Source organism: Talpa europaea (genome assembly GCF_964194135.1).
Source record: "Talpa europaea genome assembly, chromosome: 15".
Classification (NCBI taxonomy): Eukaryota; Metazoa; Chordata; class Mammalia; order Eulipotyphla; family Talpidae; genus Talpa; species Talpa europaea.
Window position 1 is genome coordinate 6,575,464 of NC_140083.1, and position 69,499 is coordinate 6,644,962.

Consider the following 69,499-nt stretch of genomic DNA (forward strand, 5'->3'; position numbering starts at 1 on the left):
CTGCTGTTGGGACCTGTGTTCCTGGTGACCTCAGTCTGGCAAGCCTTTTGCTTTCTTCTTTGTCCACTTGTTCTGCATAAGGATTTGCATCGACAAAAGAAAATTAGAAGAACTGAAATAAAAGCAGAGCTTCAGGATATATTTAAGGGCTCTTCCCCGCCACCCGGGATCTATGTGCTCAATGTATTTCTGCGAGTCTCAGTGGTAACTGGCATTTTACAATGAAAGCATTTCCATGTGTTTTATCTAGTAAGGCTTTCGCAACAATCCAGTGTTGTGGGAAAAAGTAGGATCCTGCTTATTTTACAGATGAAGGGACTAGGACTTAGGGACGTTAAGAGGGTTCTTAACTTCCTTGCCTTGGAATTTGCCTGAGAGCCAGAAGGTGGCCATTACACTTGAAAAAAGTTACAGCATTTCATCAAATTGGTGAGACACAATTGAATTGAAGAAGCACCGATATTTTATGTAATGAGAAAGAAACGCTGTCAATTAAGATAGGACACCTCTTGGTGTGTAAGGTGTAGTGTCTGCAAAGACCTTACTGAGAAAAAGTAAATGTGCTAAATCAGTTTTAAGTCCTCTGAATTGTAAATATTCACACAAAAAAAAATTAAAACATGAAGTGAGGAGCCCAACTTTGTTGCTTTTTGAATTTTATTACTTCTATCTTAGCTTCCCTCAGATGGAAGGTTTTTCTCTGCTTTGGGTGTTTTCTTAGTGCAGCTACTTACTCGTTTGTATTTTCAAGGTGCTAGAAGATGGCCAAGTTCATGACTCCGGTGATCCAGGACAACCCCACAGGCTGGGGCCCCTGCGCAGTCCCTGAGCAGTTTCGGGATATGCCTTATCAGCCGTTCAGCAAAGGAGACCGGCTCGGAAAGGTACTTGCCTGCCAGCAGGAGTCGGAGTCTTTTAACCAGTGGCTGCTCCTTTCTACAAGTTCGTTCCAATTTTACTCTCAAAAGTGTAACCCCTGCGTTTCTTAGAGGGACGCCAGCTGAGAAAGGTGATGACCTCTGGTTGCTGCCAGTAGTCAGTCGGGAGGGCTGGGCACACACACGGCACTGTGAGCCGGCCCCTCCAGTGCTCTCCCGCGCCCTCTCCTCTTTGGGGGTTTCTGGGTCAGCAGAACCTCGCCCAACTGACCTGTGCTCTGTCTTCCCCTGTTGCTTACTAGGTAGCGGACTGGACAGGTGCCACATACCAGGATAAGAGGTACACAAGTAAGTTTTCTGCCAGCTGCCTGGATCAGGGCCTTGGGGGGAGGGGAGTTACTTTTTTTAATAGTCTCCATCTGAAGGTATTCTGGTATGAGAAGAAGTGCTAGTGGTAATTCTTAGTTTCTAGGGGTCTGTTCTGACCTGTGGACAAAGACCACTTTTTTTTTTATTTAGCCCTAAACTGTTGGTTAAAGTGGTTCGTATTATTATTTGTGGATTTTCCCCTAACTTGGAGGGAGCCATGAACTCTTTTGTAAATCTGTTGAACACATTCTCATTGTGTTCATTGCTTGGCATTTGCTGAACCTGGACAGCAAATAATGGGCCACAAGCGTGAAGCCCCTGCTTTTACGGCGCTACTGGGGTCAGCAAGAAAGTATGTCATAGTCCATTAGCCACGTCTGCTGTGTGAAGGCCGTATTTGCCTCCTGTGAGAGTAAATCATAACTCACTATTTATTTTTGTTTGGTTGTTTTTTAAACTAACATTAATTTTTAACTGAGGTGATATTGAGGTGCCCCCATCAGGTATTGCCCCCAAGTGCGCCCACCACCACCTTACCCGTATTTCACCACCATAGGCCTCTTTGTCCTTACCCCAGCCCTGCCTCCTCGGCGCCGCGGTTCTGTAGTCCACTGTCAGGGGTTAGTTTTCAGCTTGTCATCAGCTGACTGTTAAACTTAGTTACTTTATATTCCACATGTTTGTGACACCATCCACTATTTATCATCTCCTTCTGACTGATTTCACTTAGCATTATCCTTTCCAGCTCCATCCCTGTCACCACAAATGGCATGAATCCCCTTGGTGAATCTCTGTGATCCTTGTAATGCATTGTTGGATTTGGTTTGCTGGGACTTTAGTAAGGATTTTGCATCTGTGTTCATTAGGGAGATTGGTCTGTAATTTTCTTTCAATGTGTTGTCTTTGGTTTGGGAATTAGAGTAATGTTGAGCTCATAAAATGTATTTGGAAGTCTTCCTTTTTCAATTTTTTGCAAGAGTTTGAGCAAGGTATTATTATTTGGGGATTTTCCCCCAACTTGGAGGGAGCCATGAACTCTTTTGTAAACGTGTTGAACACATTCTCATTGTGTTCATTGCTTGGCATTTGCTGAACCTGGACAGCAAATAATGGGCACAAGCGTGAAGCCCTTGCTTTTACGATGCTGATGTAGTGAGTGGGCTCTGGCAGGTTGAGATAGTTCATCTTTGAAGGTTTGGTAGAATTCACTTGTGACGCCATCTTGTCCTGGAGTCTTGTTTTTTGGGAGACTTGTGATTACTCTTTCCATTGCCTTCCTTGTGATTGGCTTGTTTAGGGTTTCTCTCTCTTCTCTGTTCCGTCTCACGATTGTATCATTCCAACAGTTTGTCCAGCTCTTCCTGGCTATTGAACTTGTGAGCAGATAGAGGTTCATAGAGTCTCTAGTTATCCCCTGAATTCTATTTATTTGAGATTTCTCCGTATTTTGTTGGCGAGCCTTTCTAGAGGCTGGTCTATTTTATTTTTTCAAAGAACCGGCTTTTGGTTTTCTTGACCTTTATGCTATCTTTTTAAGTTCTGTTTCATTTATTTCTGCTTTGATTTTTCATATTTCTGTTCTACTGGCTTTTGGATTTGTTTGTTCTTTTTCTAATTCCTCAAGTTGATAGAAAAATTTGTTTATTTGAGCTCTTATTTCTTGACATGGGCCTGTGTTGCTGTGTATTTCCCTCTCAGTACTGCTTTGGCTGAGTCTCCTGAGCCTGGGGTGGTTGTGTGCTTGCATGACGCACGTCCTTTATGTGACAGAAGAAGGTAGAGAGTGAAATGGACTTATCTTGCATTCCTCAAACACTTACATTAACTTAGAAAAGTTCTTAGACCCAAGTTTTTCAAACTTGAATGTGCATTTGAGTCTTGTGACAATGCTGATTCTGATTCAGGGTGTCTGCGGTAAATCTCTTGGCACATCTGAGGTGCTCCCAGCTAATGCTGGGGGTCCCAGACATAGCAAGGCTTTAGACAAGACAGTATTGACAAGGTCTGTCAGTAGTGTTGTCACACACTGTCCCCTTTGCCTCCAGATAAGTACTCCTCTCAGTTTGGTGGTGGCAGTCAGTACGCTTATTTCCACGAGGAGGATGAAACTAGCTTCCAGCTGGTGGACACAGCACGCACGCAGAAGACTGCCTACCAGCGGAATCGGATGCGATTTGCACAGGTAGGTCAAGAGCAGGCTGACTGCTCCTGAAATGCTGCCTGTGCACACCAAGGCAGAGCACGTCCTTCGAGGTCTTCTCATGACTCCTAGGTAGCTATTCAGTGACAGACTGTCCTAAAAGTAAACCCATACTAGGCCGAGGGATACATCTGACTAGTTTAGATTTCTTTCGACTTACAGCTGGAATATGTACAACTCTGCTAAGAGTGGATGTTTGTGCTGCATTAAAAGGTGACTTTATGCCCATTAATTCACTTAATTGCTGTGTGCAGACTTTATTAAGTAGATGGTCTAGTTGGGCTGCATTTTGTTACATAAAGAGGCAAACTCAGCAACTCTTAATAACTGTCAATAAAAAAATGTGTTGTGTGAATATAAATCTAAATTAATTCCAAGTACCCACTGCACTAACCCCACCCCCCGACAGCTTATTATGTACAATAAGATGTGCAACTTGGATTCTGCTTCCTAAACTTGAAAGACCTCCTGTCAAGCGCTGCCAATGGTAAGCCAGACCGTCCAGGTTTTAACAAGGATGTTTTTTCCTAATCCCCAGAGGAACCTTCGCAGAGACAAAGATCGACGGAACATGTTGCAGTTCAACCTGCAGACCCTGCCTAAGAGCGCCAAGCAGAAAGAGAGGTGAGAGTCCCGTCTTGTGAATGAGATTCTTGTCCAAGTGAGTTGTCCAGGGCTGACCCTGGGCTGAAATCATCAGGCCAAAACCGGAGCCTGACTGTCCCACCATTGCAAAAACAAAAACTAAGCAGGTTTTAGCCCCGGCATTATTCCCCCAGAACCAGTTCTTGGTAGACAGCATAGGTGGGACATAGACGCCGAAAGGAAACAAAGGCAGATGGAAGGAACTTTGGGGCCCCATTCATATGGGTTCTGGGAGCCCCCTAAAGTTGTGTGCTACAGCAGCCTTGCCCAGACTGGGACCCCCGGGAGCTGTGTGCAAAGTAGAATGGACCTGGTCAGTATTGGAGGGCAGTATGCCCTGCTAGCATTTCTAGAGTGTACCCTTTTGATCAGTTCCTTTTTACCAAGCTCCCATTGTTCATACCCAGAGAAGTCAGTGGTGTTGAGGGTTAACTGAAGAGTAGGACAGCTGCTGCCTCTTGAAGAAAGCCCAATTTAAAGCAGTTTTCCTCTCTTTCCAGAGAACGCATACGACTGCAGAAAAAATTCCAGAAACAATTTGGAGTGAGGCAGAAATGGGACCAAAAATCACAGGTAGTGTGTCCATCATACCAGAACCCTGTCTAGGGACTTGTTCAGTTGGTGGTTTGGTTATAAAAGATTTGCTGAGCTGTAATTCACATGCTATGGAACTCACCCAGGTAGAAGATACAGTTGGATGGTTTCAGTGCAGTTACGGGCTGTCCCAGCATCACTACAGTCAGACCCAGCCATTTTCCTCACCTCCCAGCCCTAGGCTATCACTGACCATGTCTGTCTCTGGGTTTGCCTAGTCTGAATGTCCCATAAACGGAATCTTGAAACGTGCTCTTTGTGACCCTCCCTCAGTCACCTTAAGCTCTTCAGGGGTCATCTTCGTTGCGACCTGTTGGTACTTCGTCCCTTTGCATTGCCAAGTCCGATGTACGGATAGGCCACGTTTTTCACCTATTGGTGGAGACTTGTCATTTCTACTTTCTTGGTATTGTGAATAATGCTATTGTGAACATTTCTGTACAAGTGCTTATATGGACAGTGTGAGGACAGAAGACACATGGAACAAGAGATCACAGTTGTAGAAGTTGCATTTTGCTGGATATGACGCTTGCCATGGCGTAGACCTAAAGACATAGATCTAATATTCAGAGAAACTTACTTCTTTGTAAGATAGAAAAGAGTTACTGTTCCTGTATCTGAGCTCTTGACTGCTTCAATCCTTTTATAGACAGTGCTCTTTTAGATTGTAAGAGCCTGATAGTCAGGGGCTCACCTTATAAAACAGCCAGTTTCATAAGCCAGTGTTCTGGATACATTTGTGGACTGAAAGCCCTTATCCCCTTGACCTGCTTCTTGCTCACTTAGCACTGGTCTGAATGTTTCTCTCCCATGGTTTTCCACTGCAGAAACCCCGAGACTCTTCAGTCGAAGTTCGTAGTGACTGGGAGGTGAAAGAGGAAATGGATTTTCCTCAGTTAATGAAGATGCGCTACTTGGAAGTATCAGAGCCACAGGACATGTGAGTGGCCTTCTGAACTGCCTTCCACCTGCCCCTGCCATGTAGACCCGCTGGTGTGAATGCTTTCTTAAGCCCCGGTGTCTGAGGAGGAGTTGAGGCCACTTACAAGATGTTGCTTAAGCCTATCAACTGTTTGTAAGAGAATCAGGCCCAAGGGAGAAAAGCAGAAAGTTTTTGACATTAAATATTGGATTTCTTTCAACTTCCTGGTATCATAAGCAATAGGGAAATAAGATTGTTATATAGCTCTTTTGGCAGAAAGAGAAAGGGAAGAAAGCAGAAAGAAATTTGCTGACAGTAAACTGCACATTTCTTTGAGCTTCCTGGAATCCTAAGCAAGAGAAATTAAGTGAGATAGCTCTCTTGGCAGAAAGAGAAAGAGGGCAATTCTTCAGGAAAAGCTGAGTTTCTCCTAATAGTTCAAAGAGCTCTTTACTTGGGGAGGGGGAGGGTATAGATGGAAATAACTTCCCGGAGGCCAGAAGTGAGCCCAACAGAGTGCCTGGTAATTGCTCATACCCCTGTCCTAGACTTGGTCTCCCTGGCTTTAAAATGGGGAGGTTGAGCGGAATCTGCTGGGTTCTCACTGGGTCCACCCTGGTGGAAGCACCCAGGTCCTTCTCTGCTGTTCCCCTCGGAGGTGCTGTTTCTGTTCCTCTCGTGTTAGACTTCTGGGTAAGACTTGACTCCATGGCTTGAAAGGGTAAAGAGCTGCTTCCCTTTTCCTTTGCACATCTTGCCTGCTCTCCCGTCAGCGAGTGCTGCGGCGCCCTAGAGTACTACGACAAGGCCTTCGACCGCATCACCACGAGGAGCGAGAAGCCTCTGCGGAGTATCAAGCGCATCTTCCACACCGTCACCACCACAGATGACCCCGTCATCCGGAAGGTGGGCACCCCGCACACCACTCACCTTGCAAGCTGGGCACTCTGAAGGAACAGGATGTGTGGTGTATATGGCTCTTTCGGGCCTTACAGACTCCTTTAGATACAGTTCTTCAGAATTGGCTTTAAGATTAGAGGGAAATTAAGGCATTTTGCTCCCTACTCCATAAACAGTGTCAACCACACTTCCTGGCTTTGTCTCCTGGAGACTGTTTTCTGATCCGTAAAATGGGGCAGAGGACCTACCACGTGCCCTGTCAGGTGCTCTCCGGGAATGTCACATTGGGCTGCAGTCTGGGCATCTGGGTCAGGCCGTGACCCAGCTGACAGGCTGCAGCCTCGCTCAGACGACTGGCATGCAGGGTGGATGGGAAAGCTCCTCACAGGAGTCCGGTCCCCTCCGAGTAATGGGCAGTGAGACGCATCAGATTCACATTTCTTATCCTCTTTGCAGCTGGCAAAAACTCAAGGGAACGTATTTGCCACCGATGCCATTCTGGCCACGCTGATGAGCTGCACGCGCTCGGTGTATTCCTGGGACATCGTTGTCCAGAGAGTCGGCTCCAAGCTCTTCTTTGACAAGAGAGACAACTCTGACTTCGGTGAGCGGTCTGAGGGAGGCCTTCTCTTTGTTACAAAGCTAACAAAACCAGGCATTTTCTTAAGGAATCCAAAAAGGGTGAAAGGCAGTAGCTTTCTCAGAGTGTGACTGGATTTTTTTTTTTTTTAATTTATTTATTTATGCGTACAAGAGCTGGGGTGCAGGCCAGAGATGCAGGAGGGGTGATGGGATTCACCAGAGACAGTGGTGAACAGAACAGGCAGACTGACCGAAATACACTGGTGAGGGGAGCAGCGTGAGACAGGAGAGGTCTGCTGCGCCATGTGGATTGCTCCCTGGCCAACCGGGGATCGAACTTGTGCTGCAGTGGCTGCAGGTTGCTTCATAGTGCGGTGCTTAACCCCTTGCACCACCAGGGAGGCCCAAAGTGTGACTGGATTTAACGTCAGATGCTGCAGAACTGGCCAAGGCGCACCCAGCGTGTCCTGTGCTTGGGAGGCCCATGTTGGCGGATGGCAGATCTTTAAGGGCCTGTGTTGTTTGGGTTACTGCACACATTGGTGTGCTGTGCTCTATGGGTGGATGACCCTGCTTGTCTCTTGCAGACCTCCTGACAGTCAGTGAGACGGCCAACGAGCCCCCTCAGGATGAAGGTAATTCTTTCAACTCCCCCCGCAACCTGGCCATGGAAGCCACCTACATCAACCACAACTTCTCCCAGCAGTGCTTGAGAATGGTGAGTGGGGGGCCCTGCACATGGGCATTCGCTTGAGCATCAGCTACAGGGCTGTGGGGCTAAGGAAGCCAGGAGGGCCCCCCAGCCCCCGTCAGGAGACCTAGGGCTTTAGGCCGACTCCCTGACTTTGACCCCAGACCCAGGAGTTAATAGCGATGCGGTGTGGGGGTATGTACTGGGAATACTTGTCTCACGTAGACATGTTGGGGAAATCCCTTCAATTTGACAGAAATCCTGTTTCTATGCTAGGGACATAGCCATGAACAAAACAAGGTCCCTGCCCTGAGGAAGCTTCATTAGAATGGCAGAGGAGAGCCATTAAACCCTTGGTCCATATTGAGGCCACTGGCGGTGTGAGCCATGGAGAGGGGAGCAGGCGGGCCCACTGGGGAAATGGGCTGGGTGGGCGCGGCCAGCTCCTGCAAGCAGGTCACCAGGTCTGCTGTGACTCTTGGGCGCCTGCACTGGGAGGGGGAGTGGTGTGCAGCCCCCATGAGTCTCCCCTCCGGGACCCGGCCATGACTGACTGAGGAGAGGTGCAGGTCTGGCTGACGAGCTTGTTCACAAGTTGGTGCTGACCGTGACCCCCGTCATTTGTGCAGGGGAAAGAAAGATACAACTTCCCCAACCCAAACCCGTTTGTGGAGGATGACATGGATAAGAACGAAATCGCTTCCGTTGCATACCGGTATGTCGCCCTCCGCCCGGGTGCGCAGGCCCGGCCCCGTGGGGAAAATCCAGGTTCTCCGGCGACCGCGGTTTCTCCTCCGTTGCAGTTACCGCAGGTGGAAGCTCGGAGACGACATCGACCTCATTGTCCGCTGTGAGCACGATGGTGTCATGACCGGAGCCAACGGGGAGGTGTCCTTCATCAACATCAAGACCCTCAACGAGTGGGACTCCAGGGTGAGGCGCCCCTCAGCGTGTCCTGCGGCCGTGGTGTCACGGCCGTCGCTTGTCGGGCTTCCGAGATCTTTTCTGGTCTCCTAGGTAGTTTTTCCTCGTTGAGAAAGATGATCTGTGCGAGTCAGAACGGCCTTCCATGCCGTGTCCCTTTCTTTCCTGTGAGCCGCTGGCACCTGGCGTAGCGTGCCGGCACCCGAGTTGGCAGCCCTCCTGCCAGACGCGTTCTTCCACCAGCTGCATGCACTGCCCTCGCCCTTACTCTGTAGAGCTTCAAACTCTCTTTTGTGCCATAACCAGTCCACTAGACACATAGAGCCTTGACACGTCCTTTGGTAGAGGCTTAAAGCACCCTTTGGCTCGTGGTTTGTTGGGTCAAACCCCCTTTGTCCTAACACAGCAGCATCATGGGAGTGACGCTTGCTCGTCGTCACAGCCTCACCCCCACTCGAGGGTCGGAGATGCCGCAAGGGTGATGAACTGGGGTCATCTTAGAGCGCCTCCTGCCTCAAACTTCAACCTTGAATTCTGAAAAAGGACCCGCAGATCTACTCTTAACTCGCCTTCCATTGTTTTCCTGCTAAAAGTGACCTTGCCCTTCTAATGTCCTGCTCTGTCCCCCTCAGCTTGTGGCCCACGGGTCCTCCCACTCTCTCAACTGGCCTCAACACCTCGACTCCTCCTTTGCCCTTCTGTTTGCTGTCAGGTGTGGGGTCTTCTCCCTCCCTTCTGGATTCTACGCCCTGGTTTAGGACCCTATTCTGTATGCTCTCTATTTTGCATTTGTCCCCTAACAGAACCCCCTAACTTCCTCCTCCCCCCTCCCCCATTCAGCTTATCTCTGCCAATATCCAAAACCCTGCACCTCACACAGCACAGGTGTGTGGAAAGGCTCTTAAGATTTCGCAGCAGGCTCACAGGTGCTACAAGGGAGTTTAAAGCTTTGAGGGAAATGGACAGGTCAGAACACACAGGTGCTTGGGGCCTGGCTACAGACTCTTGCTTCCTCGCCCTCAGGGGCCCCCACCCGCAGCTCCTGCCCATGTTCTCACAAGGTTACCCGTTGCACCTCCTTTGAGAAACCCAACCTTAGCCGCGACGTGTGGGGAGCCTCTGCCGTCCACCAGAGGTGGCTGCATTTTAACTCGCTGCTTGTCCCTGTCAGATGAGCTCTTCTGAGGGGAGGAATTGGTTTGCTGCCCAGTCCAGCCTGCTGGGGGGTTGCTTCTCCACAGAGAAGCGGGCACTCGGAGCCGGCTCACTCCCTAACCAGGCCTTCTCCGGCAGCACTGTAACGGCGTTGACTGGCGTCAGAAGCTGGATTCTCAGCGAGGGGCCGTGATTGCCACCGAGCTGAAGAACAACAGCTACAAGCTGGCCCGGTGGACCTGCTGCGCCCTGCTGGCGGGATCCGAGTACCTCAAGCTCGGGTGAGGGTCCTGCTGGAGCTGCCATCTGAGCAGAGGGGGCTGCCGGGGTGGGGCGGGGCTGGCCTTTCCCCCGCCCCTCGGGAGGCGCTTCAGAGCCGGGCATCACTAGTTCACTGGCACCTGACTCCCACCTAAAACCCCCTCACCCCCCCCCACTAGTTACGTGTCACGGTACCACGTGAAAGACTCCTCGCGCCACGTCATCCTGGGCACCCAGCAGTTCAAGCCCAACGAGTTTGCCAGCCAGATCAACCTGAGCGTGGAGAATGCCTGGGGCATCCTGCGCTGCGTCATCGACATCTGCATGAAGCTGGAGGAGGGCAAGTACCTCATCCTCAAGGACCCCAACAAGCAGGTCATCCGTGTCTACAGCCTGCCCGACGGCACCTTCAGCTCCGATGAGGACGACGAGGAGGAGGAGGAAGAGGAGGAGGAGGAGGAAGGTCTGTCCCGGCCTCTCTGGGTCTGCAGTGAGCTGCGGGCGCTGGGTTCACAGGGGGATTCCGAGACTCAACGGTGGCCCCAGGAACTGCTTCCCTGGGCTCTAGACCGTATGAAGGCGCTTGGGGGGGGGGTTGGGGGGGAATGGCCCAGAGGCTAGGGTGAGGGAGAGGCATCTAGAGAAAGGCAGAGCGAGTCCCAGGTGTTAACCAGTTGTCCAAAGGAGCCGCGATCCGCTCCCACATAGCTATAGGGGCCTACCCTGCGTCTCCTGCGTAGCCAGCTGGTGACTGAAGGAAATGCCTGTCACAGATTGAGGCGCTGAAAATCCTAAAGAGGCTACCAGAGGTTCAGGCAGGAAGGTGGGCACTGCGCCACATGAAATGACTCCTTTCTCTAACGTTGTCTTTCAGAGGAAGAAACGTAAGCAGGCGGGGACAGGAGCTGGAGTGGATAGCACCACGCCTGGAGGGGCCTGGTGCCTGGCGGAATGCTCGTCCGACTTGCTTCCTGAACAGATGGAATAAAAAATAAGTCTATTTAGTCTCTTTACTTCCTTGGGTGCTTGCGTTAATTCCTGCTCCAGAGCCCGAGGGAGGGGAACTACAGCTCTTCCTCTGGAGTTCAGAGTCTGGGTCTCATCACTGTGCACACACATTCGAGTCACATCCCTGTACGTGAGTGTGCCCTAGCTTTTGTTTCGGAACCCCTTGAAATTCTCCTTACGTGGAGAGTGTTGTCGATGGCGAGGTCCCTTGTGGACACCCTTATCCGTCCATTTCCATGCACAGTTGTGTCTGAGCGGTGCGCACAGCCAGCTGTCCTGAGAGAGCAGCCCTGATAAGCTGAGGTGAGGCGCGGTTGCTGAAGGGACTGGGCGGGAGCAGCCTGGCTGCCCTGGAGATGGCTCTGAAGAGTCTGATGGCCATTCTGCTAGGTGGAGCTTGTACTGCTTTGTAAATTGTTTAATACTTTTCTTGGGCTGGTGACAGGATCTCAAGCTAGCACCCCCAAAGCAGTATGTCATAAACAAGCCACCTGCAAGAGGACAGTGTTCTGTTCTTGCCACTAGATTTCTTTAGCAGGAATTCCAAGTCCTGTGAGCCCTGGAGCGTGTGGCGCCTGAAATCAGCAGCCTGGCCTGCCCTCTGTGGGGTCAACAGGCTCAGCTTGAACGGTCAAGTGACCATTTTAACCAAGGCCTCAGAAAGCAGGCATAGGTGTGGTGCATTTTGTCATTACAAGGGAGACAGCAGAAAATAATAGGGTTCAAGTGAGGAGGGGTGCTAAACGGCAGATATTGAAGGGCTGTGATGAGTGCAGCCAGGTTTCTAGGTTGCCTCACCAAGCTGCCTGGCAGCCCTGCGGTGCCACCCAGTGGAATTAGGTGGAAGTTACTCCCAAGTTAATTTTCTAAAAACATTGTACATGAGCTCCCACATGCTTTTTTCATGCTTCATTCTTTGCCCTATCCCTGCCTCTGATCTGGTGGCACAGTTGATTCCTGAACAGTCCTGCACTCAGGCTTTCCACAGCACCTGGCTGCACATCCCCACCTCCCACCACCTTCCCAGTGAGACCCACAGCTATGGCAGGTACTCAGAGGTTTGCTGGCACCTGCTCTCCACAACCCTAGGAAGGAGACCTCCATGTTTCATTTCCGGTTAGGTAATTTGCCTCACCTGTCCAGTTACCGAAGTTACCGAGGCCGGAGAAAGCACAGGGCACCATCGTGAATGAGACAATTTCTGCTCTCACGGCTTTTCTCTGACACTCATGAAGCAATGAAAACTAGAGTCCCGAACGGGTGCTTTGGTCTGAGAGCAAGGGGAAGGCTGTGCTAGACGTCCTGGCCGCGACGGGCTGCGCTCCCCCTGCAGAGGTGGGAGATTTCCACTCCAGGCGCTGCCTCCCCCTGACCCTCTGCCACATCTCACGGGACTGCCCCATGCCCCGGGACCTCCTCATGAGGGTGTATATTCCACCGTGTGACTCTCGGGCAGGGGCCACACTCCTGGGCAAGAGCGAGTGGCGTCGCCATGCAGAGAAGGCCGGCCCAGGGTCGTGCCCTCCGGCTCCCTCAGCCACACCAAGGCTGCGCTTGGCGGATCTGGTCCAGCGTCTCCACAGGCCCCTCGCGGGCCTCTGTCTACACTACCCAGCTGCTAAAATACGATTCAGAAATGAAAAAGGTTTGTAACAGGGTGGTTTCCCATCAAAGTCTCGTATGTTTTGTGTTGATGCGGCGGATGGCGGCACCCATTTAGAGCAGGCAGGTTTTGGGGGGATCTGGGGTGCCCCCTCCCTGCCCATAACAAGTTCACAGTCTGAAGTGAGAAGGGGCAGGGGCTTGGGGGGCAAGGGGCTAACTTCAGGCGCCACTTCCCAACTGCACCCCCGAGCGTCCGCGCCCCGGAGGGCTCAGTGTGGGCGGCGCGGCCCCCTCCTGCGGGCGGGGACGGCGCGGCGTGGGCCGCGGGCACCTGTCCGCCCTCCGCGGTCCCGCGTCACGAGCCGGGCCGGCACCGGGCGAGCCCGCCCGCGGGGGCGCTGGGTTATGCCCCAACCCACCTGCCCGGGCCTCGCCGAGGACCCTTAACCGAGGCGCCCCCCCGGGCCCCCCGGAGGCAGCCGCGGCCACGCACGTGCGCACCTGGGCCGCCCCGGAGCCCGCCCGGCAGGTCCAGTCTCGGCCCGGCCCGGCCCGGCCCCTCCCGGCGTGCCGCGCGCGCGCACGTGACCCGCCCGGAGCGGCGGGCGGGGCCTCCGCAGACCGCGCGGCCCGCGGAGAGCCGGAGGTGCGGGCCGGGCCGGGCCGGGCCGGGCCGGGCCGGGCGGCGGGGGGCGCCGCGGCGGGGGCTCCGCGCGCGGGGGGGCGCCCGGGAGGGGGGCCGGGCCCTGCCCGCGGCGGCAGGTGTGCGGGCATCCCTGCCACGTGACCGCGGGGCGGGGCCGGCACCTGGCGGGGCGGGGCCTCCCGGCCACACCTTCAGCCGGGGGGAGGGCGTGGCCAAGGGCCGACTCCTCCTCCCTGGGGTCCAACCCTGGGGGGACCCCAGAGGAGTGGGGGGAACCGCTCAAACCCGGGGGGGCCGTGGGGCGCATCCAGCCTCCGACTACCTGACAGTGAGAGGCGGGCTGTGGCCCTGGGGTCCGAACCCTGAAGGAGATCCAGGGGTTGGGGCATCCTAGGGGGAGCCCCAGATCCACGCTGGAAAGGATGGGGTGTGGGCAAATGACCTCGCAGGTCCCTGGGCTTAGCCCCAAATCGCGGTGAGGGCTCAGGCGAGCCCCAGCCCCGTTCCTTGCTCTCTCCCCAGGCTTCGGGGGGCCATCGCGGGCCCCGCGTCACCCTCCGGCCTGCGCAGAATGACCGTCCACGCCGCGGCCCCGCTGTGGGGCCCCCCGGGGCTGCTCCTGATGGTCGCCCTGCACCCCGCGCTCTGCCTGCGCCCGGCCAGGGACTACTGCGTCCTGGGCGCGGGGCCCGCGGGCCTGCAGATGGGCTACTTCCTGCAGCGCGCGGGCAGGGACTACGTGGTCTTCGACCGCGCCCCGGGGCCCGGCAGCTTCTTCACGCGCTACCCCCGGCACCGCAAGCTCATCAGCATCAACAAGCTGTACACCGGCAAGGCCAACGCCGAGTTCAACCTGCGCCACGACTGGAACTCTCTGCTCAGCCACGACCCCGGGCTGCTCTTCAGGCACTACTCCAGGGCCTACTTCCCCGACGCCCGCGACATGGTGCGCTACCTGGGCGACTTCGCACACAGGCTGGGGCTGCGCGTGCTGTACAACACCACCATTGCCCACGTCACTCTGGACAAGGACCCGCAGGCCTGGAATGGCCATTACTTCATCCTGACCGATCAGAAGGGCCAGGTGTACCGGTGCAGGTAAGGAAGGGGGCCCGGAGCTCACCTGCTGCAGCTGGGCCTTCCTGGAGGAACTGGGGCGGGAGGTGGCTGGTAGGTGTGGGCGAATGGAGGAAAGGGAGCGCCAAGAGGGTCAGCTCAGCCACCATCTCCCAGGTGTCCTAAAGAATTGTGGTCAGGGCCTCCCCGGTGGCGCAGCGATTGAGCGCTGGGTCGCAAAGCTGCCCGCAGCCTCTGCAGCGCCGGTTCTATCCCCGACTGCTCCCCGGCCACCGGAGGAGGGTCCCCCATGGCGCGCAGACCTCTCCTGCCGCCCGCTGCTCCCCTCAGCAGTGTACTTCGGTCCTTCTGCCTGCTCTGCTCCCCGCTCTGGCTCTGGTGAATTCTCTCACCCTCCCGCTCTTCTCACTGTACCCAGTGCCTGTATAAATAAATCTTTGGGGAAAAAAAAAAGAATTGTGGTCAGATAGGTTTGGAAAATACTAACCCGCTCCTCCAGGACTGTTCTTCCATATCTCCCCATTCACCGCAACACTCTCCTGCTGGCAAGTACTCAGCATTGTTGAAGCTCCTGCACCCACAAAAGTCTTTTTGTCCAGCGACTCCTAGAACTAGTGCTCCCCAACATTTTTGCAGGGAAATGTTGGAGCAGATGTCCAGCAAGTGTTAGGCGTGGGATTTCAGCACTTCATAGGAGTGGAGGGCCCAACCAGGGGGTGCTGGCATTTCACATCGCTTGCTGTGGCTTGGGACAAAGCATGGCCCTGGATGGGCAACTCAGATTCAGGGTTCCACACTCTACTGCACTCATTTAGGCCTCGCAAGGACCCCAGGGGGAGCTTCACTGATCCCCATTTTCTAAATCAACGTGCTCAGAGAAGTGGAGTAATTGCTGCCAGGTCACACAGCTAAGATGTGGTAGAATTTGAGCTCCTGCCTTCTGACCTGTGTTCTCCCTGGTGTACCTGTTTTCTCTCTCTGCCTCCCACCACCTGGCCGTCAGCCCAGCCCTTGGCTCTGGGTTCATCAGCCTTTCGCCAGAGGCGCCCGCTCCTTGCTTGCGCAGCCCAGGGAAGCACGCGTTAGGGTGACTTGGACCCTGGCATTTAGGCAGCAGCACTGCAAGAAGGGTGTCAGCCGGGAGCAGAGTAGACAGGGTCCGAAAGCCAGGGGCACAGCTTCTCATGGCCTCCCCACCTCAGACCAGTGGGGTCACGACCGGTGATCAAACCGTTCTCCTGTGGCTCCCAGTGTGCCACCCCAGAACTGAACTCCCCACAGTCAGGTGTCACCTCACAGCAGAAGTAGATTCTGAGACATGTCATTGGGTGATTTCGTTGTCACACAAGTTGGCATGAGGCATAAATAAGATCTAGAGGCACAATCCATGATACACACCGTGGTGGGTGATACTGCCTTTTGGGGCCGCCATCCTGTGGGGTCCGTCATGGACAGAAACCACTAAGTAAAGCAGGACTGTAAAGGGCAGGACTCTGGACTCGGCCCATCTGTGTTCAGATTCTGGCTGTGGCCTTAGGAGCTTTGAGGCTTTGGGCCCACAGGGCCTGTGCCTCCTCGTCACCTGAGTAGGCCAGGTAACGCCACTCGCCTGAGGGTGAGATGATGCGTAAAGCACTTGGTGCAAGGCTGGTCCAGATCACTGCCCCCGGACACCTGTCTCCTCCAGGCAAGTCAGAAAGCGGAGAGAACAGCAGGTCTCGCTTCCATCCCTGGGGCGCTCCTTGCTGTTCTCAGAATCGGAGGAACCACTCCATTGCTCGGGGAGGGACAGGGGCAGGTGTCTCGGGCTCGCTGGGCCAGGCCGGTAAGAGATGAAGGGCCTGGTGGTCTCTGGCTGGAGCCGCAGTCTGGGCGAGGCAGGCAGGCTGGGCGGGCAGGGCCCAAGAGTGATTTTCACTTCGGGGGTTCTAGCTAAGTGACCCCGCCTTCTTCCCTCTGTCCCCCCCGCAGCGTCCTTCTTGTCGCCACCGGACTGTCAGTCCCCAACCAGGTTGACTTCCCGGGTTCCGAGTACACGGAGGGGTACGAGTCGGTGTCCGTGGACCCCAGGGACTTTGCCGGCCAGAACGTGCTGATCCTGGGCCGAGGGAACTCGGCCTTCGAGACGGCCGAGAACATTCTGGGCGTCACCAACTTCATCCACATGCTGAGCCGCTCCCGTGTCCGGCTCTCCTGGGCCACACACTACGTGGGAGACCTCAGGTAGGCTGCCCGCTGCCCTCGGCTGTCCCAGCGGGCCAAGCGCCCCTCCCTCACATCCCCTGGCAGCCTGCACACACCGCCCCTCTCTCCTGGCTTCTCCCTGGGCCCCAGGGCCATCAACAACGGCCTGCTGGACACCTACCAGCTGAAGTCCCTGGACGGGCTGCTGGAGTCCGACGTGATGGATCTGGCCCTCGTGAAGGACCGAGAGGGCAAGCTCCACATCACCCTCAAGTTCTTCCTGGAGGAGGCCAACCAGAGTGCCGACGCCGTCACCCTCCCGCAGGACGACAGCGACAACTTTGCCATGCGTGTGGCCTACGACCGCGTCATCCGCTGCCTGGGCTGGAACTTCGACTTCTCCATCTTCAACAAGTGAGTCGAAGGGACAAGAGCTGGGACCTCTTAGCAGACGCCTCCCCGCGCCGCCTGGGGACAGAGTCACCTGCCACCGGCTAGGGACGGGCTTTCATGCACAGCAGCAATTTTCATCACCCTTTTTTTGATGCACCCTCAGATGGGATGTAGGTGCTGCCTGGTTTCCCACCAGGACACATGCTCATGGCTCTCGGGGGGCCAAGGTGGCCTCCAGGCAGTGGTGGTGGCCGCGTTCTGCATCTGACGCTCTCACCCAGAGAGGGGAGAGGCCAGACAGCTGGTGAATTTGCTGGAAGGCGCTGTAGCCTCAAGGCTGATGCAGGCTCTGGGAAGGGCCTCAGATTCGCTGCTCGCCAAATCTGTGTCATCACTAAAATGGAGCTCGTTCTAGCTCATGGGGCTCTTATAAGGACCAGGAGTTTGGCCTGCACCTCAGGCTCCCCCAAAAGTCAGCTGCTAAGGTTGTGTACAATTGCTTTGAAAAACCCCTTTGTCTTTAGATGTTGCTGCCCCAGTACCTAGGCCAGACTTGCTGCCTTACTCTCCTCTGACCAAGACTCAGGAGCCCAGGGGACCTGGGGGCACCCACCCGGGTCTTCATCCAGAGCCCAGCCCCCGGCAGGCTTGAATCCTGGCTCTGCCCCCAGCCTCTGCTGCTCCAGCTATTAATGCTTAAACGCTGTGCTAGCGTCGTGGTGTGGTTTCAATGAGATGAGCTAGAAAGCGCTGAGCTCAGTGCCCTCAGTGTTTCATGCACAGCAGCGATTTTGATCAACCCTTTCCACTCCCAGGTCCCTCAGACTGTCTTCGGGGGGCGAGTTCAGCAAGAAGTACCCACTGGTCAGAGCTAACTATGAGTCCAAAGGAAGCCGGGGCCTCTTTGTCCTGGGGACCGCCAGCCACTCCGTGGATTATCGGAAATCTGCTGGGGGCTTCATCCACGGATTCCGATACACAGGTGAGCCCGGCCGAGGAGGCTGCTGGCCCCACAGGGAGACTGTCGTAGGCGCCCCGCCTGCAGCAGACAGCAGTGGATCACGTTCTCTGGATATACCTAGAAAAAGCTCAGAGAAGGTGTAAAAGTGCCCGCTTCCAGAGCTGCTAGAGGAACTAAATCGAGTGCTCCCTGGCAGTACCGGGCACAGAGACTCTTTGGGCATCAAGAGTCCAGTAAAAAATGGCAGGTGGACATCAGGCTGCTGGGCGGGTGCTTTGGTGCCTGGTGGGTGACAGCTTTTGCCCTCATGGTTCATTTTGCCCCAAAACCCATGAGTCCTGCATCCTGACATTTCTGTGTTTAACTTGAGGCCTCACTAGCCGCCATGCTCACTTTCGTGTGTCAGAAGATAGTGTTGTTCTGCTGTGGACTTCTAGACGGGGTGTTTTCTACCCCGTGCTGTGAGGAAACCAGGGAGCAGCACTGTCTGTACCTGCGGCTCTGCTAGTTGAACGCACGCCACATGAGTGCCCCTTCCTCCTGTCTCCCCAGCAAGAGTCCCTTGTCACCGGCCTGTGTGTGTTCCTGTCCACACCCTGTCCCAGCAGGTGCTGCTCCATCTCCTTTTCGTCCCGTCCCCCATCTTGCCCCTGCTCACACACTCGAGCCTCACAACAGCCCCATGAGCAGAGGCGGGACCTGACGCTGAGGCTCACAGCCAAGGGGAAGTGGCACCAGGTGCAGAGGCCACCTCCGGTTGCTGTGGTCACTGAGGCATCTCCTAGGGGGAGGGCAGCGCGGCTGTACACAGCACATCCTGCCTGGCCCTTGCTCGTCACTCAGCTGGGAAACAGCTCCCAAGGGCGACATGTAGGATATATGAGGACAAAGAGCTGAACGATGGGTGGTACACACAGTAACTGCATGGAAAATAGAACATGCTGGAAGCCCCGCCACCCCACTCATGTCCCTCTCTTCAGCCCACCCCTACTTCCCTCTTCTTGGGGCCTCAGCGTCTCTCCTGCCTCCAGTCTCTGGCTTCCCGTTCAGCCACCACCCCCAAAACACCCTTTCTTTAAACTAAGACCTCTTACACCCCTCTGCTTTTAGCTCTTCAGTGACTCCCCACCCTCCCCGGAGGCGTCCCAGCTCCTGGGCGGCCTTTAGAGCTTTGCGCCAGTTCCCTGCCTGCTTTTCAGTGTGCCAGGCGCTCTCATTTTATTCCTTCCCCCAACCCTCCTTTGGCCCAGCCCCGCTCAGCCCCCCTCACCACACAGTTCCTTAGCCTTTTGCAGAGCTCAGCCCTGTCCCCAGCGCTGCCCGCCCTTCCCTGCGCGTGCCGGTCGCCTTGTGTCTCGGTGTGCGAGTGGCCTGCCTAGGGCCTGGCCTTTGTTGGGATTTGGGTGTGGAGTTGACACATTTTGAAGAGCAGGCCCCTGTGCCCGGCGCCACCTTTCCACAGCTGCGTGGAGCAGTCCCAGGCCGCAGGAAGACCCTGCCAGGTGGTAGAGCTTCCCCAGCCTCTCTGGATACACAGAGCTTCTCCAGACAGGACCTCCTGACCGTTTGGGTTGAGGCTGTGGGAGAGGGAGCAGAGGTCTTCCATGTCAGCAGCTCTGAGAGACCCCGGCACAGCGGGAGGGGACGGGTGTCAGGAAAAGGCTCCCGGGCTGGTTGTGACTCCTGGTGTGGGTGACAGCAGTGCCTTCCACTGCGGGCAGCCTGAGCAAGGGCCAGTCTAGGCACCTTCCGGGGGTCCATCATCCGTGCCTGCTTCACGCCAGAGGCCGAGCAGCCAAGACCGAGCCGACTGTGGCCTGCAGGCTGACGAGGCAGCCGCCCCAAAGCAGCTGTGCAGGCCCCTGCTCAGAGGCCCCCCAGGGAGCTCATACAAGTGTGTGCTGAGTCCTGGGCGGTGTGTCGATGCCGCCACCTTCCCGGTGACAGGGACACAGCGCTAAGTGCAGCTGCCACCTCCCTCTGGCCATTCCAGTGCGTGCTGTTCACCGGCTGCTGGAGCATCGCCACCACGGCGTGGCCTGGCCCTCCACCAGGCACCCCATCATGCAGCTGACCAGCGCCATCATCCGGCGCGTGAACGAGGCTTCTGGGCTCTACCAGATGTTCAGCGTGCTGGCCGACATCGTCCTGTTGAAGGAGTGAGTTGCCTCCACCCTACTGTCCCTCCCACCAGGTGTGGAATAAGCCAGTGCTTCTTCTGAGATGAAGCCCACGGGGCAGAGAGGAAGCTGTGAGGGGGAGGAGAGGGTCATAATCAGTGAGAGCAACACAAGCTCTGCAGACAACACAGACCTGGTGTGCATCCTAACTTGGCCACTTTCCGCCTGTGTGATCTTGGCAAGTCAGTCAGCCTCTCTGAGCCTTCCTCTCATCTGCCCAGTGGGCAGCTCAGAGCTTCTGGCACCAAGATGATGCTGGGAGAGTCAGCAGGGGTCAGAGCCTTCCCTGGGGCCAGGCGCGTTGACTCCTCAGTGCAGTGATAGGCAGCAGGTCACAGCATGTGCCCAAGAAGGGCTGGAGGGAGGGTGCCCCGCGGAGGGGAGTGGGAGGAGGCAGGTGAGAGGCAGCCCAGGGAACACCTGGACCCAGGTCAGGGACTCGCCAGACCCCCAGTGCCAGAAGCCTCCTTCACGCCCGGCTTTCATACTTGCTTGCACGTTCAGACCCCCACCAGTCCTGTCCACTCTACCCTCAGATCAGGGCAGCATCTGACCACCTCCCTGCCTTTGCCAGGGCTGTCCACGCCACTTGACCCCACCCCCGGTGCCTTTCTCCCCAGGAACGCCACTGCATTCGAGTACCTGGAGGAGTTCCCCGTGCAGATGCTGGCCCAGCTGGAGACAGTCACGGGGCGGCAGGCCCGCCACGGGCTTTTTGTCATCACCATGGAGTACGGCAGAAACTTCTCTGGGCCTGACAAGGACGTCTTTTTTTATGACCGGTCCGTGGGACACATGAAGGACGCCTGGCAGTCCAACTTCCTCCATCCGGTCATCTACTACTACCGGCACCTCCCCACCGGTGAGCCGGGGCGCAGCTCAGCAGGCACCCCCCAGGCCCCGCTGCCTGTGGGTCACGCCCTCACCTAGCACTCTCAGCTCACAGGAGGAGGCCCCCTGGGGGCTGAGCCCAGAGACTGGTGAGGCAGGTGGTCGGAGAGCAGCAGTGCAGGCCCCACATTCCAGCAGGTCCCACGGCGTGGCCAGGCCACACAGGGAGTGTCATGATCGCCTCCAGGCACCACAAAGTCCGTCAGAGGACCTGTCCTGCCGGAGCATGTCCAAAGGAAGCTGACCCTGGTGGGGGCGGGAGACCTGGAGCTGCTTCAGAGGAGCTGGAACTGCTGGTGCTGAAGTGATGGCAGGAAGGAGTACGAGAAGCTGGGTGGTAGCCCCAGGTTGTCCTTTCCCTGCTGTGTGACCTCGGACCGTTACTTAACCTCTCTGAGCCTCGGCTTCCTGGTCTGTAAGGTGGGGATCGTGGTAGCGCTCACCTTGTAGGGTCGTGTGAGGATAAGTGAGCTCGCACAGCCCCAGCAGGCGCCTGACCCGGAGCAGCTCCCGAGACGAATGATCCAGAACCGAGGGCCCGTCACCTGGAGGAGGCAGGGTTGTATCCCTTGGAAGAGACAGGGACGTGGCTTGGTGTTCCCTGGAGCAGCCCCACAGGGCCCGGGGGCTCGCTGCCCAGTACAAAGACCATCCAGCCTGGCCCCGTGGCCTGCTGCTGCAGCCCCACGGCAGGCGGTTCACACCCGCTGGGAAGCCGGACTAGGTGAGCTCGAAGGCCCCTCAGGGTGAGAAAGGCCAGGTTAGAAGCAGCCACCGCGGACCTCCGTCCAGGCGAGTCTTAGAAAAACCCCGCGTGCAAGTGGCTCATCTCGGTGCTGCCTCCGACCTCTCACCGCGCAGGGGATGCCCGGTCTGTCCCTTCCAGGCCCGCGCAGGTGGTGGTGAGGTGAGCTGCTGACCGCACCCAGCACAGGGGTGTGTGGGAAAGCCGAGCGCGTGAGCCAGGCAGGCGTTAGGATGTGGGAGCCTCCCGGCCCTGACGCCGCCCCCTGTCCTCCCACAGAGCAGGAGGTGAGGTTCCGCCCCGCGCACTGGCCACTGCCCCGGCCCACGGCCATCCACCACATCGTGGAGGATTTCCTCACAGACTGGACCGCCCCGGTGGGGCACATCCTGCCTCTGAGGCGCTTCCTGGAGAATTGTCTGGACACTGATCTGCGAAGCTTCTACGCAGGTAAGGCAAGTCCCAGCAGGGAAACTGAAACTGGGCTCCGGGGGAGCTATGGTCTCCAAAGGACAGCGCCCAGTGGAGGACAGTTGAGGGTCTGTGAGCTCGTCACCCCATAGATAGGATTGCAGGAGCACGCAAGCTTAGGGAACAGTGGGGTTTATTTAACAAACACGGGAAACAAGGCCACAGGTAACCGGCTAGCTCACCCAGTTAGTGTCCAGTGTGCAAAAGCTGCTCATCCAAGGGGGCGCCATTCCATCACCGAGGGCATGGAGCACGTGGGTCCCGCTCACCACATTGCGGGTGTGCACAGGTGGGGCCACAGCAGCAGTCTGAAGGTCAGCATGGACAGCACGGACACTGGGCCAGACAGCAACGGAGGCAGCAACACCAAGAGGTGGTGCTGGAAGATTAACAGCTCTCACAGGTGACAGAGAGAGCGGTCACCGTCAACAGGCCTGGACAGCGCTGGCCAGCAGAGCCGATCACCCACTCACTAGCGTTATAGCTTTTTGTGAGCTGTTGTTGGCCCAACCCGGGCCTGAGGCCAGTGGCTCCTTCCAAGCAATGTCAGAGGCACGCAAAGGCCCAGGCAGAGCTCTCTGGCTTCTCTGACACTTTTTGGCTCCTCCTCCTCCTTCAGAAGTCAGCTGCTGGATGCATCTGAGAGCGTCCAGTCTGAGCAAGCAAGTGTCCAGTCCAAGTACGTCCAGAGAGTGCAGGAGCCAGGAGCCAGAATGCCAGAGATGGAGGCCCCAGCTGGCTCCTCTCCCAGGGTCCCCACCACCACCACTAGTCTGATTGGACCATTTACAGTCAGCTCACAGCTCGCACCTGCTCGGTCCCTTCCAGGATCCTGGCACCAGACCATGGGCCTCTCCACTGCCTGCAGCTGGGGAGCCACAGCGTAGGAGCTGGCCCTGGGGTAGGGGAAGCGCCGCCATCCACCATCACTGCTCACCACCTGCTGCAGCTCTCACTGCCCACAAGCAGTGCTCTGAGGCCAAGCTCTGGCACCCCGAGGAGGGTCTCCAGTTTCACTCTGAGAATTCCCAACCACTAGACCTCACTCCTGTGAGTTTGGGTCCAAAGTTCTCACCATCCCTGTGGTGCAGGAATCAGCCATTAAGGCACACCTGCTGTGAAGGACCATACTTTAGAAAGTAGGCCTCCCAGAATTCCCACCAAGCCTCAAGGAACATCAACTCCAAGCAAAAATCACCTGCCACACAAGGACACACCTGTCAGCCTGAACCGGGTTGTTTCACTCATCACTCAGGAGCCAAAGGCTGAACCACGAAGAGTTTCTGCAGAGGCAGTGACCCCCATAGGGGTCAGGCTGGGCACTTCAGGAGCGGGCTCCTGAGCCACCTTTGAGAGGGTGTGTATGTAAACCGGGGGGTGGAAGGGGCCAACTGGGCCAGTCAACTCAGAGCTGTGATGGTTTTCCTTCTAGAAAGCTCCTTTGCTCTTTCGCTGGGCCCTAATGACCTAAGATGGCTCCTGGGAGGCAGGTGTTGCCTGTTATGTAGAGGACAATGCTTGGAGCGGGTCGTCAGCAGCCGCCTCTGACAGGTCACAAATCCACCTTGAAGGAGCATCAATAGAAATGACAAAGGAGGCGGGAGTTAGCATGGTCAGAGGCAGGATGTCGAATGTAAAGAAATCACAGAGGTTATTGACAATATCATGAAAGGGGCAAAGACAAAAAGTGACCGGGCAGTTATTGGAAGATCAAATAAAAGCTCTGGAAATGAGAGAACAAACTTGTAATTAGAAGCCCAACGGAGATGCGGTAGCACGTTGGGCAGAGGAAGAGAGACTGGAATGGGAACGTACCTCCCACAGCCGAACCCTAAAACCAACCAGTGGAGGGGAGCACAGACTGGAACGTCTAGGATCTCTGCCCTTCGCTGCTCAGCGGGCATCTGGTGAACGCCTTTGAATGCCCAGCACCACTCATGTCAAATCAGGTCAGAGGGCAGCCCTGGCCTGCAGGTCAGAGAGCCGCGACCTCGCTCTCCACCCCCAACGCCTCACCTGCTCAGTCCTCCTTGATGTAAAAGAGAGCATGCTGGGGCGGCAACTTAAAACAACTTAAATAGCCTAAGCAGGTAGCCACTGGGGGCAGACTGCATGGGGCGGGCAGGTTCATTGTTGATTCAGGCAGACGGAGAAGAATCTTGGAGCCCTTGATAGATGTGACAGGCCTTTAGAGCTGAAGCGGGGGAGCAGGCTGACCAGCAGGCCGGGAGGCAGGCAGCAACTGAGCCTCCCAGCCCCCGCCATCTCCGCACCCTCTCTCTGGCTTCTCCCTCTCAATCTTTGCCTTGTAATGACCTCTCGGCCTGGGCACCTGACCCAGCCCTGCAGGTATGCATGCCCCGTGCTCCCGGCTTAGCCTGAGCATCTGCCATCATAGGCGCACCTCATGCTCATGCTCCCAAGCACTTTTTGCAGTAACACATATCACGCGTGGGCAGTGGAATGTGTGATCCTTTGTGATGTGCCCAGTTTTTGCTTGAGACAGAAGGTCAAGCAGGGTTTTCTGATGCCCTCCTTGGTCCTGCTGTGTCCAAACCCCTGGTAGCAGGAGCCCCTGTGTCTCTTGTCTTTCCTATTTTGTAACTTTTCCTAAATGCTTGGCTAACAGGCTTTTCTCTCCCACCTCCATCCTCCTGCCCCAGAGGACCTGCTCGCCACTGCTTCTCCCATCTGCTTGTTTCTTCATTTTGCTAAAGCACAAGCCCCCACGGTGATTTCCTGCTCTGTCAGTGTGGCCTGTGCACCCACTCGCGGCTGCGGTATAGACAAGGGCCTGCAGGTTTTAGCCTGAGCTCCCACCAAACTTCACGCGCCATCTCTGCAGCCAGACGCTGTGAGGCCAGTCTTTGCAGACAGCTCTGCACTCTAGGTAGTCTGACCACTGGTTCTCTGCCTCACCCCTTCTGTGAGCTCCCGCCCAGTCCTGCAGACCTGAGGAGCCCTGCCAAGTCTGTGCTTTGCTGTCATTCCAGAACCTTCCCCAATGTCGGGGTGGCCTCCTGTTTCTTGGAACCTCAGGGAGGGAGGAGATCTGTGGCTGCTCCACTCAGTCGTGAGATACCCAGAGAGCCAGCACCCAGACCCCGGGGCTCCACTCCCCAACCTCACCCCTCTCACTCCTCTCCCTCCTTTGCCTCTGTAGAGTCCTGCTTCCACTTCGCCCTGACACACCAGAAACTGCCACCCTTTTGCCAGCAGGGCTACCTGAGCAGACAGGGGCTGGTGGGAACCGAGCGGCTCCGGCAGCTGGGAGAGGAGAGTGGGCTCCTGCGGGCTTCCACCGCTGCGGGCCGGCGCCCCGGGGACAGCAGACAGCAGCCTGGCCACCCTGAGCCAGTCGATCAGCCCCCGACTCCAGTGCCTCTGGCCCAGCTCCAGGACAGCAACAAGGAGGAGCTGTGACGGGCAGGCTTCGCCCCACAGCCCTCCACCCACAGTGACGTGATTGCCAAAGACACAGGGACCACCGCAGTGCACGGAGCCCCATGGAGGGCACACGGGGCCCAAGGTGGTGCGGCTGCCCGGCCTCCCTCCCCTCCTGGTCAGTGCGGGTGCCCAGAGGCGGGGCCTGGAGAGGCGCACCCTCCGCCAGGTGGGAACACCCTCCACACTGGGCTGGTCTGCAAATGAGCGGAGGGCGGCCTGGGCTCCGGGTCCTCAGGGCCCCGAGGCTCCTCCTTCCGTCTGCTCTTCCGATGAAGCCGGTGTAGCCCTCCGGGACGTCTCACTGGGAAGCCCAGTCTCACCTCCATGAGGGGCCGGCGCACACCTTCAAATAATCAGGCTCCAAGTGGCCTCAGCCGTGTGAGGCAGGTGGGACGGTGGCCCCTGGTGAAGACACCCCCTTAGAGAGGTAGGGTGACCCCAGGGTCTCCAACCACCAGTCTCTGCAGGTAGCCCTAAAGCCTGCTGTCAGTAACCCACCACCCGGCCCGCCCTCCCCAGCCTGTTTCCAGAACGCAGGGGTCAGCCTGGCTTATCACCCAGGGTCTCAGAGCAGCACAGCTCCCAGCCGCCCTCTGCAAGCCCACGCCCCCGAATCTTCCCCGTTTTCTCTTCCTTCATCCTCCCAACACCCTGCTTCGGCCGCGGGGTCAAGGTTTGCAGAAGGTCTCCATGCAGTCTCCAGCTGGGCTTTCAGGGGTGCCTCCCACCCCCTGGCTATGTTGCAGAGCAGCTCAGCTCTGGGGCATCTAGGAGGTCAGAGCACATGCTGCGTGAGAACCACGGTGAGTTCAGCATCCAGTCCCCGCCGCGGTCTGGCTCACCTTCCCCCTCCCCGCAGGCATTAAGCTGTGGGGAAACTCAGCTGTAGGAATTAATCATCTGATTTTTCAAAGCCCAGGATCAAAGGTGAGTGCTGTCTCCCTGGCTCTTGCTGGTCTTTCTTTTGTCCACTCAGCACTCGCAGCACCCGGAGCTTCTGGATCCATAGCCCTTTCCGGAAGCATCCTCTCCCTCTCTCAGTGAGGCCCACAGTCCCTCCTCCCAAGCCCATGGTCTGCAGAGCCGGCTCCCTCTGGTCCCTCAGAGTCGCCGCATGCCAGCCCAGCAGCCCGCACCTGTCGGGGAGGGTCTGTCACGTGACCACATCGTTTGTTCAGGTTGAAACTTCTACACGGACGTTCTCTCCTGGGTCCTGGTGCTGGATTCTCACAGGTTGCAGGTCATTCTAAATTGAGAATTTGAAAAATTCTACCTGCACCAAAACCCTTTTAGAAAATGAATCTTTCAACTGAGATTGCACTCATGACATCATTTTACACACTTGTTGCCTGCCCAGCTACCAAAGGCTAGGCTACTGAGCCTCTTGCTCCAGTGGAAGTTCGAGGTGCTGTAACAGGTCCTTGACAGGCCTGAAATGTGCCATCCGCCACATCGTTAATTCAGAGGATCAGCCGGCGGCGCTGAAGGCAAGCGTCGGTTCCCACTCAGCGGTAAGAGACAGCTGCCCAGGTGGTCTTCTCTAAACTAGGAGTTGGCATCAAATAGGGAGCTGCTTTTTTTCCTGTGAAGTTCTTCGCTGCCTTTGCAGGAGAGCCGACTTAGATACTACCCACCCCACCTCCCCTACCACCAGCATTCCCTCCACCCACCCTCGCTCAAACCCTGGCCCCCTGCCCCAGCTTCAGGCTGGCCACCTTGGGCAAGTCTGCTGGTTGTGGGAGTTCACATTTTCTACTTTATTGCCTTGTTCCTTTTTTTTTTTTTGCTCAAATCTGGACAGCCCTTGAGCACATCTTTTCTAACTGGACCAAGTTCCCCTTCCAGCTGAGGCCTGACTTCATTAAATCCTTTTTTAAAATATTATAAAGTTGCTGGTGCAAGATAGGCAAATAGGCAAGATAGGCAAATCAGTGAAATTGCAGGCCAGAACTGAACCCTGTTCTAAGTGAGGAGGGGATTTGAAAAGAAATCACAAACCAGAACAGGTTGTGCAGGACCATGCAGTTAATGTTGGACCAACTGGTTAGCAATTTAGAAATGAAAATGAATCCCTTAGGCCCCTAGTTCACACTACAAATCAACTCCAGATGAGTTTTTTTAAACCATCTAGAAATTGAAGATGAAGGGAGGAACTGCAATAAAAGGAAAGACTTTCCAAGTTCGGAAGCAGCAGTAATTTTTCAGATGAAGGTTTAACATCTGTAAATACACCCACCTAACCCCTCCTTAAGGTGACAAATGGTGGCAATTTTGAAGAAAATGATAAAAATTAAAAGGCAGAGTAGCATGGATGAAAATAATGAATCAGAATGCAACACACAAAAATAAGTGAACAAATGTGTTTGCATCCTGAAGAGCTGATTAAAGTAGAGAAAGGAATAGTTGAGGAAACTGTGGCTCATTCATCCAACGGAATACTGCACCGCTCTTAACAACTAAAAAGTGTGAAAGACCATGGACCAGAAATGCACGTGTGATGAAGTGAAAAGCAGGATATGAAATTGTGGTTGCAACCACTTGTCGCTGTGTCACTGAAACGATAGGAAGGAAATAATGTCCTCAGTGGTTGGATCCGTTTGTGGAAGTGATTTTTTTTTTTTCACTTTTTGTCCAAATTTGTGATTATGCTCAATAGTGAAATAAACACGTTTATTTTTTGCTAAATTGTTTTTTGAAATTTAAAATGGCTGTGGTGAGTTGGAACTGGGAGCCCCGTTGGTCTAGGTGTGGCCGATGGTGGTGTCCCTGCCACAGTGGGCACACAGTCCAGACGTCTCAGGAGGAATCATGCTTCGTCTAGGGAAGTGAGTTGTTTGTTTGTTTGTTTTTAAGATTGATTTACTTATGCATACAAAAACTGGGGTACAGGCCAGAAGTGCGGGTTGTTGGTGCTGAGAGGATTCACCAGAGACAGAGCAGGGAACAGAACAGGCAGACTGACTGAAATACACTGCTGAGGGGAGCAGTGGGTACGGCAGGAGAGGTCTGTGCCATGTGGTATTGAACTTGTGCTGCAGTGACTGTGGATAGCTTCATAGTGCTTATGCCACCAAGGAGGCCCTGGAGAAGTGAGTTTTAAATGGCGCATGCTACTCTCCTAAAGTCTTTGACCCAGAGCAACAGAGGAAACCTGTGAAAGAGTCATCCTTCCCAAGTATCAGAAATTGAAAGTGATTTACTCTCATTTCATGGAGGTCCCCTGGGGCTTATCATCATTCCATTATAGTGTCCCAGAATGATTCCTTTTAATGCATCTCTAACTGATAAAAGTAGGATGTCCCTAAAGTAAGCCTGGGGATCAACTCACCAAGAAATGAATTTGTCTGCTAAGTGAACCACAGCAGCTAATCGTTCATTGAATACTAGAATGGCCTTAAACATGTCCACACGCTCCTTGATACTTCTCCAAAGAAGTGGAGCTTTGTTCCTCCATGGGAGCTGGATTTATTGATTCACTTTTTTTTTTTAAGATTTATTTATTTATACAAGCACTGGGTACAGTCAGAAGCGCGGGAGGGTGAGAGAATTCACCAGAGCCAGAGCAGGCAGAAGGACCGAAGTACACTGCTGAGGGGAGCAGCGGGCGGCAGGAGAGGTCTGCGTGCCATGCGGGACCCTCCTCTGGTGGCCGGGGAGCAGCCGGGGATCGAACCAGCGCTGCAGAGGCTGCGGGCAGCTTCGCAACCCAGCGCTCAACCGCTGCGCCACCAGGGAGGCCCTGATTGACTTCTTGCAAATAAAACAACAGCAGCAAGAGGATGTCGTTTCAAGCTCAGGTGATAAAAAGCATCTGTCCACTAAAACTTTCTCTGACTAGAGTCACTCAGGCTACCTCCTACCATTTGAAAGGACAGCCAGGAAAGGACCTCGGGCCAACAGCCACAAGTGAGCCTGGAAGCAGGTCCCATGCCAACCCACCCTTTGTGTGAGAGCAGCTCTGGCTGCCATCTTGGACACAGCCTCCTGGGAGACCTGTGCCTCAACTACCCAGCTGAGTAGCTTTCCGTTTGCTGTTGCACAGAAGCTTTGAGGTCATGCTTGTTGTTCTAAGCTGCCAGATTTGGGGAAAGGGTTGCTGTTTGTTACACAGCAATAAATAGCTAATACATACACTAACTTACCAACATAGACTTAATCCTCTCCCCAGCCCTAAGAGGTAGATACTATCCCCATTTTACAAATGTGGACCCCAAGGTTGAGAACACTTCCCAGCAAGAGGGTGGTGGGGTGCTCATTTCCAGCAGTGGGATTCGCTATCAGATGTGCACAAACCAGATAATGGCATCAGGGTTTTTAGAAAACAAATGGGCTTTCTTGTGAATCAGTCGGCAAAGAGACAGAAGATAAACTCAAGTCCGTCTCTCCTATTAAGAAAGGGAACGAGGTTCCACAGGCTTGGGGGGCCAGAGTGGAGAACAAAGGAGTTAAATTTTACTTGGCTAAGGAGTGGGCTGGGGGCAAGGAGATGTGAGCTTGGCTGAAGTTCATTGGCTGGCTACAGGGCCGTTCACAAGTGAAGGCTAGCAAGGCTGTTCTTCAGATCACTGGAGTCTGGAATTTCTGTTGGCCCCTCACCCCCAGGGAGCCCTCATCCCTCTATCTGTCCCCCAACTCCAACCAGCCTCGGAGCTCAGCTCAAGTTTAGTCAATAAGCCTCCAGGCTCTGCTGACTCTGCAAACGCAAGAGAGAAGTTTATTTTTTTAAGATTTATTTATGCATGTGAGAACTGGGGTACAGGCCAGAGGTGTGGAGGGGTGAAAAGATTCACCAGAGACAGAGTGGGGAGTAGAACAAGCAGACTGCCAGAAATACACTGCTGAGGGGAGCAGAGGGGGGACAGGAAAGGTCTGCCGGGCCATGTGGGTCAGCTTCCTGGCGGGGGAGCGAACTCACTCGTGTTACAGTGGCTGGCGATAGCTTGATAGTGCTGAGGCTTTAAACCCTGCACCCCAAGGGAGGCCCCCAAGAGAGAAGTTTAGGTAAGTTTTTTCTCTCCTTTGTGTCATTAGGGTCTCAAAATAATTGAACGATCTAGCCTTTGTTTCAGTGCCTTGAAAATCCACCTTCAAGTCTTTCTCTAAATTTGGGGATCCAAATATTAAAGCCGTCAACTCGTCATCTTCCTTGTGAGTTTTCTTCTTGGGGACACTGGGTGACAAAAAAGAGACTAAGCAAATCTCAAACGTAGGAGACAGTATATTGTGTGTGGCTCCCCCAGGAGGGCAGAGAAGTGTGGACAGAAAAATTATGCAAAAGTAGTCCCTGAAAAGGATATTAATCCAGGGACCTCCCTGGTGGCACAAGGGGTTGAGATACAACCTATGAAGCTATCCGCAACCACTGCAGCACGAGTTCGATCCCCGGCCCATATGGTGCAGCAGACTCTTCTGACTCACCCGCTGCTCCCCTCAGCAGTGTGTTTCAGTCAGTCTGCCTGTTCTGTTCCCCACTCTTTCTGGTGAATCCTCACCCCCCGCACCTCTGGCCTGTACCCCAGCTCTTGAATATGTAAATAAAAATATCTTTAAAAAAAAAAAAGAGGGCCTCCCTGGTGGCACAAGTGGTTAAGCATCACACTATGAAGCAATCCACAGCCACTGCAGCAAGAGTTCAACCCTGGCTGGCCAGGGAGCTACCCACATGGCGCAGTAGACCTCTCCTGTCTCCCTGCTGCTCCCCTCAGCAGTGTATTTCAGTCAGTCTGCCTGTTCTGTTCCCCACTGTCTCTGGTGAATCCTCTCACTCCCCTGCATCTCTGGCCTGTACCCCAGCTCTTGTATGCATAAATAAATAAATCATTTTAAAAAGTAATTTAAAAAAAGAGAATACTAATCCACTCCATCCAACCAGATCTTCTGTGATAGGTCAGGCTGACCCATGACAGGAAAGGAAAGGAAAATTTGGGAATCTCAAGTGTCAGCCCCACCAGGCTTCAGCCTCACAATCCTTGCTTCTCTGACCAATGACAACATCATCCTCCAAAAAGCCAGATTGGATTCTTCCCTAGAAAAGAAACCATTAGCTGCATCATTTCACTGCAGATGCTTATTTTTTTAATGTGGTAAAAATGCTGACTGGGCAAAGGTTTTTGTCAGACTGCAGACTTTAAAAAAAGCATTTCATTAACAATCTGGCATCCCAGACAGAATGTAAATCTGCTACAAAATGAGGTTGATGGGCACATGGATGAGCTGCTTTAGCCCAAGTATATCACATATCTAGTCCATCCACCCTGAAATGAAACACAGCATGCCGCAGATGTCTTTCGGCAGGGAAGAAAGGGCCAGCAGCACAACCCACCTCGCTCATCCCACCTTCCCAATCCTGCATAAACAAAGCTGATTTGCCTGCGCTCTGGAGAAGCCTGAACTTGGTGCACAATGCAAAATCTTTCAAAAACCTAGCACCTCGTGTCTTGGAGATGCTGCCATCTCATACAAGTCTTTCAAGTCATTCCAAATTGATATAAAATGACTAGATGCAAAACATCTCACCACCAACAAAAAACAACAATGCAATAGCTCAAAATAGTCAGTGTGATTACAGCCTGTCCTGGTAGATTAGAAATAAAACAACTTCAAAAATATATGAGATGAGCCTTTTAACGCTAAGTTTAAATTTTAAATATTTCAATCTGTCATGGCAAAAGAGGTGTCCAGAAGTGTCCACCAGAGCATTAGTAGTAGATTGAAGAGGGCCAAAGTGACAGCTCCTATCAAAATGTGGCCCTATGTCCCCTCTCTTTGAATTAAGGCTGCTTCTGGGGCTGTTTTGGTGCAAGGATACTGTGCCAGTTTCTAACTGAGGGGGCTGGCAGCTTCCATGGCCTCTCTGGGAACACAGCCACCATACAGTGGGACAGCCCCAGGGAGAGACTCATGCGGCGAGGCATTGAAGTGCCTGGTCGAGTTTCCAGCTAAGAGCCAGCACCAACTTGCATCCAATGGGTGTGCCGTCTTGGAAATTGATTCTGCAGCCCCAGGTGACCTTACCACGAGGAGCAGAAATGAGCTGCCCCTGCCCAGCCCCACCCAAACTTCATACTTGTGAGCAAAATGATTGTTGTTATTTTAAGCAACAACAATAGAAAAAAGGGATAGGCACCTTGGGATGAAATATGGTGTCTTCAGTGAAGCTGAACTTGTGAGAACAGGTACAGCATCTGTATTAGCAATTGCTAATAAGCAAGTTACAAAGATAGTTGCCAAGCACATCCATCAAGGAACTCTCAGTAAGCTACAGGTATGATGTTGTACCACTCTCTGTGTATACTGAGCAATCGATTCAAAAGTAAGAGAAGCGGGGCCTCCCCTGGTGGCACAGCGGTTGAGCACTGGGCTGCGAGGCTGCCCGCAGCCTCTGCAGCGCCGGTTCGTTCCCTGGCCGCCAGCGAGGGCCCCCCCCAAAAAAATATATATATAAATAAATAAATAAATAAGAGAAGCTTGAGCAAGTTAAAAAAGGAACAGAGTGAAGACTCCGTTAGTATGCATTATGTGGCTGCCTAGAATTAACAGAAACTCCGGAGTAGGGTCTTTCCTTTTGTAAAACCATGAGTACCTGCTAACCAGTGTCTGCAAGCACAGGCCAGCAAGTCAAATGGGGATCTCACCCGAAGTCAAACACGGCACTTGAAAGGGATTTGCACCCTGGCAAAGTTGCTTGGCCCAGTACAACGTTTATTGATTCAAGGACCCTCCTCTGACTTCAACTGATCAGGAAGTTACATGGCAAGTGGAAGATGATGGGACTTGAAAAACCAGCCCTGATGCCATGGAATCAGGGGTGCTGAGGGACCCTGAAGTTCTTCACTTCTACGCAGGAAAGCGTGCATGCGGGAGTCTGTGGGGTGAGCTGGTGAAGAAGCTTTATTGTAGGTGAGAGGAGATGCACTCAGGAGCAAAGTGAGGGCAGAGTGAGAGGAGAACCCGCCTTGGGGCTTAGGCTGCCAAGATAAACAGGGTTAGTTCGAGGGGATGGGGCTCGCAGGTGGCATCCTGAGTGGGTTTTGGCAACTTTTGCTTAACAGAAGGGGCAGGTTTGGGTTATCAAGTTCTATGACTATCTCTGTTTAGTTGATAATTCAAACCTGTATCGATATGTATTACATATGTAACCTGTCAGTGTCACTCAATATTTTAATGATATATATCTTGGCTACAATTAAGATGTAAAACCTCATTTGAACTAGTCAATAATATTTCTTCCCAATATGCAATAACCAAGTTCCTCAATTTATATGTTCATTATTCTCTATTTAACATCACTCTCTATTCCATATTTAACCTAGGACATAGTTTCTATTTCAAGGTTCCAAATGTATGAGCTTATTTATACTAATAATGCCTCTGTGAGGAGAAGATGTTTCACTTCATCTGTATTTCGCTAGTGATAAGAGCCAGGATTACTGACTTCCAGAAGGTCTTGCCAACTTATTGGCCAAAGCCAGGGATTCAGAATGCATAATTCCAGTTGCTAATTACACTGTGATTTTGACAACAGTATCAAAAATATGTCAGGACTAGAGGAATCAGAATTGCTGGTCTTTAATACATCACATATACTTTAACATTTATTATATTTAAAATGTGAAATAGAACTTTGTGTATATGTGGCAAATATTTGTTGAATATGTAATTTACTCAGTCTCTAAGTAACTTATTTAATAACCTAAAAAAGGGGGTGCAGGAATTTACAGGTGGGGTAATAAGATTTGGCCAATTTGTTTAACAAAAACCACCCGACCCTAACCTGACCTGCTAGTTACGTAAGCTAGGAGAAGTTTTACAACTACAGGCGCCCTCGTGTGAGATAAACGGATAAGGGCTTTAGTCACTTTGTTCTAAGTGGGCACAGCTGTTTTTCAGGAATACTGGATGGGGGATGTAGGAGTCTGGAGCCATTGTGCCAGATTCCCATTCTACCTCAGTGCTGAGAAGAGCAAAGCCAGCTGTGGGAGCCCCCGTAGAGCGCCCCAACATCATCTGAGCCCTGATCCCATTGTACCTAAATTAGCCGTGTCCTGTATGTGAGAAAACAGAGGAGGCCAGTCCTGGGGTTCGGCACCAGAATGTCAGAGAAGAGAGGAGGCCAAGAGTATCAGACTGAAGCGGGCTTTATTGAAAGTCCATGAGGTGACGACTCTGCAGGCCAAGAGTCACACCCCAAAATGGGAGCACAGGTATTTATTTTTTTTTAAAGATTTATTTACGCATACAAGAGCTGTGGTACAGGCCAGAGGTGCAGGGGGTGAGAGGATTCACCAGACAGAGCAGGGAACAGAACAGGCAGACTGACTGAAATACACTGCTGAGGGGAGCAGCGGGCGAGTCAGGAGAGGTTTGCTACGCCATGTGGGTAGCTCCCTCCCTGGCCAGCATGCTGTAGAGGCTGCAGACAGCTTCATAGGTTGCATCTTAACCCCTTGCGCCACCAGGGAGGCCTGAGAGCATGGGTTTTTATAGGGTTAGGCGACTGCTCGAATTTTTTGGTGTATGTGTTGGGGGTCTCTTCTGCCAGAGGGGGTCTGCGGGAGTTGTTTACACCCGGGGGCAGGGGCAGGTCTGCTGGAATTGTTTACTGTTGTCAGCTTTATCTCTGATTCAGCTTTCTCAGGTTCCCTGGTGCCTGGCTGTGCTCTCTCCACAGTACACGCTAGCGATGAGGGTTAGTAAGTCCCTTTTCATGAACTGGTGTGTTAGTTCCTGACACTTGCCACGGAAGAATCCTGACTCATTGGAGCCTCAAGGAGGGGCGCTGGGGACAGGGTTACAGGGCTTCCCTTCACACGCCACCACGGCTGAAGCCACTTCATTCTTTTTCTCAATCACCATTTTCTGAGGGCCAGCTCCGCTCAGCACAGAGCTAGCCCTACATCAGTGGATGATGATGGAGCGCCTGCTCATAACAGATTAAAAGTGACAGTTAAAAAAAAAATACAAGTGACAGGAAATTGTGCTGGCATCTAGAGGCTTGTGGAGAACAAGAGAATCAGGACCTCTTTCCTCATGTTGCTCGTAGTTTAATAGAGAAGATAGACATTAGACAAGCAGTAAGTCCTCAGGGTGAGGGAGGGAGAAGGCACTAAGGGATTGCAGATGCCATGGGCGGGCCTACTGCCCTCTCTTTCCTCTGGGATTCATCCTACTCCTGGCACAGAGCCCCTAAAGCCCCTGGAAGCTGAGAGAAAAAGGTGTCTTTTGCTATTCTTAGCAAACCCTGCAGCTACACCTGAGTGTACGTTAATGAGGGGCTTTTGGAAAGCCCTTAAGGATGGGGCTGGTTGCCAGGGAAACCAATTGGGTGATTGCAGGGCTGGAACTTTCAGCCCCACACCACCTCCAGCTAAGGGGAAGCGGGAACTGGAGATTGAGTTCAATTGTGAATAGCTAGTAATTTACTCAGCCATGCCTCAATAATGAAATTCTGTTTTTTTTTTTTTTAAAAAAGAACCACACACACTCTCTTGAACAATTAGATCTGATGAGCTCCTGGGCTGGTGAGCACTGAGTTTCAGGGCTCCCGGACACGCTGCATGCGCTGAGCCCCTTCCCGCACGCCTTGTTCCAGCTGCCTCTTCCTCCAAGCTTCATCTACTACTTACAATAATTCTCCTTAGTAATAAACTAGTGAACATGAATTAAATGTTTCTGGAGTTCTGCGGGCCTCGCTAGCAAATTAATCAAACCTGACGCGGGTCGGAACAGCGACGCCACCGCCCCCGCCAGCTGGCTGACCGTGGCTCTAAGAACCACCTACTTTCAGATTCGATAAAAGGGTGAAATAAAGCCTGGGATAACACACGAAGGCGCGAGCCGTCAGAGCTTGGTCGCGTTCACACTCACTGACAGATATTAAAGGCGCAGCGGAGCTGAGTGGTTAAGCGAACACCTTTGGGCCGGTCGGCCTGGATTTGAGCCCCAGTTCTGCCACCTGCTTGATCCGTGTTCCAGGGTAAGTTTCACCTCTCTCACTTTCTCTTGTCTGTGAAATTGCCTTCCACTTACTGAGAGGATAAAATGAGTTCAAATATGCAAAGTGCTGATCTAGTCGTGAGGCGTGTGAGGCGTGTGGTAACGACCACAGATGTGCTTGATTTCAGGCTACAAAAGTTCCTCCCCCTTCTGTAGAGGAAGCCCTGTTAGAGCCTCGCACAGCTAAGGGAACAAGGTCATCCAGTGAGCCAGGGGGCTCCTGGGGAACAAATAGTTTCAATTCTGGCCTCAAATCGCCTTTTTTTCCTGCCCCACAACTGCCAAAGGGTAAGGGTGGCAAAGAAATTTGGGAAAGAGGAAGGACCTTCTTGCTTTCTCTTCCCCAGGTCCTCACAGCTGCAGGCTTTGGCCCATCCAGCAGAATCTGAGCCACCAGACCAGACCAGACCTGGCGGGGTCTCCCACCCTGGCCAGGGTCTAGAAGGAACCCAGGCAGGCAACACCCCAGGCAACCATAGGCCCCGCCTCCATCATGACCAGATCTGCCCTCCCAGGAGGGGGCGCTCATCTGTCCATGAGTTCGGGGCTATGTTGCCAGTCCAGGGTCACGCTTTTCTGTTGCGAAAGGGGTGTGGGGCCGTGGTATAATTGCTGGAAACACAACAAACATGAATGACAGCAGAGCATGAAGCCAGTTTGTTGAACTGCAAAACAAAAGTCACAGTTCTAATTGTTCTGTGATAGTGTTAAAAAACAAACCACAAAACCCAAAAGTTACCACTGAAACAGAAAGAGATACCTTCAGAACACCACCTCAGAAAACAGCTATCAGGTTGCAATGTGGCCCACCTCTCTGTTTCTTAAGGACCTCCCTCCAGCCATGAAATCCTCTGACACAGGACACACCTGTCCTGCAGACCTGTCCCCTGAGATCAGCCTGCAGATCTGAGGGGCCGGGCCTCAAAGGCTGTGCCCAGCAAGCCTGGTCCAGAGACTGTGAGAGCCACACCGCCACCTGGTGGGCACCTCTGCGTACAGTTGTAGCTGGGACCTCTGCAGCTGCACCCTCCTGGGTCTGGGCCCCTCACTGCACTCCCAGGTTAGCAGATTGGTCTCTGGGACCAAGTTATTGAGGGGTAAGGAGGCAGCGCTTTAGAGTCAAATCAGATCCTTGCTAGGGGCAGAATAGCACCTTTAAGCTTCCACCTCCCATTGTCTGCATGACCCCAACAGGCTAAATAACCACTCCATGCCTCAGTTTCCCCACTTGTAAGATGGGGATGTAATAATGCCAACCTCACACGGCTGTAGGATTAAATGAGTTAATGCCTGTAGGATGCTTAAAATAGTTTTCTGTTTGGCACCCTTTCTATGGATCGGTGGCCTTGAACCCTTTGACCATGACCCACAGTAAGAAATACATCCTGTATCACAGCCGAGGACCTAACACCAAAAATGTTTCCAAAACACGCAACATGCAGCATATGCTGATATTTCTGATACTGTTGACTGGTTCACAACCTTACGGAGCGCTCTTATCCCATAGCTGAAAAAATAATTTTCAAGAAAAGGTAACGGCAGCACCTTTACCTGAGCTCAGGCTGCCAGTCCTGGCATCCTGTCCTCCCCCTCCTACCATGCCCTGACCTGCCTCAGGACTCAGCAGACCCAGGGCAGGCCTGCTCTGGCTCGTCAGACAAGTTCCACACAGCTGAGGCTCCCTTTGCAGCCAGCCATGAGTGCAACCTTCTCTGTCTCACAGGTGGGGAGGAGATGCCTTCATTCACCGAGCAGACATCATGCCAGGCCCTGTACCTATCCTTCCCTTCTGCCCATTGCTCGGATGAGAAGTCTGAGGCCAACAGAGATGAAGTGACTATGGAATAAGGATAAACGGAACTTGTTCTCCTTTGGAATTCAGAATGTGAAATAAGCAGGGAAATTGACCTTCCAGAAACTGCTGTGGAAACACTGAATAGGATTAATGGGTGGTTCAGGAAGAGAATGTGTTAGAGACACTGAGAAACAGGAATGAAAATGGGCAGAGTAGGCTCATCCCTGCCAGATGCCATCTGGCATTAGCAGCAACAGCTGCACCAAGGGATGCTGACCTCAGAAGTCAGGGGTACTGGGGATCCCCTTGTGGATCATCACTGTTGGTTCCAGTCCCCAGCAGGGGCAGAGGTAAGAGCAGGAGGTTAGATAGGGTGCAGTGGTCAAGGGTCTCTAAGGTGGATGGCTGACATGGCTGCTGGTGGCCAGGGGATGCGGGTCTATTCCAAGGATCTCCTTACCACACCCCAGAGGAAGGTCCCTGTGCAGCTGTGGCTGTGCCTTGCCCACCAGGGGAGAGGAAGTGAATCTGCCAGTTGGATAGAGGACAAATGATGTGGCCAAAATGATCTGGGGAAACATGGCAATGATTTGGGAGACGCCCAGCGGAACCATGCGATGTCGTAGGGGAAATCAGACTTGGAGTCAGAAAATTAAATTTGGATCCCTGCCTTCTGTTCACGGTACCTATGTCCTGAGATAGGCAATGGAGAGAAATGGCCTCCCAGGAGCTGAGCATACAGTGAGGAGCCAGGAATAAAGAAACAGACATAACGATACAGCATTGAGTGTGGTGGTAACAGGTGCACAGAGAAGGGCACCTATCCCTCCTGAAGGAGGCTCAGCAAAAGGCTCCCGGGGATGATGCCTAATGTGGCATCTGGTTGCATTTTCTCAGATGGAGACTAGAGGGGGAGCCTTCCAGTCATAGGGAAGAGCCGTGACAAAGCAAAAGGATGGGAGACATTTACGCAAAATCTGGAACTGTAAGCAATTCCCACTGGCTGGAGCGAAGACTGAAATGGAGGCGACAGAACTCGGCCAGTCTACCTGCCTGCTTTGTGCCCTTGGGCAAGGAACCTGACAGTAGCCACCCTGACAGCCACTGAGTCAGCATCTACTGAGCACTATGAGCCAGGCGCCCCACCAGGTTATGCCGGGCATATGGTGAGGAAAAAGCTCGAATCCCTACTCTCAGCAAGCACGTGGCCTGGTGGACGAGGCGACTCTGCCTTGAGCTAGTAAAAGTTACGAACAACTTTCTAGAGAAGGAAACAATTCCCGCTGCCCAAAGGGCTGATGAGGGGCGTTCTGCTCAGCGGAGAGAGGAAGGGTCGTTCTGAAGAACACAAAGGCCGGGAGGCAGCAGGCCTCGATGGCGCCCGCGGACGCATGAGGGGCTGGACGAAGGGTGCGGGAACCGGGGTGACTGTGACACCCGCAGGGTCACACCGGTGCCCCGTCTGTCGTTGCTGACAGACTCCACTCAAGGCAGGCGCCCCAGGTATCACCATCATTCGGCGCCTGTCCGGGCCCAGGTCCCCGACTCCGGAGACGCGCTCGCGAGGCTCGGGCGCGGGCCCCGTCCAGCCCTGCGGCCATTGGAGGCCGCGGAGCTGCCTCCGGACTCCCCGTCACGGTCTTTTGCCCCTAGACGGCGCCCCTTTGAGGAGATTACGCGCCTCGTTTTTAAAATGAAGGGAAAGAGCCTGTCAGCACCACTAAGAGTCTCTGGGAGGCAATGCAGGACAAGGGCCGGCGGCGCCGGTTCACCTGCAAGGCGGCACAGGCCGGCGGCTTCCGCTGCCCCCCCCCCGCCATCCCGCCAGCTCCCGCCTCTTCCCGCCTCTTCCCGCCTCTTCCGGTCCCGCCTCTAGAACCCGCCCCTCTTCCGGTCCCGCCTCTAGGGCCCTGCCCTCTTCCGGTCCCGCCTCTAGGGCCCTTCCCCTCTTCCGGTCCCGCCTCTAGGGCCCTTCCCCTCTTCCGGTCCCTCCCCCATAGCCGACCCCTCTTCCGGTCTCTCCCACCCAAGGGCCCTTTCTTTCCAGTCAGTAGTTGAATCCCCGCCCCAGTAGCGGAATGCCTTCTCTCATCATCCCCATTGGCGGAAAATCCGAGCTTCCCCTCAAGTTGCACAGAGACGCGCTCCAGGTTGCCTGTCCCGGAAGTGACGCCAGGCCCACCCCTGAGGAAGTGACGACAGCCGTGCCCTTGAAGGGCGGGGAGGGCGGGGCTGAGCATCCCTCTGCTCGCGGTGCAGGGAGGTAGGCGGCCCGCGGGGACGGCCCGAGGTGGTGTCGGGGCCGAGGAACGTTGCGGGCTCGCGGGGCTGCGGCCTAGCGGGCGGAGGCGCCGGGCGGGGGGGGGGGGCCTGTGCTGCGGGGTGCCGCCGTCGCTGGTGGAGTCCGAGTCCCCTGGTCCCTCCACACGCACGTCCCTTCTTCTTTTAGTTCCCTCCACGCTCCTGTTCCTGTGCCGCTTAGTTCCTCCGTGCATGGTTGCGGTGCTGCTTCATGATTCTTTAACAACCCCCCCCTTTCCTCTTAACTCCCCATTAAAACGCTTTTTGAAAGAGTGATGGGCAGAGGAATCGCTCTGCAGACGGCCTTGGGTTCCCACGTGGCTCTCATTTAATAGTTGGGTTCTTTGAGGCTTGTCACAACTTACCTCAGCCTGGGCTCCTTGTCTGTAACGTGAACAATATAGAAACGCCCTCAGAGTTGATCTGGGAGGACTGGACTGTGTGTAAGGCACTTGGCCCGTAACAGGTTGCTCTGTAGATACTGGATTCTCCCTTCTGTTGTTATGGCACCTATATTCTGATTTCTTTATGGTCAACGAATATTCCTGTCCTGGTTTGTGATTCCTTCTTCGCTTTGCTTGTCCTTCTTCACTCACCTCTACTCCAGAAATCTTTTATATTTTTTTGTTGCAGTTTGCTTCCAGCCCTGCATTTTCTTGAGCCCCCAGGTACTCCCTTTTATTTTTCTGAAGTGTTGATTTTCTGCTCCAGCTTTTCCTGCCTCTTCCTCTCACAGATGGCGCAGCGACTTCTCCTGAGGAGGTGTCTGGCTTCCATCATCTCCCGGAAGCCCCCTCAGAGTGGGTGGGCACCCCTCACCTCTGGGACCCTGCAGACCCTACAGCTCAGTCCTGGTGGTCTGGCAGTAACATCCTGCCAAGCTCAGTCAATATACACCAGCAGAGTCTGTGCAACCACCTTTAACATCCAGGATGGACCTGACTTTCAAGACCGAGTTGTCAACAGTGACACACCAGTGGTTGTGGATTTCCATGCACAGTGAGTCTTGGGGGACAGCAGAAGACTGGGGTGTCACTTGTTTGAGTGTTTATTGATTGCGGTGTCCCAGTACCATGTTCCCTGCTTCTTGTATGTGCCTCGTTGCCAAGACTGGTAAGACCCAACCCCTGCAATCAACAACTGCGTGTAGTGCAGTGGGAGACAGATTAGAAAAGTCTTCAGCGCTCCCTGTGATAGTGCTGGGAAACGCTGTGTTCTGTATCTCCCTGCCTGAAATAGTGCAGAGTCTCAGCTTGGCCCAAAGTGGGAAAAATTTAACTATAGCATTATCTGGTTTTGAGTTCCTGGCCTGGCAGATAAGTTGATTTCATTTTAATATCTTGCCACCAAAAGTGAGAAGGGCTGACAGAGAGTTTATCAGTGCCACCACAGTGATGCCTGAGCAGACGGGCATGACGGGTTTCTTTTCAGTGCTGTTCGGGGTTTGTTTTAGGGATATTTAGATACCTGTCTTTCTGAGTGTTGGCTTGGCCTTCACTTATAAGCCTTTGGAACTTGGCTCTCAAAAAAAAAAAAAAACTGGACAAGTCCTTTAGGGTGAGGCACTCCAGAAGGAGTCAGTGTAGCTTGAGTTACAAGTTGAGAGGTCCTGCGGGTAAATCCCTGACATGTTTTGGCTTTTTTTTCTGTCCTTTCTCTGACTCACATTTAGCCTTGGACAGGCCGTTTGATGTCCTTGTGCTCCCTTTCTTCACCTACAGTAGGAGATAAAGCTTTGTGTGTGCAATTTAGGGGTCATGATAGTTCATTCATCAAAATCTCTGAAGAGAGGGGTTTTAAAGGCTGAGAATAAAATCAGAGTCATTGGCTGGGCGCTGGTGGGAGGCAGAGCGGTCCTCCCTCCTGGTGTGTTGCGCACTCCAGAAAGACTTCCAGATAAGTGATAAATGGGGCAATACCTCATTTTCTTCCCCATCAAGTAGCCCAGACGTAAGTTCATTCAGTCCCTTAATGTCACCTACGTAGAAAGGATAGCCTGTTCTCAAAGAGTTTGCCACCCTGTATTCAGTGCAGTGAGAGCAGGTATCACCAAGGCCAGGACACAGCACCCTGGGGCTGAAGAAGACACTTGGACACAGCCGTGGGTTGCAAACCCTTCTGGCTGGCGACCTTGTGCATGTTCCTTAACTCAGCGCACTCAGTTTCTTAGGAAGGAATTTTCTTTTCCTTCTCAGGGGGGAAGGTTCAATGCACTAAGAGCTGAGAGGGTCCTGGCACAGGGACTGGCACGTTGTAGATGCTCCCAAGCCACTGGTTTCCACTCCACTTACTCTGTGTCCCAGAGGTGTTTGGAGTGACTGCAGCCCCCAAATGCGCACCCCCGCAGGCTGCAGCTGACCTCTTGCAGCCTTGAAGGCACAGCCTCACTTTCTCAGATGAGGAAGCTGGGGCTCCAGAATGTCGGTGGGTTAGCGAGGAACCTCTCTTTAAACCCAAGCCTTTTAACATCACATCCCATATTCTGTATGGTAGTGTATTTTTGGAGATACATTGAAATACATGAAATAACCATTGTAAGAGTTTTACAACAGTGTTTTTGGCGTCCCAGACTTGTGAAAGCAGCTCAGTTGCAAAGTCTTCTGGCACTACCTTTTTGCACATCAGCATTACAGGTTAATATTTAGACATTGTCAACAGAGATAAGAGCAAAAGTTCCCTCCGAAAGATGTGGGTCCAGGGAAGCATCCAGGGAGACAGTTGATCGAGTGGCGTGCATTCTTGCAACTAGATTCTTCCTTTCTTCCTTCCAAGGTGGTGTGGCCCCTGCAAAATCCTGGGGCCAAGGTTGGAGAAGATGGTGGCTAAGCAGCAAGGGAAGGTGGTGATGGCCAAGGTGGACATTGACGACCACACAGACCTCGCCATAGAGTATGAGGTATGGATTGGTAGGGCACTGCCATGGGGCAGCTGGCACCAATGGGGGCTCCAGGGCCACCGGATAGCCAGTGGGGTTGATGTCCTGGGGACCAGCAGGTAGCCAGTAAGAATGGTGTCTTGATTTTTCTAGAGCTCTCAGGAGCTCAGAGAACTTTGCAGATGTGCCTCCCTTGAGCCTCTGAGTCCCTTGTCTCTCCTCCGTCACACTTAGGAAGTGGGGCAGAAACCATAACACCAGGGGTCTGGGAACCTCAGGAAGTGGTGTGTCCCTCCATTCAGCTTTCATCCCTCACGTGTTCACTCAGCAGCTTGTGGGCCCCACAGTGCCAGGCATTCATGAGTCATGCACCGATTAGATGAGCTCCTGGTCCCCACAAGGCTGCACGGTTCACCCCTGTTCCCTCCAGGCCTTTGTGCTGATGTCAGCATGGAGAACTAAAGGTAGTTAGTCGTTAGATCATTTGAACGTAGGGTGAGAATTGCTGAGAGATCAGACGTACAAAGGAAGAAAGACTGCTATTCAGGCTTTGCATTAGAGGGCCTCTCTGGGCTGAGCCGTGAGGGGGGCATGGAAGGAAGGGAAGAAGGAAGGATGGGCTAAGAGGAGGGACACCAGTCAGAAAGGTGGTCAGGTATATTGGGTTGTGCGTACATTCATGCTATAGATATTCACTGAGAGTCCCTTAGCTGCCAGCTGCAGTCACATGGTGCTGAGGCTGACGGTGAACAGAATTGACAACATCCCTGCCCTCGTGGAGCACACATTCTAGTATTTTGGTGGGGGGAGGGAGGCTGTCACAACTTTTTCTCTAAAGGACCAGGTGGTAAATATTTGAGGCTTTGCAGGGATTGGTCTCTGTTGCAAATACTTAAGGAAAGCAGCCACAGACAGTATGTAAATAAGTGGGTTGCCTTGAGCCAATAAAAATTTATTTACAGAAACAGGCAATGGGCTGGCTGGCCCCTATTTTAGATAGCAAGTGCCATGGAGGAAAAAAATCAGGAAGAAGGATGGGAATGCTAAAATGGAAGTGGGGGGAGTTTCCTTTTTTTATTTTTTTTTTTAAGATTTATTTATTTATGCATACAAGAACTGGGGTACAGGCCAGAGATGTTGGGGGTGAGAGGAGTCACCAGAGACAGAGAAGGGAACAGAAAATGTCAATTGACTGAAATACACTGCTGAGGGGAGCAGCGGGCAAGTCAGGAGAGGTCTGCCATGCCATGTGGGTTGCTCCCTGGCCAGGGATTGAACTTGTGCTGCAGTGGCTGCGGACAGCCTCATAGGTTGCATCCCAACCTCCTGTGCCACCAGGGAGGCCCTGAGTTTCCAGGGGGTTTTTTTGTTTTTCTGTTTTTAAAGATATATTTATTTATGCATACAAAAGCTGCGGTGTAGGTCAGAGATGTGGGGGTGAGAGGATTCACCAGAGACAGAGTCGGGAGCAGAACAGGCAGATCTACTAAAACACACTGCTGAGGAGAGCAGCAGGCGAGACAGGAGAGGTCTGCTGCACCATGTGGGTCAGCCCCCCGGCTGGGGATTGAACTCAGGCTGTCATGATGGTAGTGCTGAGACTTAACCCCTAGGCCACCAGGGAGGCCCCCAAGTGTTGATTTTTAAAAACTGAACTGCCCCGGTGGCACAGTGGGTTGAGCTTCAGCACTGTGAAGCTGTCCACAGCCTCTGCAGCACGGGTTCAATTCCCGGCTGGCCAGGAGATTCTCACATGGCGAGGCAGACCTCTCCTGTCTCCCCGCTGCTCCCCTCAGCAGTGTATTTCAGTCAGTCCGCCTGTTCTGTTCCCCACTCTGTCTCTGGTGAATCCTCTCACCGCCTTCCCTCCCTGCGCCTCTGGCCTGTACCCCAGCTCTTGTATAAATAAAATAAATCTTTAAAAAAAATAAATAAAAACTGAACTAGATGCTCATGGTACATGAAAATTCAGGTTTATAGGTCTTTTGAAATGCCTGAATCTGGCCAGTATGAGCCTTGACCTCTGCCTCCTTCTGAATAATAATGACAACACAGAGGGGCCCACAAGCTGCTGAGTGAACACACTTTCCTTCTCAGAGTTTGGAAGTGTGGCTCAACTCCCTAGACCCCTTGAGCAGAGATACCCATGGCCAGCCAGGCGGGCAGGGTGAGAATAGTACTAGTTGCCCCTGACTAGGGCTGGGAGTGGCCCCTTGAAGGAGACTGGGCTGCGCTGAGCAGCGGCACAGGAAGTACGTGCTGGGCGCAGAGCTGCCAGGGGCTGCTGCCTTTGGTGGGGGCACATCACTGACTGTCCTGGCGGTTGTGGCCGAGGGCTGCTGCAAGCGCTCAAGGGGAGGGACGAGTCACTGGTTTTCTTCCAAAAGCTTCCCCACTGATCACTTGGTCAGGGGACACTTACCTGACCATCCAGACACCCCTAGCTTTCCTTTACTCGTCCATCTCTCCCTGGAGGGAAGGCATGGTTGTCTGGTGCAAGCTGGGGCTGGTGCCCCAGCCATCCCCTGGGCAGCCTTTCTCCTGGCACTGCCAGGAGGCAGCTTCAACCTCAGCCAAGATTTGTAACAAACACATCTTGAGTGCCAAGCCCATGCCAGGAACTGTGCTCGCTGGTGTGGACGCAAAGAAGAATAGCCCAGTTCCTGGCAGCTATGCCCATGTGGACGGGGTGGGCACCGAAGTCCTGCTGCAGCCTGGAAAGGGAGAGGTAACAGGAGCTTCTCTCTTCTCACTCTGTCCACTGTCCAGATAGCGCAGAGGTCACACAGAAAGACCTCAAGGCTGCTGGCGCATGCCACTTGATCCCAACCTCCTGTTTTTCCAAGCTAGGGCTGACGTCCTCACGGGCTCAGGAAGCTCCACAGGGAACCTCCCCATCCCTTTGCTTCCTTCCTTCACACCTGTGCTTTTGGAAGCACGCCTGTGGAAGGAGTTCCTGTGCCCCCTGGGACAGCTTCCTCTGAGGTCTAAAGTCCTTTTCCAAATGTTGGATAAACTTGTTGCAGAGACTGCTCTAAGCTATTCAGGGAAGGAGGCGCTTTTCCTGAGCAATCCTGGCACCCTAGCACACACCCTAGGGGTGAGTCCCCTTCCTCACCCAGGCTCTGCTCCCCTCGCCCCACACTTGGTGTACTTCACTCAGCCGCCCACCTGGAATGTCACTGTCACCCAAAGGCTCCAGATGCCGGGCCTCTGCCTGGTTGACAGGGCAAGACACTGGAGTCCCTGCAGGCTGGCTAGGCTCTTCCGGGGCTGAGCTTGCCAGCCGAGGGCAACAACAGGCTATGGGCCTTGTGCCTTCCTGCTTCCTTTGGCACTTCTGCTTCTGACCTCGCGCTTGGAGCTGTCCTCATCTTATAGAAGAACCACAGACCTTTTAAAAAGCATTAGGAGGGATTAGTGGCCCTTGGCACTGCATGGGGTTAATTATGTCAGCGCTATGAAGCTATCAGCAACCACTGTGGCACAAGTTCGATCCCCGGCCAGGGAGCTGACCCACGTGGTGCAGCAGTGGCTCAGCGCCACCCTACCCTTGGATGGGGCAGGGAACCTGGAACCTTCCCTTTTTGGGCAACCACTCTGCTACAATCCCGCCTTTTAAAATTTTATTCCACCATATCTATGGGGCACGTATCTCAGGGGGCAACCTTAGAAGATAGTTTTATTCCAGTGTGTGCAGGAGAAACAACAGTCAGTGACCAGGTATTTATTGCCCAGTGTGGCAAAGGTCCTTTCTGGAATAGAGCCCATCAGTCCAAGCCAAAAAAGAAAAATCTGAATTCTGTCTGCCTATTCTGCTCCCCACTCTGTCTCTGGTGAAGAGGTCAGCCCCCACACCTCTGGCCTGTACCCCAGCTCTTATATGCATAAATAAAATATTTTTTTAAGAATATAAATAAAGAATATAAATAAAAAGCATTAGGAAAACGGCCACATAATGATAAGGAGGAAGGTCATTTGTCACCACCCAACACAACCACCACTGATATTTGGGGTGACTTGTTGAGGACTTTCGGTTGAGGATTTTGTTCTTTTTAATGCACACACGACCTCCCAGACAATTGTGGAGGACACGGAGCGGCCCCGAGCTCCCGTGTTCCGCCTGCTTCCTCCCAAATCCAGGACTGCTGGTCTCTACTGTTTTGCCTTTTCCAGCGTGTCTTGTAGTTGGGTCTGGTTTTCTCAGTGAAAACGCTTTCACAGAGCTTCGAGCATTTCTCACTTGAAGTGTGAAATCCTTTGAGTACTGCCCTGTGTTCTCCCTTCTCGGGCGGAGACGCGGCGGGGTGTGAGGTCTCAGGCAGTGAAACTGGGCACACCTCAGATCCCAGCTCTGCATCGTGGTCACTGAGTCTTTGCGCCTCTGTCTTCACAGCTCTGAAATGAGCTTGGGACAAGAATCAGTGCACTAGCATAGCAGGGCGTAGTATCTGGTGTGGTCCCTGAGGCTGACAAAGCACCCACTTTGTGCAGTTAGCCAAGGAGGAGGGGTGTTGCCTCGGTGATGCCTCACATTCTGCCCCCCTCCCCCCCTAGTAAGCCATTAATAGTTCACAGACAGGTGAGGTGGGGTAAGACAGAAGACGTGGCAGGGAAGCAGAGGGTGGTCATGATAGGGACTACACACATATCCCCGGCCCTGAGCTCAGGGTCTCTAGCCCAGGGGCAGGAGGCTCTAGGTGGCCACGCAGCAGGCCAGGTGGCCCATCTCAGTACATCTCTTCTTTCCTCCGCCTCGGTTCTCAGTACAGCCAGAATCAAGAGGGAAGCTTAAATCTTTCTTCCCCGCTGCGCCTCTATCAACCTTCCAGAAGACTGCCAGGGCCCAGTGCGCTTCCATTTAAGGCAATGTTTACAGCCCAGCCCCTCCTGATATATGAGCCAGACTCAGGGTCAGCACGCCTCGGGGGAGAAGTCCAGTCACAGCTGAGGTGTCTCTGCAGTGTCCTAGAGCCCTGGCCCCTGGCAAGTTTGCATTCGGGCTCGAGCTTCCAAGGACGCTCTGGTCAGCGCTGACTTGATGGTCCCGCGAGATGGGATGTGGCGGGTCCACTGAGCCTGCACAGTGGTGCGGTCTGCGGATGGGCACACGGGTGCCTGGCGGGCGCGTCCGTTCTTGAGGAAGACTGCCCAGCAGCCACCTCAGGGAGCCTCGGGTCCCGATCATGGGCATGAAACCCTTAGGCCACTTGTGCCGTGACACACAGCTCTTATTTCAGTTACTGAAGCAGGACGGATGGAAACCAGTAAATGCAGAGCCGGGCAGTTCGTGCCTGTGCCCGACCTGTCAGGTGGGAGGCACCCAACTGCCTGCACAGGCCAGTAGGGGGCGCAAAGTAACAGCCCAGCAGCCCCAAGCCTGGTGCTTCCTGGGGGGCAAGTTTCCCAGCCTGGACAGCGGATGAGCCTGGTGCTGGCACTTCATGCCAACTCTCCTGCCAGAGGGGACAAGGACAGGAGCCAGATATATGGCTCATATATCAGGAGGGGCCAGATGAGTCTGCCTGCTTGTGCCCTCTGGGAAGTGTGTCAGCCGCTGGCCAGTCCCTGGGGCCTGCAGCACTAACAAGGCCAGGGATTATGTCACTTTGCCTACCAGGTTTGTCCCGGAAGCCAGTGGGAAGGAGGCAAGGGGCCAGTGAGGGAGAGATGGCACCCGCTGGAGATTCGAGGTAGCCCGCTTCTTTCTCGGTTCCGCAGCTGACATGTGCAGTTGGAACTTTCTAAATCCAGTGTGGCTTCCCGAGATGACTCAGGCAGGACCGCGCTCGGCGTGGAAGACCTGTTATGTTTGTGTAAATCACTGCTGTTCCTTGTAGCTAACTTGTATGTAAGAAAAGTCTCGTGTTTATCTTGCTCTGTTTATATATTTTTTCCAAATGCCAGGCAGGGAGCCCAGGCTGCAGGGAAGGCTGGATGCCAGAGCGGCTGTGGGCCTTGTTGATATACCAGGTCATCTAGACTTGTCCCTGAGGGAGCTTGAGCGAATGCTTCAGGGGCCAAGAAGGTTGCCTCCAACACCCCTTGCCCCCATAAGTAACCTGCACCCCACCCCTCCGCTTCCTGTGTGCGTCTCTAAGCTCTGTGCTGACCCCTTGAGGTAGAAACTCACCCCCATTTTACGACAGAGGGAACTGAGGGCCCAAAAGTGGTATGACCTGGCCGAGGCCCCCAGCTCAGGAGTGCAAGGCCAGGACTCAGACTCGCCTCCACGGGCTCTCCCTGGGGCCAGGCTGCCCCTCAGGGACCTTCTCCCGGCCCCTCGCTGCTCCCCGCCCAGCCCGGCCTGCAGCTGCAAGGGTTATTTTCATCTCGCCTGTCATCCCAGCCAAACCACCGGGCCAGTGAGTCAGCCGGGCTGGGGGATGGAGGGTTCTGCTGGGAGCCCACAATGGAAAGCTCGCCACTGGGGGTACCCGGGCTCTGCAGTGCCCCCGCACGAGGCGGGGCCCGTCTGTGTCTGTGGGCAGTCACTGGCCTGCCCACAGAGGCTCAGGAATGGCACTTGAGGAGTCTGCCTCCGAGTGACCGGGCCTCGCTGTGCCTTTTGCCTAGGTGTCGGCCGTGCCCACCGTGCTGGCCATCAAGAATGGGGACGTGGTGGACAAGTTTGTGGGCATCAAGGACGAGGACCAGCTGGAAGCCTTCCTGAAGAAGCTGATTGACTGATGAGCAGGGAAGAGTCCTGAGGGCCCTGGCCCTCCAGACCCGCAGCCCCGGGGGAATCCTGCTAGAACTCAGCCCCTCCCTTCCTGCTGCCCCGGGGGGCCGGCGTTGAGGAGACCAGGCTCCAAACCTGGGAGCCTCGTGTCCCGCCGGCCGCTGCAGGGTGGCTGCCGAGGGCCTGGTGCTGCTGCTCGCTGGGACAGCCGTTTTCCCCCTTCTCTGCCCCTCAGGGCTGTCACCTCCCGCCCAGGCTGCTGGGGGAGTGCCGGGCTGCCGAGCGGTGCCGGTGCATTTCGGGATGGCCCAGTCCTCTCCCAGCTCCCAGCCTGGCTCATCGGCCTCCTGCATTTTTCTTTCCTGTTGCTGTTTTGTAAAAAGAGAAGGAAACAAGGAACCCAGAGCCGCGAGAGTAATATATAATTCTCTCATTTTTTGTAGGTGTGTAATAAAGAACTTTATGTGACCCTCCTACTCCTGCTGTGAAGAACAGGCCCTGGGCCCCACACTAAGTGACTCTAGCCGCCCCGCCCCAAGGGTCCACCTCCCTCCTCTCCTCCCAGGGCCAGGGCGGAGAACACTCGCTGGGGGTGGGGGAGCCCCCCAGACACCACCCCCACCCCACTAGTGGCTCTTTGGTTTCTGAGCAGGAGGCTTAACTGTGAACAAGCCAATAAAACTGGGGCTTGCACTGTCAACAGCTTGGGTTCTGTCTGGGCTCTGGGGGCATTGTCGGCCCTTTCCCAGGCTGGCCTGCTGGTCTCCTTCCTCTGACTGCCACCCTCACCCTTGACCAGCCCCTCGTGTGACCAGTGCGGCGGTGTCCTCGGCACGCCCTCGCGCTGGTGAGGCGGGAGTGTCCCCGTGCACAGATACGGACGCTGAGGCCCTGGCTTTTCTGCACTGACTCAGCTGCCTCTGAAGCTGGGATCTTAACAGCTGAGCCTGCTGGGGCTTCCTCCTGTGCCCATGGGCCCCCCGAGGCAGCGGGCGTCCCCCTGTGTGTGCTGGCCCCTGGCCTCAGTCTGCCTCTAACTCCCTCCGCCAGGGAGGAGTGGACAGGTGGCTCCTGCCACTGAGCCTGGGCCCAGGGTGTCTTGTCTGCCATGTGCATTGTTCTTGGGGGCCCACCGATTCCTGCTGGAGGGGTCTTATTTACCCTGGGGCCTTGGGGGGCTCCCAAGACAGCCTTGGGAAGACTGCTCACAGAACTGGAAGGTGGGGCCTGTGGCCGGCCGTGAAGGCCACAGCAGGAAGGGGCAGAGGGAAATAACCCGCAGGCGCCACAGTGGACAAAGGCCAACGCCTAGAGGAGGATGGATACCAGCAGCCAGAACTCGGCCCTCTGGTGCCAGGCGCCATCTCAGCCCCTCGCCTCACAGCAGCCCAGGAGGCAGGCGTCAGCATCCCCCTGCCCTTTACAGGAGACCCCATCAGACAGGTTGACTCCTTGTGCACCACCAGGAAGCCCACAGACACCTGGGCGGGGGTTCGGGGCCGGGCAGGCTGTGGCCCCTGCTGCTAAGCCTCCCTGTCCTCCATAAAAAGGAGTGCAGCCGCGAGCCCGCACCGGCCCAGCAGGCAGGCAGGCAGGCAGCGTCAGCAGCTCCTTTTACAGAAGAGTCAGGAAGCAGAGGCTGAGTAACTCAAAGAAGCCCAGTGTGTGGGGCGTGGGGCCGGGATCCAGAGCTGGGGCAACCTGCCTCCCCAGCCGGGCCCTTTCTCCTGTACCCCACTGCCACTCCTTAAAAGGTGCCCTTTGCCAAGCACTTTCTACACACATGACCTCATTTAATTCCTCTCTTATGAGGCAAGGATTATTACGGCCATATTACAAATTGAAGAAACCAGTTCTGAGAAATTGACTTGCCCAAGGTCATGCCTAAAAGTGGGTGCCAGATTTGAGCCCAGGTGGGTGTCTGGCCTCCCCGCCCTTGGGAGTTGTGCAGAGGGCTGGCAGAGGCCCCAGCGCTGCCCCACACTCTCCTGTCCTTCCAAGGTGCGCTGAGGTGTGCAGATAGCAGTGGCTGCACCAGTGCCAGGTTGGCCTCGCCAGGTAGCGTGAGTCACTGGCTGCCCACACAGAATCCTTAGGGTGATTCTATTTGACTAATTCCATGGCGCTGACCTCACCAGGGATGCTGCCAGCTCTGGGCACCTCCTGGGGCTCTCGGCCTGTGGCAGAGGGCTTGGTGGTGTGGCTGCAGGCCTGGTGAGGCTGCGGGGGCAGGGGCCTCCTCCCAAGCATAGACACCTGCAGGAAGTTGCGAAAGAGGCCTGGCCTCCGGCAGCACCTCTGCCCCAAAGCCCAGGGTGTGGCCTCTCTGCATTTGTACTCAGGATAAGTCTGGAAGGCAGGGGTCGTGTCCTTCCCTGGGGGTGTCTCCTGTAGTCCCCAGCACCCCTGGCCAGGCCAGTGCTTCCCATTTCCCAGATGAGGAGGCTGAGCACAGAGCAGAAGGGCTGAGACGCCACTCCAGGTGGAAGGCTCAGCACCAAAGCTCAGCAGGTCTTGGAAGCTTTGGGATGAGTGAATGTCGGTCACTGACATGGGTTTCCTTTAAGGAACACAAGAGGGAAACTGACTGTCCACCCAAGAGCTTTTGCCACCAGACAGCAGCAGAGCGAGGGCCTGTGGGTCGCTCCTGAATCAACGTTAGAGGGACGTCAGGTATGATCCAATCTCATCCTACGGACACAGAGGTTTGACTTGCCCAGGTAGCCCGAAAATGAAAATGAATCCTGGGCACAGGAGAGGGGTGAGGAGGGTGGTCTTTGGGGCCAAGACCCTCCGGGGCGGTAGGCTGTTGATGGTGCTGTCGCCAGTGGCCCTCACAGCAGTCCCCGCCCAGGACGAGGGGCAGTCAGCCCAGCCCAGCCCAGCCCGGCCCAGCCGCCTCGCCTGGGGAAAGCTGCTCTGGAAAGTGCAGGTCGCTCTGGCCAGGCTGCCGGAAATCGCTACAGTGGGCCCTAGGCTGGGGGGCCCAGAGAACAATGTAGGGGCCCCGCTGGCCGTGACTGGACCTGCACCTCCAGCCAGACTTCCGGGCATGCTGCCACAGTTCCTCTCTGCTGCCCGGAACACTAGCAGCAGGCGTGACCCTGAACCCCGGCTCCAGGCCTGGCCTCCACGACTGCCGGAAATCTGGGCCACCACTTGTTCCAAGAAGCCTCACCTCTCCTGCCACCTCCCGACAGCCTTTGGGAAGCTGGGGGTCACCGCGGGCCACTCCACAGTGGTGCAGGTGGGGCAGGGACACTGTCTAGGTTTAAGTCCTGACCTTGCCACCTAGGAGGTGTGTGGCCTGGGGCAAGGTGCCTCCCTATTCTGAGGCCGAGCTGTCACGTAGGTAACCGGGTGGCAAGACCCGCTGAGAGCATGTCCCACAGATCAGCTCACTGAGCCGCCACAACAGGCCCACAAGCCGGATTGTCACTGTTAACACTTTCCAGATGAGGAAACTGAGACTCAGAGCTTGAGTCACTGCATTAACAGGTGTCAGAGCGGTTTGGTGCCTAAGACTCCATGTCGCTATACTGCCTTCCCCTAGGGGCAAGGTTTTGGACCATATCGAGCCTCACTTGCTCCCTCTGTAACTAGGGTTTCTAACAGTGGCCCTCTCCCCGGTGGCGCAGAGGTTGAGCTCTGGGCTGCGAAGCTGCGCGCAGCTTCTGTGACGCCGGTTCGATCCCTGGCTGCTCCCCGGCCACCGGAGGAGGGTCCTACATGGTGCGCAGACCTCTCCTGCCTCCCGCTGCTCCCCTCAGCAGTGTACTTCGGTCCTTCTGCCTGCTCTGATCCCCGCTCTGGATCTGGTGAATTCTCTCACCTTCCCGCGCTTCTGACTGTACCCAGTGCTTGTATAAACAAAACAAACAAACAAACAAACAAATAAATAAAAACATGCCTCTAAAAAAAAATTAACAAAAAAAATTGATTATAACAGTGGCCCTTAGGTCATCCTGAGGATTAAACACCAAAGCATGGAGAAGCTTCTAGTACCTTGTGGGAGCTGGAGACATAGCCATCGCTTTGCTTTCCCCCTCTCCAGAGCTTCCCCTCACCCTAAGCTCCGTCTTAAACAGGAAACACCAGGCTTCCCGAGATAAGGGCCCCAGCACCCCACAAAAAGAGGGCCCATTGCTGCACAGGCTGTGGGCCTGACATTTGTCACTGTGTCCCAGCCTCCACACCCACTCCTGCTCTGTAGCTGTTCAGTGATGCCCGAGGCGCAGGCTCCTGGGAGCTAAAGGTGTGACCTCACCCTTAGAGAATGTCCGCTGGGACTCCCCAGGGGCCAGGCCCTCTGTTCTCTAGCTCAGGTGACCACAGGCAAGTAGCTGTCTTTCTCTGGTCGGCTGCCTTCCTAAACCTCCCAGCCAGGAGACAGTCCGGTCTTGACTTCCCCTTTGTGCTCCATTGCCAGATGCTCCCCCAAACCTAACCCTTTCAACGTCCACCTGCAGTAGCGATTAACACTCCCATTTCACAGCTGAGGAGCCGAGGCCCCCGAGGTGATATGATGTGCCCAAGACACACCCTGGAAATGGACTGGGTAGCCAGTCCATCCTATTGCACCTCCGATGCATTCCATCCCTCCCCCTTTGCCAACTACTGCCCCCAGGAGGGTCAGCAGACCCTCGTCCTCAGGCAGAGAGCAGCAACCTGAGGCTCTCTGTCATCCTCCTCCCCACCTCGGGGCCACCGCATGGGCTCATTTTAACTTCGTCACCTCTCTAAAGGGCCAGTTTCCAAAGGCAGTCACATTCTGAGGTCCTGGCAATTAGGGCTTCAACAGGTGAATTTGGGAGGCAGTGGGGGACCGAAATCAGCCGTCACAGCCTGTTGCTTAATAACAAGAACTGAGCACACGGAGGTTGGGGCACTGTCGAGACACACGGTATAGGTATATTAACTCCTCTGTTGCTCATACAGCCCTGGGGCGTAGGTGCTCTGAATCAGCTCCTGTTCAGGGGTGAGGAAATTGAGGCACAGAAGGCTGTAGTTATGACTCCAGGTCGCACAGCCAGACGGGGTCAGAGTCAGCATGTAAATGCCGCAGACTTGCTCCAGGCCCTGCCCTTCACCCCACCCCGACCCCTTATGGCTTTACCATCACCCCAAAGCAGCAACTCACTGCATTCCCACAACCACCCATTAGTGGCGTTTATGAGATTCTCAGTCCAAACCAAGCATTTATATAGGGACCTGGGCTTGGGGTGGAACCTGGGAGTGTGCGTTCCTAATGCCCTCGTGATTCTGATGCCGGGGACCCAACACTACTTGAGAACATGCACTTCCTTGGAGTACAATCCACTCTAAACCCATCCTATTGCACCTCTTCCTTACACACCCTCCCAAGTGCCTAGCTGTGCCAGGGCACCCAGCACAAAGGAAGGCACAGGAATCTGCCAGATGAATGGATGAGGAACGTTCCATGCCAGACCCTGTGCCTGGTCTGGCCCCCACCCTATACCCAGAGCCCAGTCACCATTGCAAAGCCCCTCTTTTCTCACCAGGGGGGCTGGCCAAGCCGCAGCACCTTTACCACATCCCTTGTGACAGTGGGCACTGCTCTGTGTCCCGAGCCACCGTGTCCCCCCACGTGAAGTGGACATAGTGGTTGTCCCACATTCTCTCCCTTAGTGGTTGCCTCTCACAGAAAAGGGGAGGAAGCTACCAAGGCTGGACCAACAGAGGGATTTGGAAGCCCAGAGAGGGTAGAGGCCTTGCCTGGAGGTCAACCAGGACACAAGAGGAGAGAACCAGAGAAGTTCTGGCTCCCACTGTTCCCTGGGGTTGCTCCTGACTGAGGCTGGCAGGGAACTTGAGGCTAAAGGAGCGGAGGGGGCAAGAAGTCACCCTCTCTCCCTGCCAAGTCCCTGGCCCCAGGACAGGTCCTCCATCCCCTGCCTGCACTTGCTTGCACTGCTGAGTAACCGGCAGGCCCAGGAATGACTTGGTGCTGGCTGCTGTGGGGCCTGTCTGCCCAGTGGGTTGGGTGTTTGCTCAGCACTTAGTCCCAACCACTGAGCCGCAGCCAGGCTGCTTCAGGAAGGCAGCTCTCGGGCCAGAAGGCCAGGCACCTCCTCCTCAGCAAAGAGAGAGCAGCAGGCCCTGCTGGGCCAGGCCCAGGCCTCCCTGCCTGGGCGCTGGTCCCATGGGCTCTGAGGAACGCATGGAGAAGCCAGCCCCTTGGACAGTGGCCCAGGGCTACGAGGCTGGTGGGCGGGAGCTGGGTTTGCTCAGGCGGGCAGCCTGGGAAGGTGAGGCCGTGTGTGCACGTGAGGCCCAGCTTCACACCCTCACTCCCTGGGGCATGCTGGGCCTCTGAGGTCTCCTCTCCGGAGGCCACATTTTCCAGAACTCTGCTCTCCCAGGTCATGAGCCCCGGGGCAGGAGACATGAGAGTCCAGCCCTCCTACCCCTCAGTCTCTGGCTGACAGAGTGGGTGGGCTGGAGGCCAAGCTGGGGAGTGGCCAAGGTAGGAGGCAGCTCTTCAGAAACTGCCAGTCCTGGGGTTGGTCTTGACTGAGGCTGGCAGGGCTGTGGGGGGAGAGATGCTTCTAAAGGAGTCCAGAGGGGGGCCTCACTCTCTTCTCCAGCTGCCCATCAACCGGACGCCTGTCCATCTCCAGGCTGCCAGCCCTAGACGGGGACTGGCCCTCTCCTCTCCATCTGGGTACCAGGAGCAGCCCAGCATAGGGGCCCGAATCTGTGTCACACAGAGCTGAGCTCCCAGCCAGGCCTGTGGCCCTCAAGTGCTCTTGTACCCCTCTTCCCCACACCCTCACAGGACTGTGAGAGAGAAAGGATGAATTTGTTCCACCACAAATTTTCAGGGGCAGCTACTGTGTGCCAAGGTCTGTCTTGGGCACTGTTGGGTCATGAACTCGTAGGACCCTCACGACAACACAGTGAGAGGGGGTGATCTTATGCCCGTTTGGCTGATGAAGATACTGAGGCTCAGGAAGATTAACTAGCCAGTGGAGAAATCAGGGAGAAGACATCAGGAGGTGTCTTATTACAGCATGAACATATGGCAGAGGGCATGGGAGGGAAGGCTTTCCAGGAGGGAGCACAGATTCAAAGGTTAGGAAGCATGGAACGGCATGATGTCTCCAGGGAACTGCAAGTTCACGGCCCTCTGTGTACTGAGCTTGAGGGCTGACGCTTCCTGTAGGTAACTGGGAGGCTGTGTGGGACTTTTTTTTATTTATTTTTAAGATTTATTTATTTATGCATAAAAGAACCAGGGTACAGGCCAGAGGCGTGGGGGGTAGGAGGATCCACCAGAGACAGAGCAGGGAACAGAACAGGCAGACTGACTGAAATACACTGCTGAGGGGAGCAGCGGGCGAGGCAGGAAAGGTCTGCTGCGCCATGTGGGTTTCTCCCTGGCCGGCCGGGGATAGAACTCTCGCTGCAGTGGCTGCGGACAGCTTCATAGGTTGCGCCCCAACCTCTTGCGCCACCAGGGAGGCCCTGTGTAGGACTTTAAGGGATGGAGTAGAGATAGCACTTTTTAAAAAAGAGATCCTTTAAAAAAAATTCATTTTAAAAGATCCTTTCAAATAAGAGCAATTTCAAAAGGGTCTGGTCTGTGAGGAGAGGAGCTTGGAGGGAGGCCAGAGTCCAGGTGACCAGTGTGTTCTGACGCTGGACCCTCCCACCCAAGAGGCTAAAGTCGTGTCCCACCAAGAGTTCCGTCAACCAAATACTTGCATGAACGCCCCATTGAGCAAGGCCGGGTCCAGCAAAGCTCACCACCAGCCGGTAAGGTGCCCCTCCCCCAGCTACCCAGGCGGGCGCAGCAGCGTGCCCCCCGAAAGCAGCGCGCTGCCCTCGCTGGCAAGGGAAGCCAGTCAAGTGCAGCCCCTGAACAGCGGGGCTGGCGCGGGCCTCAGCCTGGGGAGGGGTGCGGGAGCGGGGATGCACGAAGAGGTCTCTGGGGACCTGGGGGGAGCCCTGCAGAGGGTCCGCCCTTGCAAAAAATTCTCCCCGGGAGACACAGCCGGGCCTCGGGGCGGGAGCCGCAGGGTGGCACGCCCCGCCCTGGCCACGCCCACACCCCGGCCACGCCCCGTGCCGCGCCCGGCCACGCCCCGCGCCCGGCCACGCCCCTTCGCCGAGCCTGTCCATATACGGTGAGCGCCGAGCGCGCGCCTGGGTGTCGTCACCCGCGTGCGCCCGCCCGCCCCTCGCCGCGGCCGGCCCGCCGGGGGCACCCTTCCAAGGCCGCGTCCCCAGCGCCTTCCTGCCGGGAAGCGCGGCCTCGCCCCGTCTCGCCGTCCCCGGAGCCCGCCCTGGGTGCTGGCTCCCGTCTGGGGGCGCGGGAACCCCTGAACGCACGACCCCCTCCGGGCCCGTGCACCTGCGCCCCTCCCATCCCCGGCGTGGAGCTGTGCCCCTGCCCCGCAGCCCGCTCGCTGGGCTGAAGTTTGGGGGCCAAAAACTCTACTGAAGTTTTTTTTGGGGGGGAGAGGTGGAATGCGGGGCCACCCAAAAGCAAGGGGTGTGGGTGGGTAGGAGGAGAACCTGCCTCGTGCAGGACGGCGCTCTCACTGGGCCCTGCCAGTGCCTGGCGTGGAGCTCACCGTCTACGAAATTAATCTGCTGACGCCAGGTTGCGAGGTGTGGTTCAGTAAGAGCCCACACGCCAGAGCCACGCGGCCGGGATTCGAATCTAACTGGGTTGCTACTGGCTTTGGGAACTGTGGGCAAGGTGTGTCGTTTTTCTGTGCCTCAGTTTCCTCATCTGTAAAGTAGGCACAGAGGAAGTGGGTTGTGGCCACTTTCAATGTGTTCATGTAAGTTAGCACTTTTTAGAAGCCTTGGGTAGCCTGGTTTGTGGGTGTAAGGTCAGGAATGACCACAGTGCAGGTTTTCTGATCCCATGCAGACCGGGTAAAGGAGGAGTCAGAGTCCTCAGTGGTTTTGCAGGGCTTTTATTGGGGTTCACCAGGTATATGGCAGGCAGGGGTGCTGGGGGGCCCCGGGAGGCTGGCAGGCCTCGCAGCCCCCAGCGAGTCTTCATTCTATCTGGGCTCACTGGCATTCTCTGCTTCTGCTTCTTTGCTTCTCTCTTGGCTTCTCTTTCGGCTTCTGCTGCTGGCTTCTTCTTTTTCGGCTTCTACTGGCGTCCGCGTGACACCGCCCTTGAAAGCACAGTCTTAGCACAGGTGTACCCACTTCAGGTGCTCGCCATCAGGCATGCATTCAGGATCACAGGGTTCCCTCATCTATCCTGATGGCAGGAGGGCAGAAAAGCCTGATTTTTTTACCTTACCCTACAGTGGGTCCTTAAATAGTTGTTCCCAGTGGGTCACATCCTCAAGGGTTAAGGGTGAGACCTGAGCCCAGACTCTTACTCCGAGTTGAACCGAGGTGGTTGGTCCTATTCACCAGTGTAAGGGGGCAAAGGTGCAGCTTTTCCGATCAGCGAGGTAGTTCTTCAATTTTCTGTAAATCCTGAGGGCTGTAAATCCTTTTCTGTAAATCCTTTACCAGGGCTCAGGCTGGGATACTGGGTAGGAGTTAAGAGCAAGGTAAATTTCATAACATGGCTTTGTTTTTGACAATTCTAGTTTCCACCCAGAATTTACATGTCCTCTTTATGGCCCTTGGCGACCCTCGCCAGCTCCTCACCTTCTTCATAGGAGACCACAGGAACAACAGGACAGCCAGCACTCCCTCCCACAGTTGAAATGTGAACTGAATTTTTTTTAAAAGATTTATTTATGTATGCATACAAGAGTTGGGGTGTAGGCCAGAGGTGGGGAAGGGGTGAGAGGATTCATCAGAGACAGAGTGGGGAGCAGAAGAGGTGGATCTACCGAAATACACTGCTGAGGAGGGCAGCGGGTGAGACAGGAGAGGTCTGCTGCACTATGTGGGTCAGCGCCCTGGCCAGGGATTGAACTCATGCTGCGGTGACTGGTGATAGCTTCATAGTGCTGAGACTTAACTCCTTGTACCACCAGGGAGGCCTCTGTAAGTTGTTTTTTTTTTTTTTTAAGATTTATTTATTTATGCATAAAAGAGCTGGGGTACAGGCCAGAGGTGTGGGAACAGAACAGGCAGATTGACCAAAGTACACTGCTGAGGGGAGCAGCAGGCCAGTCAGGAGAGTTCTGCTGCTCCATGTGGGTTGCTCCCTGGCCGGCTGGGGGGATCACACTTGTGCTGCAGTGGCTGCGGACAGCTTCACAGGTTGTGTCTTAACCCCTTACATCACCAGGGAGGCCCTGTAAACTGATTTTTAAAAAAGAGAAAAGCACAAAGTTGGGGAGCTTGCAAACAGTGGCTGAGGTTTGTGTTTTGGCTCCCCTTACACACACCTGCTGTGCTGTGCAGGGTGAGTGAATGAGGGACTGGTCCCTCTGCTTCCCCCCAACCCCCAGGAAAGCAGCTGAGTGGCCATAATCCCAGAGCCTTGCTGGGCCTCAGCGCTCACACCTGTAATGCAAATTCCTGCTCAGCAGAGCACCCCACTTGACTGGCTCTAGACTCAAATCTCCCCGCCTGGGTTATTTCTGCACTGGCTTTCTCAGCTGCCCAGCTGGGCCCACCCCCAAGCTGGTGCCAGAGGAGTGTTCCAAACCATGAGTGATACTACCTATCGCTCCCATGTAACCCCATCCACGGCTTTCCAGGGCTTGCAGGAAAAGGACCCAGCCCTTAGCAGGACATATGTAGCCACTGCAGTCTGGGGCCCACAGACCTCTCATCCCCCCATCCTATTGTTCCCACCTTGCAGTTGACTCTCAGGCGAACCCCAGACGTTTGCATTTTCCTGGTGGTTCATTTAATAAATATTTAATGCATTAGGATGTCCAAACCAGAGCCAGGCTTCCTCTGTGCACTCACTTCTGGGGCGTACTGTCTGGTGCCTCCCAGGTATTGGGAAGCAGCTCATTCGTTTGTTCATTCAAGGGAACCAGCCAATTTGTGGAGTTCTGTGTAATGGCTGCTGAAAAGGCAGGGATTTCCCTCCTGCCACAGAGGGCATGTCATTTGAACAGGGCTTTCTTGGGTAAAGGCTGGGTCAGGCATCAAGTCTACAGAAGGAGAATTTGGAGGAAGCAAAGAGGGGTGATGCAGTGGCTGAGGTGGTTCCCCAGCTGGGTGTGGCTGGAGCATGCAGCTGGGTGTGGACCAGGCGCTGCAGGTTGGTGGGGCCCAAAGGGCAGGGCCTGGCCTGCCAGCTCACTTTCCCCTGCTGGTGAACAAACGAGTATGGCACATAATCTTTCAAGGTTTTTTACTGACCAGAAGGAAGATACACATATATCACATTTTGAACAACACACAGAATTGAACAGAGTTTCAGGGGACAATTTGCTCTGATTACCCCGGCTGCACTCTGATGTTATCTCTTCTACTCTGTATCATCATCATTATTAAATTCTGATTGTGACTCACTAAATTACTTTCAAGATCCGCTAGTGGGTCATGACCTGCACTTTGCAAAATATTGATCCAAGAATCCTTTCAACCCCAAGGCCCAAGAGTCTAGTTGTGACCACGAGTCCCTTCTGGTTCAAAAGAATTTTAACTGAGAGGATCCTGTGAGGGAGACCTTTGCTGTACAGCTACTTGAACTTGTAAGGCCTTGGGCGGGGGGGGGGGGGGGGGGGGGGAGGTGCATAGGGGGCAGGCCCACCTGCTTCCTTACCCTGCTCTGTCCTTGGGGCCCCCTGGCTGCAGGGTATTCCCAGGTGGGTCTGAGATCCAGACAAGAGGGGAGCAACCCCTTCCCCCAGTAATAAACCTCCCAACCATTGCTTATCCCACCCCATTCTGAGATGTCTCCATTTGGCGTCCGGTTCCATGTTCAGGCTGGCTTTGAGTGCCAGAATCTAAAGGGAGTGGGTGGGTTAGGATAGGAAGAAGAGTGGCTGAGGCCCACCCCCCCACCCCCCCACTGGACTTCGGTCTCTGTCCCACCACCAGCTCCTGTTCTCCCCTCTGCTCCCTTACCTGTGCCAACCACCATGCCCACAGACAGCACTTTGGCTTAGCAGAGGGCAAATACAGAAGTCAGAGCCCCGTCCCCAACCTAGCCTCAGTTCAGGTTCCTCTTCCTCCTGGAGTCTCTGAGGCTTCCGGGGAGACGGAGAAGCCTGAGGTGGGGGTAGCCCCAAAATATAGCCGCCATTAGCTCTCAGAACATTGGAGCAGAGGGGACCTTGGAATCCAAAGGGGACCTTGGAATCCAGCCCCCTCATTTGATTGGCCTGAAACTTGAGGCCTAGGGAGGGGACAGAACTCATCCAAGGTTACACTGGAGTCAGTTCCAGAGTCCTGGGGGCTCAGGTCTCCTTGCTCCAAATCCAGGGCTCTTTCTTTGCTCCATGTTGGGATCTATGGAAAGGGGGAGGGGAGGAGCTTGGGGAAATGTTCTATTTGGGAGAAGCTGGGCTCTGGGCCTGGAGGGTCCTGGCCTGGAGACCTGACCTGTGTCCTGCCAGCTTCTGTCAAGTCTTTGGTGTCCCAGGAGAGGAGGTGAGGGCTGTGAGTCCGAGCAGCCCCGCCTTTTCTGCCTCCCTCCCCACCCCAAGATAAGAGCAGACCCTCTCTTCCTCCTTACCCCAGCTGAGCCTCCTGGAGGTTGACAGGGGGAGGATAAAGCCTGTGGGAACCTGTTTTCTCCCAGGAACTTGTGCTTCCCCGGGGCCTCAGGATTAGGGTGGTGGCTTCTAGTTCTTTCTTTCTGGAGACACTGGATACGGCCTGAAATCCAGGCGGAGGGGCCCACACAGCTTGCTGCGCCTTCTTGGCTCACTTTCCTCTTCTCTGGGGCTCTCTCATCGCCAACAGATTCTTGGGGCCGGTTTTGAGACCCTGGACTGCAGTCAGGAATCCCTGGGGGCATCTGGGCCTCCCTCTCTCTCCAGGGGAGGCATCTTGAGTCCTGCTTAGGGTCTGCGGCTCTCAATGCCTGAGTTCAAGCCCTGCCCCCACCCCACAGGCCAGCGGGGTGACCTTGAGGGTAGCCCATCTGTGGGCTGAGGATAGCAGCGTGAGGGAGTAAACGAGTAAATAAGGGAATACTCAGCTCTCCAGGACCGAGGCTGGCCCATAGTTAGCACATGTTAACTATGCTGCTGAGGTCTCCAGCTAGTGTTACTCCACCTCCGGCAAAGGAGGAAGCCAGGAGCTGGACTTTCTTCACCTTCGAGATAAATGAGGGCACATCTGAATGTACCTAACATCACTGGAACTAGGCTTAAAAGTGGTTATTTTACGTTACGTGTATTTTACCACAATTTTTTTAAAGAAAAGTGATATCTGCAAAGTCTGTTCTGACATGTGAGGTGACATTCTTGGTTTCTGGGGCCTGGGCACGGGCATCTTTGAGGCCATTATTCTGGGTGCCATGGGTTCCTTGCCTGTAAAATGGAGGTGTTGAGGCTCATGGGGAGAAGGAGACACCTCATGGGAAGTACTAAGCTGAGGGCCTGGTCTAGAAGCCAGCACTTGCGTCGTGGATTTAGTGGGCGACTTCTGCATTTGTGGGAGCAGTCTTTGGAGAGAGCTCAGAGCCCTGATCCCGAACCCTGTCCATCCATCCTGATGGGGGAGCAAAATCGCTGCAAATACCAGATTTATTTAGCGACCTTCTGGACTCGGCCCTGTACCACCCCCATTTCCTAGCTTTTATAGAGACCCCTGATTTTTTTTTCAAAGATTTATTTATGCATACAAGAACTGGGCTACAGGCCAGAGGTGCAGGTGTGAGAGGATTCACCAGAGACAGAGCGGGGAACAGAGCAGGCAGACTGACTAAAATACACTGCCGAGGGGAGCACGGGCGAGACAGGAGAGGTCTGCTGCGCCATGTGGGTTGCTCCCTGACTGGGGATCAAACTCGTGCTGCAGAGGCCGCAGACAGCTTCACAGTGCTGTGCTTAACCCCTTATGCCACCAGGGAGGCCCTAGAACCCCTGATTTTTATAGAAGTGTGGTCTCAACAGAACAGCATTAGAAACACCTGGACACTTGCCGGGGTTTTTTAGTTAGCTAGTTAGTTGGATAGACTCCTCCCCACACAAATTAAAGCAGAAACCCATGATCTGGGTTTTAAGGAGCCCTCTAAGGAATTCTGATGCACCCCAAGTTTGAGAACCCTTGATCAGAGCATTTTCTCAAGTACACCCACCTGCAAGGTAGACTCAGTAGCAGTATCTCATTGCACAAGTGAGGTTGGGAGGCTCAGGGAGGTGAGAGGCTTACCTAAGGCCACTCAGGTGAAAAGTGGCGGAGCCCAGATTGGAACTGAATAGTCAGTGCTTTTCCCATATCACTATGTACTCCCACCCCTGGGCACAACCCTTCACAGTGATGCCTGGACTCAGGGCCCACATGCTTCAGGGGAACATTTACCCAGGCTCTCCCAAGGCACAGCTCTGCCAGAGACTCCCTCCCTCCTCACCTGTGTGTCAGTTGGGCAGGACCCTGCATTCAGTGCTAATCTCAGGGTCTGACAACTAATTTATACTCAAGTGTTCATGGTTGATAGGATCTTTGGGGTTACCTGCTCCTTTAAGAGCATGTTTGTGGCAACTAGGAAGATAGTTCCTGGTGGGCTTACAGGCACCTTGTCAGGCATGCCCAGAAGGGAGCTGTCAGCTTCCTGAGGGCAAGTCACCTCATGAGACAGCACAGGGCACTGTGGCTGAGCTATCCCGGCCCAGACCTTGGTTGCATCACTTCATTCCCGGAGGCATTTGTTAACTTACCTTAGACGGGCATGAATCCTGCACCCAGCTCCAGTGGGCGGATGACATGAGATGCCTGCTTCAGATGGCCCTTTCCTGCCCAAGTCCCCATCAGACTGCTGTGAGCTAAGCCCAAAATAGGGCAGTCACCCCAGGTTACAAGTAGGTGGGTCCTTCCCGGATAGCACCTCTGCTACCTGCCAAAGGACTGACTCCCTGGGGTGAGTGAGCCTGACACATCCCTGCTTCTGGAAGCCTTTTCTGATGCCAGCCTAAGTGCCCAGCCCTGTGGGAAGGAATGGGGGCTTGTGGAGAACCCTGGGCTGAGGGTCAGGGTCTGGTCCTGGCTTTGGCTCGGACTTACTGTGTGACCTGGACAATTTCCTGCCTGTCTCTGGGCCTGAAGCCTTGTCTGAAAAATGAGAACGAGGTGTAAGTGTGGATAAAGACCTCTCCCACACTAGCTTGGCAACTGGTCCTGGACCCCTTAGTTAGCAGCCGGCCTGTTGCCCTCCACGAGAGGAGAGGCCCGTCTGCTCCCCTGCATGTTTAAGTCCTTCCAGGGATGGCCCCTGTGTCTTGCCTTCAGCCCTGCACGTGGCATTGAGCGTTCCACACCACCACACTCAACAAAGAACCTGATAAATGCCCGAAGACCCTCTTCACGCAGGAGAACACTCTCCTTTCAGCATTCTGTCAGGCAGGCACGACTGCCTAAGCCCCAGCTTCCATGGGCCCCGCAAGAGAAGCTTCAGGGACACCACAGGGTAAGCTTTTCTGGAGCACACTCTGATTCAACCTTCTCCCTCTTCAGAGCCATGTCCACACCCCAAGCCATCAGATCCTTTATATCTGGCCTTTCCAGCCTCATCTCTTTTGATTCTGGACCTTACCTCATGCTGGTCCCTCTGCTTAGAATGGTGTTCCCACCTCAGCTAGGATGCAGCCTCTTCCAGGAAGCCTTCCCAAATCCCATGTCCCCTCAGACACCTGGACAGAATTAGCCCCACCCACCTCCTCCCTTCTCCCCTTGCTTACTAGTCCCTCCCTCCCAGACTGGTCAGGTTTACTTTGTTCCTGGTACACACAGTGCCTGACACACCCAACAAAATCTAGTTGACTTCATTTGAATTCAAAGAGGAGAGGCAGGCAAGGGAGATGAGAGGCCCCAGAGTCTGCAGAGTTGGGGCCACAGCTGGAAGGGACTCTTCCTCAGGAAGGCCTGCAGATGGCAGACAGCTGGCCGGGGGTGGCTGTGACTCACCCAGCTCCCACAGTCTGGGGGATGCTGCAGACAGGCGAGACAGGAGTCAATGGACCTCAAGGAATTTTGATAAGGATAACACAAGCCCTGGAGTATTTCTAGAATGCAGAGGTTAAGGGTGCGGGAGTTGGGTCAGGGCAAACTGCCTGATTATGTTACTTATTTATTTATTTTGCCTGGATAAAATATCCACATAGTACAAAAGCTAAAAGGTACAAAGGGGCAGAGTGACAAACCTTCCATCTCCTATTTGGCCCTAGGCCCTCCCGGCCCACCCCCGCCTCAGGCATCATGTGTTTCTAGTTGCTTCCGCCTCCCTTCCTCCTTCCCGTGTGCCTTTCTCCCCTGCGCAGCTCTGTCCTTAGCCCGTCCCCTCAATACCCTAATAGTAAGAGAGGGTGGACATTTTTTCATGTGCCTCTTGGCCATCTGTCAGCCTTCTTTGGTGAGGTGTCTAGTCAAATCCTCTGCTATGAAGAATAACTTCTTAGTGTAAGTGTGTCCCAGGTGATACCAGGGTAAATTTATCTATAAGATCATTTGTTATTTATCTTAAATTCAAATTAACCTGGCAGCCCACATTTTTATTTGCAAAATCTGGCTCCCTTTCTGATTGACATGGGGATTCCTGATAACTAAGTCTGGGAGGGGCTTCAGGAGTTGGGCACCAGGGCCGAGTAGGCATCCACTCTCTCACCCACTTATTCTGAACTGGACCCTGCAGGTGCCGGTTACGCTGGAATCCCAGCTCCAGGCCCTGGCTGATCAGATAAAAAATGAAAGGCTCTTAGAGTCTTCCAGGCCACCTCCCTTATCTGAGGCCCAGAGAGGGCCATGGTTCATGCGGGATCACAAAGCAAGTCAGGCCTGAACTGCCCTGGTCTTTGGTCTCCCCACCAGCTTTTCCCTTGTGCTGCCTCCCGAGGGGCAGCAACCTTCGAAATTTAAGCTTTTGTAACATCCTCAGACATTCAGGAAACCAGAAGCCAAAGGCTCCAAGTCCTGTGGGGTGAGGCGGGCCCACCTGGGAGCCAGGCTTCCAGCCAGGGCATGTTCAGGGCTGGGTCTGAGGCCCAGAGGCCCTGCTAGTAGTAATAATAATAACAAAAGCAACAATAATAATAGATTAATAGTAATAACGGTGTCCACTGCCATGTGCTTATACTTTGTCATTTGTCCTGTACGAGCCTCGTGAGGGCCTTGCCAGCTGGGAGTGATGGTCCTGTGTCCCACCGCTGAACACTGAAGCTCAGGGAAGGTCAATAATGTCATCACTTGCCAAGATCCCCCAGCAGGGAAGTGGCAGTCCTGGGATTTTACCCGACATGTTTGGTTCTGGGGCTCAGCTCTTTCCACTGGGACTGATGTTTATCCATACACCCGTGCCGCTTTCACATGAGAAAACTGAGGACAAGCCCTCTCCACTTGAGGTTTTTTTTTTTTTTAAAGATTGATTTATTTGTGCGTATAAGAGCTGGGGTACAGGCCAGAGATGCAGGGGCTGAGAGGATTCACCAGAGACATAGTGGGGAGCAGAACAGACAGACTGAAACACACTGCTGATGGGAGCAGCGGGCAGGACAGGAGAGGTCTACTGCGCCATGTGGGTTGCTCCCTGGCCGGCCAGGGATTGAACTTGTGCTGCAGAGGCTGTGGATTGCTTCATAGTGCGGTGCTTAACCCCTTGTGCCACCAGGGAGGCCCCTCCCCTTGAGTTTTACAAAAGCACCAAACAGGAACCAACTTCAGGTCCCTGAAGCCTCTGCCCCAGCCCAGGTCTCCCAGCCCATCTCCTACCGTCTGCCTGCCTCCCCAACAGGTCTTCCCCTCTCCTTGCCTCCATACCCCTGCACTTGGATATTTGGGGTCAAGTGGGTTAAATCAGGCAGAGGAACTGTTATAGGGCAGCCCCGATACAAAACAGGTTGCCTGACTGTGGGTCCTCACCCGCGTGCTTAAAAGGACTTATCAATGCTCTACTGCAGGCACACGTGAAAGGTTCATAAAAGGTTTATTTACAAGGGAAGGGCAAAAGAGGAAATGTACAGCTCAGGGAGAAAAGTGGGAGACAAAGTTTTAAATGCGTCCTACCCGATCCACTGATCTGGAATCCCAAATGGCACTCTGAGAGCTGGCCGTGAGCCAGGAGCCATGAAGCCAGTGAGAGAGTGAGCCCCCAAGGCCCAAGTGTTTGGTTTTATAGCAAACCTGGCTGCTTAACTCCACCCTCAGGTCCCAGCCACCTTCCCTTTGGTGGTGACGGGATTTGTCTTTCCCAATGTCCTGATGGCTTTGGTCTGCAGTGGGGGTGGAGTCCACAAAGCCTGCATGGAATTAGTTCAGGACATCATTTCCCCCTAACAGAACTAGATCTAAATATTGGCTGGTCAGTTACCTGCTGTGTGACTTTAGGCAAGTCAATTAATCTCTCTGAGCCTCCCTTTCCTTAGCTGTGAAGTGAAGAAAGGTATGCCCAAAACTCAGCCTGGCCCTGCCTGGCACACTGCAGACTGACGGGTTTAGTTTAAAGGAAGGAAGGAGGGATTTATTGCGTCCCCGCTGTGCACCAGACCAGTGGGGACACTGAGGTGAGCAGGCAGATACAGTCTCCGCTGTAGTGGACATTTATCTCAAAGGGCCGTGGAAGTGGTTAATTGCAGCAGCAGGTTAGTTAATGGTGGTGTCCTAACTGTGGTCAGGATTTCTCCAGAACCCATGGCCTTCAGCCAGGAATGAGGGTGGGGACTTAACCCTAAACCGACAGAAAAGGAGTCTTGTCCCCCTTCACTCAGCTTCAAGTGACCTGGACCTGGCTCCCCACCCAGGGCCCAATTGTCCGGTACACCTAGTTCTTGAAAGGTCCATGCAGGAGGCCGGAATGCAGATCTTTCCCGCGCCGAACCTTTCAGTTCTCTCTCCACCCGGGGCACTCTGCACTCAGCTGCATACAGTAGGTGCTCTGACTCAGAGGCTGAGCAGCTGTTGAAGCTGTGTCGCAAAGTTAGGGGAAGCTCATGAAAGCAAGACAGGGGCCTTAGAGAAGGAGGTGAAAGGAGAGGGCCTTTAAAGGCCTCCCACACACATCAAAGCCCAGGCCAGGTGGGGCCCCTCCCTTAGGGGTGCCCCTCTTTA

At 54.5% G+C, this 69,499-nt stretch overlaps 3 protein-coding genes across 3 annotated transcripts; all 3 read left to right on the forward strand.

The window, feature by feature from the left end:
* Positions 1–761: 761 nt before the first annotated feature.
* EIF3D (eukaryotic translation initiation factor 3 subunit D) lies at positions 762–11,083 on the forward strand (the record flags this gene model as incomplete). The annotated part of the gene is made up of 14 exons (XM_084255697.1): positions 762–884; positions 1,181–1,226; positions 3,293–3,429; positions 3,986–4,071; positions 4,593–4,665; positions 5,514–5,626; positions 6,382–6,514; positions 6,965–7,112; positions 7,678–7,808; positions 8,411–8,496; positions 8,585–8,714; positions 9,999–10,141; positions 10,301–10,584; positions 10,996–11,083. 14 exons carry the CDS (start codon positions 762–764, stop codon positions 11,007–11,009), a joined length of 1,647 nt encoding a protein of 548 aa, XP_084111823.1. The 3' UTR covers positions 11,010–11,083.
* Positions 11,084–13,951: 2,868 nt separating this feature from the next.
* FOXRED2 (FAD dependent oxidoreductase domain containing 2) lies at positions 13,952–25,705 on the forward strand (the record flags this gene model as incomplete). Its single annotated transcript, XM_084255887.1, has 8 exons — positions 13,952–14,478; positions 16,429–16,680; positions 16,792–17,055; positions 17,850–18,016; positions 19,989–20,154; positions 20,796–21,037; positions 22,091–22,261; positions 25,446–25,705. The coding sequence occupies 8 exons, from the start codon at positions 13,952–13,954 to the stop codon at positions 25,703–25,705; spliced, it is 2,049 nt and encodes a 682-aa protein (XP_084112013.1).
* A 15,851-nt stretch (positions 25,706–41,556) lies between these two features.
* Positions 41,557–50,473, forward strand: TXN2 (thioredoxin 2; the record flags this gene model as incomplete). Its single annotated transcript, XM_084255640.1, has 3 exons — positions 41,557–41,819; positions 43,593–43,716; positions 50,272–50,473. The coding sequence occupies 3 exons, from the start codon at positions 41,557–41,559 to the stop codon at positions 50,383–50,385; spliced, it is 501 nt and encodes a 166-aa protein (XP_084111766.1). The 3' UTR covers positions 50,386–50,473.
* Between the last annotated feature and the right edge of the window lie 19,026 nt (positions 50,474–69,499).